Below are 72089 nucleotides of genomic sequence, written 5' to 3' on the forward strand. Positions count from 1 at the left end.
ATCTTATTTTGCACTTTTCTATCTTCATTTTCATATATTATGGGTCGAATTTGGTTAAGAAATGATTGAGTTACGAAACTTTGAAAATTGTCCAAAGAGTTTTTAAAGGAAGGACCAAAATGATGAATGACGGATAATCTCAAGGACCATTTCTATTGATTTTCATTTTCAGGGACCAAAGTTATGTGTTATGCAAATCTTAATGACCATTTTAGCTAAAAAGCCTATTACAAATCCCAATGGAGACGATGTTCAAGGAGCTCGGTCGAGAAGAATTTACATAAAAAAATAGGGAGTTTTAACGAAAAGCCCACGTTACTGTTTACTTTAACGAAAAACCACATTTTTATACCAAAAAGTCAATCCTGGTACTATTCACTTTACCCTTTATTTTGTCCTTATCATTAAAACTCAAAGTTTTCAAGCTCTTCTAATTAGTTTTCCTAAAAAAATAACAATATTTCGAATTAATGACGCAAGAACATGTATGAGAGTTAAAACACATTTTGAACGCATAACATTACTCGGCAGATTTAGAACGCTGTTAACTTGATGTCTCAGTTACATGTAAGAATAGAACGCTGTCAATTTGGTGTCACTTGGCAGGTTAGAACGTTGTTCATGTAAGTTTCTCGATTTGAAGTTTGATCTTATCCTGGAAATTTTGTTAGGTGGGGTTCTAAAAGAAAAGAGGAAAATGCGGTTTACCGACCTGTATTGCATTTGTTTCACAAATGTATTGTTTGTCTGGTGAGGTAGGACATGCTGGATGTTTTGACCGGAGGGTAGAGGCTGGTCAAAAATTTACAATCCGGCACATAAAGGAACGCGTACGACCGCGTTTTCATCATTCTACCTAGGCTGCGCTATTGTTGGCCGTTAGATACAACTCGCGTCAATTGTGGGACCCAGATAGCTTTTTGTTTCCTGTTTTGGCCAGTGGACAAAAATTCAACCACCTCAATCTCCATTCTCCAAAATTTGACTTTTTATTTTTAACCCCCAAAAACTTGAGGCTCCGAATGTGTGACTACATATAAAAGGCAAAAAGGACCACAGCTCCTTCTTTTGTCGTACAAAATCAAGCCTTCTTTATAAGTGACAGACCATGAATATACCTTATTTATATCAAAATAATTAATTTTAACTATTTAAAAATTAAAAAAAAAAACCGATGACAAGCCATAATTATCTACTATTTTTGAGGGCCGGGAAGACTCATAGAGGCATTTCAGCCTTCTTTTGGCCACAAGTCTAACTTCCACACCAGCAGCGGGTTTTGAACCCGAGATCTCTAGTTTTTAGTTTTAAAAAAATCTCGTAATTCGTTATTTACCACTGGATCATCAACTCGTGGTTTAATTGCTTTTAACTATAAATAACTTCAAAAGCGTTTGTGTAGCTCGTGGTTTAATTGCTTTTAACTATAAATAACTTCAAAAGCGTTTGTGTACACAATTTGCATGTATGTATATTTGACAAAAATTAAATAGAGTTCATTCAAAAAGGAAAGAATAGGAGCATCTCTAGAGCAAATGTCAACCTTTTGAGACAATATTTGTTGGTCAACCTTTTGGTTTAATTAAGAGCATTTTCAAAATAAATGTCAAAACTACCACATAGACATACAATAGTAAAAAATGACATCACACTCTCTCCAACAAAGCTTTTATTTTCTTATGGGGTGGCGTTGAGTAAATTGAAAGCAAAGTCTTTTGCTGTCATATTTGACTATCAAATTTATTTAATATTTTTTTATGGATGTGATGCATTATATAATCAATGTTGTTATACTTCAAAGTATTTGATTAGTTGTCTCAATAATTGGACTCCACAAAGAGATGAATAAAATTATAGAATGATACTATTATTTTACATATCGGATGGAGCAAAAAAATTGTTCAAATTACCACATAAGCCATCAAATAATCTCAAGGAAAAATCATTAGGCAAAACACACTTGACCACTTGGTGCACTGGTCTTCAAGTCCAAGTCTATTATGATTAGATAATTTAATTGGTGTTGAGCATTACTACTACGAAATTGAATCCGCTCCGGACCTTAGTGTCTAAAGCCTAAGGATTAACTTATCTGGATAGCACAAATTGAATCCAACAGTCTCCATTAACTCATTTCGTTGGTCCACAACACACAAACCAACTCTAGTTTCTTTTACACATCAATCAACAGCCCAGATGGATTGATCATTAGACTCCGAACACTAAGGTTAAAGCGGATCCAATTCCTTAATACTACATTACATGCGTCAAATCAGTGTATTTTACAAGTCCAATGAATTTTACAAATTTAATTCATCTGATGATATCTATGGTAATTGTCAATACTATTTAACGAGGACGAACCAATTAATTGTTGCCAGGATCATGCCAATCCATTTGCTCATGGAACCACAAAGGCACAAAGCACTTTGACCCGACCATTTGATATAACAGCGCCAATTCTCGAGTTCAAGTACATTACGATCTTGATAGCAAATAATCATCCTCGAACATTACCACCACATTAAGTGAGTGCCGTTGGATGAATGTCATTTAATCTACCATCAATAGGTTCATCCCATTCATTGGCTTATTGGAGTTACCTTAATTAGCTTCTTTTTTTGGCCCAATACCTTAGTTTTTAGTAAAACAACATATTTTACAATAAAGGAATGAGAAAGTTCAGAGTTTGGGTAAGCTAGATAATTGACAACCTATTTTTGGTATCGAAATCGTCATTCACAAAATTCGAATATAAAACCTCTCACTTAAAAATTAAAAGCAATATTATCAGATTGTAGTATTGATTGACCGCAAATCCCTTAATTAGCTTTGGTCAATATATGAAGGCTAGACAGTGCCAGAAAAGGGGACAAATTAAGTGAAAAATTGATAACGTGCAATCCAGCTCACCTAAAGCACCAGTTAGCATCCACTCCATGCTGTCCATGTACATCGGACGAGAGTAATTCCCTCGGGCCTCAGACCCAAAACAAATTACCGACTGAGGAGGGCCCCACACGTCACGGACGGCAAGCAAACGTGATTTAACGGACGGACGTAGCAAACGAGGTCCCATCTCAAAAATGGAAAATACACATATTTAAATAAAAAAATATAAAAAATCTAATCATAAGCAATAATCACACCACCGCCGCCCTTTAAAATCCCATTTCGTCACTTGAAACCCCTCTCCCTCTTCGCTTCCGCGCAGACCTCGCCTCCCTCCTCTCTCTAGCTTCAAACCGCTCTCTCTGCTCTCTCTCCTCAAACCTCAAAGAACATAGAGACCAAGAATTCTAGAGAGAGAGAGAGGTGCAGAGAGAAGAGAAGAGAATCACAAGCTCGGAAGAACTCCATCATGGCCCAGCAATCTAACGGCGGCGCCGATCTGGGCACTCAGCAGCAGCATCTGCAACAACAACAGCAACAACAGCAGCAGCAGCAATGGATGCACCAGCAGCAGCAGCAGCAGCAGCAATGGATGGCCATGCAGTACCCGGCCGCGGCGATGGCGATGATGCAGCAGCAGATGATGGTGTACCCGCAGCATTACATGCCATACGCGGCGACTCCCCATCATCCTCACCACAATCCATACCAGCAGCAACCTCAGGCTGTGGCGTATCAGCAGCAGCAGCCGCCGAAGCAGCAGCATTCGCCGTCCCAGAAACAGGGGCCCACCGACGAGGTCAGGACCATCTGGGTCGGCGACCTTCATCATTGGATGGACGAGACTTACCTTCACGGATGCTTTGCTCACACTGGACAGGTCAGATTTTAGCTTCAGTGGACTTCTTGTATGAACTCATTTGGGGTTTTGTTTAACTAAAGTTTTGAAATTTTGATGAAAAGAATTGTGGGTTTTAGTTTATTTTACATAATTACAGCTCAATGATTGATTGGAGGTTGATGGTTTCTTTTATGATTGAATGTTATGTGATTGTCATAGCGTGTATCCTAGCTTATCTTTGCGGTTTTTCGGTAGTTAGAAATGCCAACTACTCACTACAAAAATCAGTCTTGGTATATCAAGATGACTATACCTAGATAGAAATGATGCAGGTTTCGGTTAGTTGAGTATGTTCAGTGGCGAGGTCTATCTCTTTACTGGTTATGTTGGGTCAACTCTGTTTATTGTAGATGGTGGCTGGTTCAGCTTATAGTATCCCACGACCCGACAGCAGTGTATATGGTCTTTGAATACCGTTGAATATGTGAGATTCCTAGCAACAGTTTCTTGCTGCATGCAATAATGACCATAGCTTGACAAATTAAATGCAAAACCCTTCTTGAGTGACTACCGTGTTTTCGGATAGAGGGACTGAGGGAGCAATAGCGGTTGATCCACTCCCCATTCTGTAGTGGTGTTATGGCAATGCCCATTCTACTGCAAACCATTCATGTGGTGTTAATCTCTTTTGCCACGTTTTGAATACTGTCTGTACTGTAGATAGTTTACAGGTGCTCCGGCGGATTGGTCAATTGTCAATTATTGCAGAGCCAAAAATCCTTGTTTAAATACTATTTAGGACATCCGATCATCTGGTAATTATAATTGATATGGACGAGTAATCTTCCGTTTCCAGCTTGTCATCCTTCCCTGCCTTGGGGTCAAGTGAATGATGGTGAATATTGGGCACTAAGGTGTTCTTTAGTTGTGTAGTTATCTTATGTTGCTTTTGTACAGCCTTTTGTTTACTAGTGCCAAATGTTTGTTAGAGTGCAGTTGCAATGTCTTTCTCTGCTTTTTTTGTTTTTCTAGTTAGGTCACGTCTTTTTGGGTTGTTATCTGATGTCAAGTTCTAATAATTACCATCTGTCTCAAACATGATAAAAGCATCCTTCGATTATGAGAACTGAAGCAATTGAGAAGCAATGTATCATGGGCCTGTTCTTCCCTATTTCTTTAATTGAATATGAGGATATAGAATAACAAATCTTAAGAAGTGAAACTTGACACTAGGAACCAACATCCCCCTTATGTGGAGATTTTCCCATGTTACCACAATTATTTGCCATTGTGATGGTCTTAAGTGCACTCCAATAACAATTAATAAAACACGCTAATATCTATAATTTTATTTGAAAAAAAATAAATTCCGTGTATTCATTTTCTTGGGTAAGAGCTTTACTTTGCCACTAACTATGTGCTTTTGATGTCACAAACGGTGCAGGTTTCCTCGGTAAAGGTTATACGCAATAAGCAAACTGGTCAGTCAGAGGGATATGGATTTGTTGAGTTCTATTCACGTGAAGTAGCTGAAGAAGTTTTGCAGAACTGTAACGGAGTTCCCATGCCGAATACAGAGCAGCCTTTTCGTTTGAACTGGGCAACCTTCAGTGCTGGTGATAGACGAGCAGACCCTAGTTCTGATCTATCTATCTTTGTAGGAGATTTGGCTACAGATGTGACTGACACTATGTTGCAGGAGACTTTTTCTAGTAGATATTCATCTGTTAAGGGAGCAAAAGTTGTTCTAGATGCAAATACTGGACGTTCAAAAGGTTATGGTTTTGTTAGGTTTGGTGATGAAAATGAGAGGTCAAGGGCCATTGCCGAAATGAATGGTGCGTATTGTTCAAGCAGGGCCATGCGCATAGGTGTTGCAACACCCAAAAAATCACCTGCATATCAACAACAGTATTCTTCACAAGGTATGATATAATGCCCCTGTTTTTCTTCTTTGTTGCTTAATATTGATTGTCTTGTGGCTGTCTTTATGAATATATACCTCCATCATAAATCCGCTCATTTTTGTCCAAGCGCATTTAATAATAAGTCTAGCTTATCATTTACATACTTGTATTTACTAATGCTCTCCAATTCCCTTTTTTTGTTGATTGTGTACTTTTCTCTATGATCATTTAATGTCAGTTGTATCTATCTGCTTGTCTTCTGATGTAAGGTGAGTGAGTTAGGAGGGGTTCAGAAGCAGTTGTGATTGAGTTATAGGCAGCATCATTGCATAGTCTCGTTTATTTTTGTTGCTCTATTTTGTTCTTTCTCCAGCATCTTTTATTAGAGAGCTTCTCTATTTCTACTAAAGCAATGGGTAGTACAAATCATCACTATTTCTTCAATTGTTGGAATCGTCGCAGTCCATTTAGCTTTCTGTTTTATTGTCCCTTTTCAATACTCAAGCCATGAGTGAATTTTATTAGTTTTTGTTTTTTGGATTATTTGTTTTCTTCGATTCCTATTTTATGGTCTATCTCTTAGGTTCTAGGTTTTGTTTTGAGAGTTTGATAGGGTCCTTTCCTGCATGGTAAATACTTTTCGTACATGCCAAATCTATGATGTATTTGTGGTTGCTGAGATTAACATCTTCAAAAGAAAGTTTCAATTACAATTATACATTCTGGGGAATTTCTTTTCCTGCCTCATTTGGTTTCAAACTTGGTTCCACAAACACTACTACTTGCTCTTCACCCCCCCCCCCCCCCCCCCCCCCCCCCCCCTCCCCAAAACTGGAAACTGTCATTTCAAACCACAGGAATTTTTATCATATTGTGTTCTTCTATTAATATTTTATTCCTTGTTCAACATCATTCTTAACTGCTTCGATGAAACCAATAAGTCATTTAATTGCTGACAAATAATGTGTGTATGTAGTGGTGGTTTCATCTGTTGAGTACTTTTTCATATCTTTGCACATTGTCTTCACTAAGTTCGGTAATCTTTAGAAATTTAGATGATAACTCTTCTAAAATTTTTAATTCTAAAATTTAGTTGAGGTTAAATTCAACGTGAGAAGTTAAGCTTAAGCAATCTCACATGCATTGTTAGTTTATTTATTTATTTATTATTTATTAGAAAGAGTAGGTTTCCACTAAGCTAGAGTGTTGTCATTTGAATTCTCATTTGGGTTCATACGTATGATGTCATTTGAGTTCTCAGTTCTCACCAGGTACAGATTTGGCCATGCATAATAAGTAAACGCTAAAGGGTTGACCAACAAAAAAGTTTGTTAGATGAATTGTTACCAACAAAAAAGTTTGATAGATAAATTGTTGTTGACAAATGGAGTCACATCATTTAGTGGGCAGAGGATTTTCTAAAACAAGCAACAAGAGAACGCATTTGAAAGACAAGGGATACCACTTTTTTGAAAGAATTTTCAAAACCATGTTTTAGAGTGGCAGTTTTCATTTCATATGGTAAGCATATCATGACAAGAGTATTGAGAAGGTAGAATATATTTATATTCACTGTTCTAAAAATCCCCGCCTAGCACCGCCTAGGCGATAGGCGGCTGGTCACCCCTTGATTAATCTCTAGGCCTTTGAAAATTAAGAAAGGGCCCTTAGACCTAATTAGGTGCCCGCCTACCCCATCTAGGTACCCGCCTAGGTCACCACTCTTACTTAGACAGAACATAGATAGTGTTCGTTTTGCATTTTATATTATTCACTAAACTGTAAGTGGCTTGTTGATACTTGGATAAACGCTCCTTATATGCTTGTTCCCCATGTTTTCATTATGTTCTAATGCTTTATAATCTATATTTCATTCTACTTAGCAATTTTGTATCCCAATACAATTGTGTATTTTTAAGTATAAATAGGCATTTATTTATACGATATATAATAAATGTACTTAAATCCGCCTAGGCTCTCTAGGAGCTAGGCCTTAACCTGCCGCCCGACTAGCGCCTAGGGTACTCTATGCCAAACATAACTACTAGGCCCTAATGCCATTATGTTTTAACCTTCTATGGCACTCTGTGCCAAACAAATCCACTATTACACTTGCCCCCATCTGAAAGGAAAGAAAAGATAACAAGTCTGGGTCCGCTCCTAGAATCAATCATAACTACTAGCACTACTGTAGGAAATGCAAGTTTCTTTTTTATTAAGTTGGGTATATTGAATGGGATTTCATACTAAATGTATTACTTTTATCCTCTTGAATTAGCATTGGTATTGGCTGGTGGTGGACATGCATCAAATGTTGCTGTCGCCCAAGGGTCCCAGTTTGACACTGAGCCCAATAACACAACTGTAAGTCTGTCTCTACTTTCCTGTTAAAATTATCATTAACCCTAAATAGCTCTTTAATCTATCACTTATTGTAGATATTTGTTGGAGGGCTTGATTCTGAGGTCAATGATGAAGACCTCCGGCAGCCTTTTTCTCATTTCGGTGAAGTTGTCTCTGTGAAAATACCAGTTGGAAAAGCTTGTGGTTTTGTTCAGTTTGCTAATAGGTACCCTTCTCATTTAAGATATATGGGTCCTAATATCTTGTTATTTGGAAATAAAGCTAAAGCTGCAATGTCAAATATCAATGTTACAATTATTTATTCAATAATAAACTGAATAAAAGAAATATGATCAAAATTGTTGAAGACTGAAGGGGGTAAATAGTAACGTTGTAATCTTATTATGTGGAGCCATAAACCATGTAACGGACTCCCTAATATTGTTTCAATTTGCAGGAAGGATGCTGAGAACGCAATACAGATGTTGAATGGAACAGTTATTGGCAAGCAAACAGTTCGACTTTCTTGGGGTCGCAGTCAGGGGAACAAGCAGGTAATACTAGGTCAATTATTTCATTTAATTGTCTGCTGGCTATTAAGCTATATAACACTCAGAAATGTATTTCTGAATATCACCTGTATTTATCTTGGCATTTGTCTGGTTTGATCTTTATTTTGCTCTACAACATAGGAGGGCCACACATAATCTCCCATCCTTCGCCCCTTCTCTTCTTGCACTTCAAAATGATCCCAATGTCAGCAACATTAGAATACCACAATAATGTTTATGCCCCATCCTTTGTTGTATATTCCACCATTTTAGAATGTAGAATCCCCGCACTTTCTCGACCCCACCCCTAAACCTAAAACCTTACATTTCTAAGAGTAGAATGAATTGTCCCCTAGGGTAGTTATCTACCAGTTTAGCACATAGAATCCTCAGAGCTTCCTCATTGTGTTATCTCATTATTGACCAAGTGTTTTTTCAGTGGAGGTCGGATTCAAGTAACCAGTGGAACGGAGCACATTATGGAGGACAGGGCTATGGTGGGTATGGACATGTGCCACAGGGTCAGGACCTGAGCATGCACACCGCAGCTGCAGTTAACGGGACTTCTTAACAGGGCTATGGCCGATGCCAACAGCGTGTAAACTGAACTTACAGAAAGTGGCGTTTTAGATATAGTTATCGGTGCCTTTAATTGAAGTAGGGTTGATTTGGCAGCTAAATCTGTAATGTGAGGAATTTTTGATACCGGATTGAATTGAAATCTTGAAGTCTGTGTGAGATGAATACTTGGGTCTGCCTGACAATCTTCGAATCGACCGGAATTCTTTCATCCAGGAAAATATGTAAACTAAGAAAAGAAGATTGAGAACAATAATGAGTTCATATTCGTGCTATCCGTTAATCAGTTTATACCGATCTGGTGTGGTATTAATGTTTAGTTTTTAGACTTGATGCTTGTAAGTTTTCATCAGTTTAAATTGGTAGACCACTCTGGTTGTGCAAAAATTCGGAGTGGAATTCGAACGTAAGTCGGAATTCATATATTTTTAGTTTTTAGATACTCTCAAACTTCTTCAAATACACAATTCATTTTATTCTTTATATATGCAATTTATTATCAGATTTTTTAATCAAAATAGTTTCAGAGATTTGCATAATTCTTCACTTAGGTCTCTGAGATTTGAAATCAATACAAGTGGTCCCTGAGATTGTCCACCATCAATCATTTTGGTAATTCCGTGAATGGTTATGTCAAATAAAGATTAAAATGACAAAACTACTCTCAATTTAATAAATAGTAGGTCAAAATGATTTGACAAAAATTGAGGGTATTTTTGTCATTCTATCCTTATTTATTGAAGATTTTTTACGGAATGACCAAAATGATTGATGATGAAAAAACTCAGGGACCAATTCTTTTGATTGCAAATCTCATTGACCAAAATGAGAAGTTATGCAAATCTCATGGACCATTTTCGATAAAAGGCCTTTATTATTTTGCCTTAATATTGATATAATATTATGTTGTTTTAGATATTCTTGGACTATGATTATGTAAATCCTAGATAGATTTGGTTATTAGTTATTCTTTCCCTATATGATTGTGTTTACCTGGGGAGGACAAGTTAATTCACATAAGAAATCTCTACACTTTCTCCACTCTGTCTCTTGTTGTAGCACCCCTCTCTCCCTTTCAGTTAAATAGGCTACAATATGTTATTAGCACGCTCTTTTACTACACTAAGGAATCTGAAGGGGAATTTTCTGCTACAAACTAGTTCATCAATATCCTAACGCAATCAAGTTCTTTCAAAATAACGGTTTTTATCTCGATATTTTTCAGCCATGATCGCATGAACCTTCATCATAATGCATGACCCAATTTTACGTTTTACGAATTTTAGATTATACTTAAATTGTTCATGCATTATATTCATAATTGTTGAATTATTATGAATTGATATTTATAAAAGATTTGAAAAAAATAAATAAATAAAACAAGGGTTTTGAAAACCCCACGCCGAGCTTCACCGTCGAGCAAGCCGCCAGCACCAGGCCAGCAGCCTGCATCAGTTAAGCAAGCCACAAAGCCAGCAACTCCAGGCCTGGAAACCCTTCTACCTGACGCCATGTTTGGCGTCCCCATCATTGAAACTGTGGATGCAAATTTTCGCCTTCTCCTTCTTGGACAAAATTACACCTACAAAACAAATCATACCTACAAAACAAATCACACCTTTGGTCAAGGCTAAAAAGCCTCACGCGCCCATGATGAATTTTTTTGGTGGGGGGGCTTTGGCTAAAGAACCTCCGATGCCAAAGTTAGAGTTTTGAGGGAAAAGTGTTTGGAGAATTTTGTAGAGTTTTGCAAAGAGACTTGGAAGTAGTTTTTTGAGAGAATGGAGAGCTATTTATAAGGATATGGTTGGCCCTATTAGGAGAATAGGGACCGACCATTTGTGGTATTTTTTTGGGTGTAATTTGTAGTTAAATTAGCCATTAATAGATTAATTAGGTAATAAATCCATTAATTGACTAATTAACATAATTTAAAAGAAATGTTTTGGGGGTTATGGAATAATTACCGTGTGGAGAACATAGGATGAGGGTGGATGAAATAGTTTTGAATTTGTTACCTATTTTTGGCACTTTTGATCTTGGTTGAGAGATGATTGCTTGTTGCTCGCGCGTAGGAATCCCGATATGCCTCAAGGGTATTTTTGTCCTATTCTATCCAAAAATCCACGTGTCGCGTTGTGATTATTTTTGGCTCCACAAATGCCCCCACACCTGTTGGGTTGCTCGTAGAAAAGGGCAATATGTGTAGAGATTTTCTTGCTTTAGGAAACTTTGGACTGCTTCCTATTTTGATGTAGATTCCCTCTTTAATAGGAAATTAGATCCTTCTACGAAAGGGAAATAAATTTCTCTCAAAGCCTATTTAAGTCCACCTTAAATGGGTTATTAAATCAACTTTGAAGAGCGATTTATTCTACCCTACAAGAGAGAGAGAGCTTAGAGGATATTTGTTCCGTCTTTTCTGGCAATCTTCTACATCTTACCTATGAAAATGACCGTCTTTCGTTGCTTTCTTCGTTTTCTCCATGCCGCATTGATATAAGAAAATTTTCATTTTTCTTGTCTTCTTCGTGGATAATGTTGTCGCGAGGCAGCCGTCAGGATGGTGCAATACGTCGGCTGGTAGGGGCCAAAAGTCGGCTTAGCATGAGCCAAGGAGGTGGTTTGGCAAGGGCCATTGCTTGTGCTGCTCGGCTTGATTGAAGCCCAGGATTGGCTCGGCATGGGCCAAGGAAGTGGCATGGCATAAGCAACGGTTTGGGCTGCCACGTCTGGGCTGCTTGCCAAAAATGAGGAAACCACTTGAGTTTGATTTCTTAGCTGCCGTAGATGGAGCAGTCAAGGATGGAGCTGCTAAGATCGGAGTTGCTGAAGATGAAGTGTCAGATGAGCAAATTGTTAAGTGTAAAAGTGGCTGCTGCCCCCTAACCATTTGTTGCCTAGTTGATCTTCAAGCATTCGATCTTTTGAGCTATGTGGCCTTCTCGCACTGGAGAGCTTACCTAGATGGGTGTTAAGGATTTAGTTTACCCTCTCGCACTGGAGAGCAACTAGTTTATCCTTTTGAGCTAGAAAGCAGACCCATATGGGTGTCGGGGAATTGGTTTACCCTCTCGCACTGGAAAGTAATTAGTTTATCCTCTCGCGTTGGAGAACAAACCCTTTTGGGTGTCGGGGAGTTGGTTTACCCTCTCGCATTGGAGAAAAATTAGTTTATCCTCTTACGCTGGAGAGCAGACCCTTTTGGGTGTTGGGGAATTGGTTTACCCTCTCGCTTTCTCGCACTAGAGAGTAATTAGTTTATCCTTTCGTGCTGGAAAGCAGACCCATAAGGATGTCGGGGAATTGGTTTACCCTCTCGCACTGGAGAGCATGGAAATCATTGTTGTGAGTGCAGCTGAGGAAAACTGGACTGCTGGGACAACCGAAATAATCTTTAGCCTGCCCCCGGTTCTTGGTAGTTGGGCTGGTGTGTCATTCTGGTACTTGTCTGGCCCCGGCGTGCCATTAGGCTGAGTTGCTACATTTGTCAGAACAAAAGTAGTCTTTGTATCTAGCAATCTATATGAGGTAGTCTTATCTGCTCGATCTTGTCATTGAAAGATGACTCACTTATGTTGCTCATGTTTCATCGGAGCGCCTTGTCAATAACTTTGTTGTGCGGGAAATTGTGTAATCGCTCGATCATGAGCCTTTTTACTTCTTCCTGAATTTGCCTTTGTTGGGGGTGGCAGAGCTTTCGGCTGCCCCCAGTTGTGACCTGTTGGTCTAGGCTGCTATTCTATGCGTTCGGCTCTTTTATGCCGCTGCTATGGTGGGTTTGGTATGTTCCTAGCAGGCGAGCGGGTAACTCGTAGGCTGCTGGTTGAACTTGAACCAGATTGAGTGATTGCTTCTCTCCGTCCTCTATGCTACTTACTCCGATGTGAGGTAAAGGATGCTCCTTACGGGCCTTGCCACGAGTGAACACTTCGCCTGGAAGGTTGCTCATGTTGATTTTCGGAGTGTGGCCCTAACCGTGAGTGTTTGTTTGTCCATGGGCCTAACTGAGAATGCACGCTCCTCCGCGTGCTAAGACACAAGTATACGCTATCTTGGCTGTCCAATCGGGAGTGTACTATGTTAGAATACTCGGTTCGTGACTGGTCAAGTGGCTGCTTGCCAGAACACTTGTGGAGAGGTTCGTCTGCCCTTGTCCTTCTTTGGGACACCTCGTCTGGGGCACATTGGATCTCGGTGCGTTGCAAGAGTTGATTCACCAAGGTTGTCTGTTGTGCAAGGGCGCTCGTCAACTCTATGACTTGTCGAGACAAGTGTTGTTTGCCATTTGGATTGGAAGACCTTGGAAGAAATATGCCTACTTGATCAATGGAAGTGTGGTAGGCTCTGGGCAAGAGATTTGAATTGGGAAATGTCATATTCGCAGAGAAATGTGGTGAAAATGCCCCCGACTTGATGGTTGGTCCAGATGGTTGAGATAATCTTGGGCCGATTTGGGTTGCTTCGAATGCCGCGGGAGCAGGCTGGGTATCTCCTGTGCCGTGGTGGTGACACTATGGACCTTGCCGCAGGTAGCTACCGTGGTGGAAACTCGTGGTGGTGGTGCCGCTTCACCTATTGTCACATTTAGCCTCATGAATCGCCGTGGTCCCATCTCTTGAATGTTGAAATTTTCATCTGTTGAATTTTCTAAATTTCTAGCCATTGTACTTCTCTTTTACATTTTATCAAAGAATTTTTGCAAATAAAAAATTCTTATAATAAGAACGTACGAAAAATCTACAAATGGACAAGAAAATAGAAAACCTTGGATGCGAGAGTCTTTTACGAGTGTGGGACTTAACTCTCAACGAAAGCACCAATTTGTGGATGCAAATTTCTGCCTTTTCCTTCTTGGACAAAATTGCACCTACAAAACAAATCACACCTTTGGTCAAGGCCAAAAAGCCTCACGCACCTATGATAAATAGGGGGCCGCCGGGGGGGGGGGGGGGGGTGGGCTTTGGCTGAAGAATCTCCAATGCTGAAGTTAGAATTTTGAGGGAAGAGTGTTTGGAGAATTTTGTAGAGTTTTGCAAGAAACTTGGAAGTAGTTTTTTTTGAGAGAATGGAGAGCTATTTATAGGGATATGGTCGACCCTATTAGGAGAATAGGGACCGTCCATTTGTGCTATTTTTTGGGTGTAATTTGTAGTTAATTAGCCATTAATAGATTAATTAGGTAATAAATCCATTAATTGACTAATTAACATAATTTACTAGAAATGTTTTGGGGGTTATGGAATAATTACCTTGTGGAGAATATAGGATGAGGGTGGATGAAATAGTTTTGAATTTGTTACCTATTTTGGACACTTTTGACTTGGTGGAGGGATGATTACCCCTGCTCGGGCGTAGGAATCCCGGTATACCTCAAGGGTATTTTTGTCCTTTTCTATCCAAAAATCTACGTGTCGCGTTGTGATTATTTTTTGCTCCACATAAATCGTCGTGGGTTTGGCCTGCAGCCATGCCCCACCACATAAGTCCACCGTCCTTGATGGCCAGAAGTTCGTCCAGGATGAGTTTTGACCGAGATTCCTTCGAATCTCATCAGAATTTTTCGAAATCCCGATTTGAATTTTTAAGGTTTTGGTTTGAAAGTTGAGTTTCTCACCATTCTCCATTCACATCCGTGATCACATCGCGCTACGAACTCGCCCTGAGATTTCTTTACCAAGACACGGCCGCCAGAAGCGGCAGCGCTGGTCATCCCCTCCGCTGCACACACCCAACGTTGCTGGGGTTCCTACCTAATCCAGCCCATGGCCTTTTGGGCCTCAATCTTTCTCGGCTCACAGTAGCAACAAACAGAAGAAATTATTTTTTTCGTTTCTGGGCCTGCCGCAACAGCCCACTGCTGTACCTTTTGACTCGGCCCATGACACCAACCCGTGTGGCTGTGGTGTCCACTGCGCTGCGGTGCATTGGATTGCGTCCCCAGTGGGCCTCCAGCCAGTTGACCAATGTGGGCCTATTCCCAGTGAAGCCCAGAAAGGCTTGCTGCCTTCTGCCATGCTCGGCCCAACTTGATCCCATCCCAATTTTTTTAGGCCTGGGCTCCACGATTTTCACGGTTTTAGCCCGTTTCGGCTTTGGTTCAATTTATGACCACCGATTTTCATCGCCTGATTTTTCAAAGGCAATCTTGGGTTATATTTTTGCCCATCACTCCTCATTGGCTCGAAGCTCAATAATGGAAAATGGTCAATTCATTAAATTATTATCGTAGGCCCTGGAGACCTACATGCATTTATCTGTTGTATATATTTTTGTATATATTATGTTTGCTTGCAATAACTCATGAACCTATAATCTACAACATGCCATCGAGCCCAAATGATCAATTCAAAACTTTCTATGGAAATTGGAAAGATTCAGGCTTAGTTGCATCTCATCTATGCACGTATCTTCTTTCTTTCTACAATAGAGGACTAGGATTATGTCAAATTGCAACATCTTTTTACTGCCATTCTAAAGCCCTAGGCTTTATGGGAATTGCTCATATTTTCTAATTATTGCATAAATAAATAAATTTTGTCTTTACATTGTTGGAGCAATAATAGAAATGGATGAAAATGATACAGAATTTCTATGATAATAATCATAAAGAAAATAGCAACAATAATTGTAAACAAGATTAATATAAACAACTAGAAAGAAAGTAAAAAATACTGACAAGCGTGGAAATTGGGGCTTGCATAAATGCAATGTCAAAAAGACAAAATTTCGCCCATACTCTTATACTTGTAGTTTGGTAGACTTTCATCTCCCAGGATTCAACAATATATAATCCAAAGTTGAAGCATTTCAATCTTAGGACTCTGACACAACTCCGAATTCGACAATGAATAAAAAGTATTTGAGAAAACTCTACTCTTTTAATTCTTGTTATATCCCACGGCTATACTAACTTGAGCTTATATTAAACCTGAGATAGTGGTTGATTAAGAGATGCAAACATTCATCTATTAGATGACACCGTTTACCAAGGAATGCATCAATTCCTTTAAAGCACTTCCACTGTAAGCAAAAGAGGCCAGCACCCAGTGGAAAAAACAGACTGGGACTCAGCCAATCCACTCCAGCCCGTGGAATAGACTGGCACCCAGCCCAAGCCAGTCTCTAGGCCAGCCTAAAATGGACTGACCAAGGGATCGGGCCGTTTGTTTTTTTGAGCCTAGCGCGTGGCCTTCACTCACAAGTGGGCGCAATTAGCATCAGAGGCGGGCCTCGCTGGCAGGCGCACTCAAATTTCATCCGGGCTGGGCGACGTGGCCCACTCTATGCCTTTGGATTTCCAATGGCTAGTTTTTCTACATCGTTGGATTTCCAACGATAAAAAAAATTGAAATTTCACTTTTAAACTGGACCGTCCGATCACAGATCAACGGTCCACTTTTTTTTCCCCAAAAATAAAATAAAAAAGGCCCAACGGTTAGAATTATGACCGTTGGCCACGTGGCAGCTCGTTGGCTGTTGGATTTGAATATTTTTCAAATCCAACGGTCTAGATTAATTAACAACATTAAAATTTATTAAAAACTAATTAAAAATTATGAATTTTTTTTTTAAAATACATAAATATTTAAAAAAATTAATTAATTTTTTTCTATAAATACCTAACCCTCATCTTCCACCTTACACCACATTTCAATATTTTAAATGGGCTGGGTGCTTGTGCATTTTATAGGGGTGGAGATTGTTTGTGCCATCACATTTTTAGACAGGGTGCCAGCTCATTTTTTTAGGGGTGGAGATGCTTTGGCCTATTACTGTTCATTAGGGTCTATTACTGTTCACTGAGTGGATAAATGGGCTAGGTACTGGCGCAAAGTTTTTAGGGGTGAAATTGCTCATGAGTGGATAAATAGGCTGAGTGCTGGCGTAAAGTTTTTAGAGGTGGAATTGCTCTTAGAGTAATTTTATTCCATTTGAAAAGTTTCACTAGCATTTTTTCATTCAAAAATTGAATTAAATAAATATATAAACTCCAACACGCATGGCGGCGATTGATGTGAATGGTTGCTAGTGTGGTTGGTGAATGGCGTGGAAGGGTAGTGGTGAACATTATTGTAGCGGTAAAATTTGGAATTCAATCGACAAAAAAGGAACTGTTATTAGTACTCTAAAAATTTTATTCTATATTCCTCACAAATGTATTTTTCTTTCTAATTATAGAAAGTTTGGAATGCTAAATGAGATTTTTGGAGTGCTAATAACATTTCCTGACAAAAATTCAGCTTATTCAACGAAATCTAACATAAACGACAACATGGAAATCATTTGTAGTTTTAGAATTGAAATAGGCAGGTGTCAAGGTCTTGTTGGTTTGGAACTCCAGCCGCAAGCGAAGCAACCCAATCAATAAATGATAGGGAAGCTGTGGACTAGTTGGTCTATCTTAATTTGTGTGGCCATCCAATCAAGTGTTGTTTCTTACATGTGAGAAGATTTCTTCTCTTGTATGCTATTGTGCAAATTAAAATTGGGTTTTCCCATTTGCTGTGTGTCTTAGAACAATGATGGAGCATTCACGTACCAACCGTAAGTTGGTTTTGTTCAAATTCCTGCCCGGGTTCATTCATTTATGCATGAGCACATGCCTCGAATCTGCAGCTCTTCACAGCCTTACTCTGCTTGGAAATGAATTTGATCTCTTGGCTTTGCTAGACTTCAAGAAAAGAATAATCGGAGATCCTTTCGATGTCATGAGCTTGTGGAATCATTCCATCCATTTCTGCAATAGGGTGGGGTTTCTTGCCACCGTTCCACCAAAAGAGTCCTGATGTTGAACCTGAAAGCTCAAAAGTTGGTAGGCTCCATTCCGGCTTCCGTTGGAAATCTTACTTATGTTACTGGAATCAATTTGATAGACAACAACTTTCATGGAGAAATTCCACCAGAAATGGATCGTCGACAAAGCCTACAATATCTCAACTTTTCCCATAATTCCTTCCGTGGGAAAATTCCAAATAATTTGTCGCAATGCACACAACTAAGATTGCTTAATCTGGAAAGCAATCGGATTAAGGGGTCCATTCCGAACCAACTCAGTTCATTGTTGGATTTAAAACATCTATGGCTTTATGGTAACAATCTCACTGGAACCATCCCACCTTGGATAGGAAACTTTTCTTTGTTGAGCAGTCCTTTTCTTGGTGAGAACAATTTTCACGGAAGCATACCCAATGAGTTGGGCCATATAACAGGCTTGGAGGAGTTCGTAGTGGAGGAGAATAATCTATCTGGTATGATCCCTGTTAGGAGTGTCGGTACTACAAGATAGAGAATGCACAAAATAAAGTAAGAAATGGATACCAAGAATTTATATGGTTTGTCAATTTATGCCTACATCCATGGAACAACAATCAATCGTCACTCTATGAAAATGATGAGTACAACAATAGTAGTCTTACCAAGCTAAAGACAAGATTTGATGGATACAAGAAAGTATAACACACACTTTCTATCATTCTAAACTTTACTCACACAATGTGTAGTGGAACACTCTCACTCTTATTCTTAGAGTGAAACTCTAGCTTTGGACTTGATCCTTTTCTACTCTCTTATTTGCTAGCAACACCAAATCTCGGCACTATGCTTCCTAATCTCGTACAACTTTACTACGGTGGGAACAAATTCAGAGGAAATATTCCTATATCATTGCCAAAGGCTTCTAGACTTCAGACGCTTGAACTTTCTCAAAATGGCTTCTCTGGGACAATCGCTGGTGAAAGTCTAGGAAGCTTGCGAAGCTTAGTTTGGCTAAAAATTTATGGCAATCAATTACGAAATAGAAAAGTTGGTGACTTGAATTTTCTCAGTTTCTTGGCTAATTGCACTAGTTTGGAGGTTTTTTTAGTCTTGACTCTAATAATTTTGGAGGAGAAATCTCGGGATCCATAGCCAACTTTTCAACCCAACTTAATTATCTTAGACTAGGGGGAAATTTTATACATGGAAACCCTCCCTAAACTTGACCACTCTAGCATTAGATCATAACCATTTGGGCGGTAGTGTCCCTCATGAAATTGGGAAGCTAGAGAAGTTAGAGCAACTGTATTCGGATGTTAACCAATTTTCTGGGTCAATTCCGTCTTCCCTTGGTAATGTGACTTTAGTGTTAAACCTCCACATGGGGTTAAACAGGTTTGAGGGCAGTATACCTCCAAGTCTTTCAAACTACCGAAACATTTTAGATATTAACCTTTCAAGTAACAACCTTACGGGCACCATGCCTAAAATGCTTATGGAGCTTTCAACCCTTTCAAATTCTTTAGACCTGTCTGACAATTATTTGACTGGTTTGCTGCCCCTTGAGGTGGGTGATTTAGTGCATCTCACGGAGCTAAATGTATTAAGAAACAATTTATCAGGTGAAATCCCGAGCAACCTCGGTAGGTGTACTAGTTTGGAGCGCTTGTATTTGCAAGGTAATAAGTTTGAAGGAACAATTCCTCAATCTCTTAAAGATTTAAAAGGCTTGAAAATACTTGATATTTCAAGCAACAACTTGTATAGGCAGATTCCTGAATTCATAGGCAAGCTTGGTGCTCTCAAATATCTCAATTTTTCGTATAATGATTTTGAGGGCGAGTTGCCTAAAGACGGTATTTTTTTGCAAATGCTGGTGGTTTGTTTGTTCTTGGAAATCATGGGCTGTGTGGTGGCATCCCAAAATTATATCTACCTCTTCATGCCCCCCAAAAAAGCACCATTCATCTCGAGGACTACTTTCCCCCAAAGTAGTCATTCCTACAGCTTGTGCACTTGCAATCATAATTGCTCTATCATGCTTCTTTGTTGCTTGTTCAATGCTGAAAAAGTCAAGAGATGGACTTATAACTTCGCGTTCTTATATGGATTGAAAATCAAGTGTCTCCTACTCACAACTCGTTGAATCAACTAACGGGTTCTCTGTCGATAATCTTATTGGTTCGGAAAGTTTTAGTTTTGTTTATAAAGGGGTAATTCCTATTGATGGAAGGATAGTTGCTGTTAAGGTATTTAATCTTCAACAAGAAGGAGCTTCCAAGAGTTTCATTGATGAATGCAAAGCTTTAAGGAGTATAAAGCACCGTAATCTTCTCAAGATCGTAACTGCATGCTCAAGCATTGATAATCAAGTTAAAGACATCAAAAGTCTAGTTTTTAAGTTCATGGCAAATGGAAGTCTCGACTCAAGGTTGTATCCAAGGGAAGAGGAGTAATCTCTAAGTAACATATTGAGCGTTATCCAAAGATTGGATATTGACATTGGTGTTGCTTCTGCGTTAGATTATCTCCATCACCGTTGTGAAACAGCCATAGTTCATTGCGATTTAAAGCCAAGCAACGTATTTCTTGATGAAGATATGGTAGCCCATGTTGGGGATTTTGGTTTAGCAAGGTTCCTCTTCGAAACATCAAATGATCCTTCCTTCAGTCAAACCATGTCATCTTAGCTAAAAGGTTTTATAGGCTACATTCCTCCAGGTATGAGTTTATATCATTCTAACTTACTTTTTATGTTCTTAGTTAATTACTACTAAGCACTAATTGATAAAAAAATATATTAGTGCCTTTTTTTCTTGTAAAAATGTAACATAAAAATCTGAAAAAGATATTTTTCTAATTGTCAATTGCATACGACATCTTATTGTATATATGTGCTGGCAGAGTATAGCACGGGAGGCCAAGTTTCCACACTAGGAGATGTTTACAGCTATGGGATACTGTTGCTGAAAATATTTACAGGACAAAGACCTACTGATGACATGTTCAAAGACGATCTGAGCATTTACCAATTCGTAGTCATGGCTTTGCCTGACCATGTGATGGACGTTGTTGACCCTTCAATTCTGCTCGACCTCGAAGCAGATGGTGATGTTAACGATGACATAGTACGAGAACAAACTCCATCCAGACTTAATAATCGTGGAACTCCATCCAGATGTAACAATCGTGGTCCGGTAAAAGCAATGAAAGTAAAGGAATGCTTGGTTTCAGTGATGTAGATAGGACTCTGTTGCTGTGCAATGTCACCGAGGAGCAGATGTCGATGGACGTGGTTGTCGAAAAAAATGAGCGCAACCTGAGAAAGTTTAAGAAGACTTGAGAAGGACAAGCACGCTGCTCAAAGGAGAGGACATGATCACTCATTAGTAATATTTTCCACTCTGCACTCACCGAAGTTTTCTTTTTGTTTTGGCTTTCTTTATCCTGCCATCGCTTTGCATTTTTTCTTGTTGATGTATGTGGTTTATTTTACTTATATGACTTGAAGCTTTCGCATTCTTAATTTGTGTGGTGCTTTTTAGAGTTTTAATGATAAGTGGATTTTGTTGGAAAAAAAAAAATGTATGTTCTTTGTTGAATGGCTAACAATGCAAAAAGTAGTCACAAACTGCTAGCAGCTTTGATAGAATTTGCGAATGGTGAGATAGGAGTGTGAGAGAAGGTGGATAAGTAACAGCATTACTTGTTACATTTTTCTTTAATCTCAGTATATGTTGTTATCACTGCTCTAAAAAAGTTACTTTGCACTATTCATATGTGAAAACATAAAATCGAATTTCCCTTCAAGATTTGCAGATGGAATTTTTAGACTATCAATATTTTATTGTAGAAGAGAGAAGCAGAATGTTGAGTGACGGTGACAGCTTAACGCTAAGATTAGTGCAAGGGGTTTGGAGGGGAAGTGTTAAGACCCAGATTTTTAATTTATTTTATTTACCTATTTTTATAACTACATATTTTTTTTTCCTGAATATAATTATTTATGTTTTAATGCTCGTCTCCACGTGTTGAGCAAATTAAAGAAAGGTATGCTATAGGAATGTCAAGGGATAAAGGGGTATTTGTAGGACTACTTGGAGAGCACTCCAAATTAGCTGGAAGTGGCAATATGTGGTGATGAAAGAGTTTAAGCAGTTGACACCTACGGCATTCAAGTGAGTAAGCTATCTGTTGTTAACTTGATTACATCCTAATCCAGTTGGAAGCTGCTGCCTTCTCCGACTACAAATACGGAGCTGCACCTGCATTTCATTTCAAACATTAGTATCTTACGGGGAAGAGAGAGAGAGAGAGAGAGAGAGAGAGAGAGAGAGAGAGAGAGAGAGAGAGAGAGAGAACATATATATTTTGTTATAAAAGATGATATTCAAAAGGCTGCACATACGATATCAGTTTATCATTTGTTGGATACTATCTTTTGTAAATTGGTTTGACAAATGGAATTTAGTTGGAGATTTCTATTTTCCCAAAACAACAAACATATTTTTATGCAATTTGAATGAAGTAGTCTATTGTATATATATACAAAGAGTCTAATATACCAATTTTTATGTATCACTCATAGTATTAGATATATCCAACGGATTAGTGAGTTTATCTAATGTATATGTGGCTCTGCTAAAGTATTTTAAAGTACTTATGTATTTTCAACTATACCTTTACTTATTTTATTAAAGTATATCTAGTTCAAATGTTCCTTCAGTGATGACCATGCTGTTATAAATTAACCAAATGACTTTTGGATTAGTAGTGTGGAATTAGCAAGCTTAAGTATGTTTACTAGGATTAAAGTTCATGTCATGCTTTTTAGTAATTGCTTACACTTGTGAATAGGAGTTGCTGAAGGTAGACTCTTGTAGAGAGTCGGAACAATGCTTTGGAACTTAGGTAGGAGAAATACGGTAGACTTTTACGGAGATTGATTTTATTAAATTTCGTGAAGTGTTATTATAACTTGATATTTTTGGTTGATTAATGTGGTTGGATATTGCTTCACCTAAGTGTTTATTTGTTATTGATTATATTGGAATGTTATCCGGTTATAATATGATGTGATATATGTGAAACATGAGTTGAGATTATTTGTGCATTGCTTATGTGTGAGAAGTAGTTGGAACTTTGGTGTTGAGAAAGGAACTGAAAATGAGGGTAGTTGGAAAGGATCTTTTGTGTAGTTGAGCCAAACTCGTAGTAGGTACTAGGTCTTAAGCGAGCCCATAGTGCACACATTCTTTAATGGTTCAGGACTGGCAACTAAGAGTTTAGGTAAAATGACTAACAAAAGGGAAAATTGGGATGATTGAGTTAAAGGGGTAATTTGTAGACCAGAACATTCGAATCACCACTATAGAGGTAAAATGCTCAGTATGGGACGTGAAGGTCCGCGTGTTTTATTATATTAATTAACGGGTAGAGATGAAGAGTATTGCATTGCACTCATGCATTATTCTCGACACTGTTCTAAAAATCCCCACCTTGCGCCACCTAGGCGCTAGGCGGCTGGCCACAACCCCGATTAATGCCTAGGCATTTGAAAATTAAGAAAGGGCGCCTAGACCACCTAGGCACCCACCTAGCCCGTCCAGACCCGCCTAAACACCTGCCTATGTTGCAAGTCACTTAGATAGAAAATAGATAACTTTCCTTTTGATAAATTGTAAGAAACTTATTGAACACTTAAATAAACACACAATATATGTTTCTCCCCATGTTTTCATTATGTTCCAATACTTCATAAGATATATATCATTCTGTTTTCTAGTTTATGATGAAATTATATATATTTTAAGTATAAACAGACACTTATTTACACGAAATACAATAGATTTACTTAAATTCGCCTACTCCGCCTAAGAGCTAGGCCCCAGCCGGCCACCCGACTAGCGCCTAGGGTCTTTTAAAACCTTGGTAATCGATAATAATTTGATATTGGTTATGTGATTTCATGACACTTAATTTAGTATTGTCAATTTACTGTGGTAAAGTCATGTCCCTACTGAGTTTTTGAAGCTCACCCCTCTATTGTTATGCAGGTGTACGAACTAGATTGTCAAAAGGGTAGATAGAATGAGTTCGTATTAGATGTGAGGATAGAGAGTTTATTCATTTATTTATTTTAGCCTTGTAAAAAATTTTATGAAAGGAATTTATATTTTCCACCCCATTTCACTTTCTTTTTATTTAATTTTATTTTTATTCGCACGTTGTGTATGGGTTCGATTTTCCCATGTACCCTGGGCCCATAGCGTGACAAAAAGGGACTTATAACTCAAGTTTGGAGCATTTTTCTGCTGTAGTTAGAAGTCCTAGGATCGGTTTCCCACTCCATGAACTTGCTTGTATAAAACAAAACATTAAATTTAATATGAAAATTGCTAAAATTTCTTATAATATGTTTTATTAGTAAAGAACAGAATAATTTTGTTGAAGTGTCAATAACAACTCTCAAAATATTTAGCATTGTTACTTAACTTCATTGTTGGGAAGTTATGCATATTTCACATGTACGTATTTAGCATTGTTACTTAACTTCAACATACGATACATATATTATACATGTACATTCATACTTTTTATATTTAAAACACGTTATTTTTACATATTTTCAATAATACATATAAAATTCACGCATTTTTATACACGTATATATTTTTTACATACTATATCCCTTCCGTATTTACCTAACTTTGCTTAACTTTTGGTCTTCTTTCTATTTTCTGTTTCCACTTTCATTTTAATTTTTTAGTCCTATCAAAACCTAATGTGGTCTGGAAGAAATTCCAATTTGGTTCTACTATTTGTTTGCCTTTTTGTGCTGCGAAGTGTGGGATGGTTCAATCGCCTACTTGAAGGTGCATTACTACTAATCACATAATACACAGGGTGGCCAGTGCAGCTGATGGGTTACCAATGGTTTTTTGAAAGATTTTAAAAAGTCAGATTGTTTCGGTTAAGCCAAATTCCTGACATCTCAGAATGAAGACCAAATCGAATCATTTCGGTTTGGTTCGGTTATTGATTTTATCAAATTTGAAAAAAATTAATTTAGTTCAATTTGATTCAGAATTTTCTGTCAAAAATACCAACCCTAGTTACTATTAATAGGGGAAACCGGGTCCACTGACGACTCAATATATGGGACACTTTCTCACCTTTGGGTTTTATGCATTTTCTTGTAAAAGTAGTCAAAAAGCCTCATTTAGCTAGGTTGTTGGATATGCACAATTATCTATTCTAAAATTGAGGAGGAATTGACTGTTCATTCAGCTACAGTCAATTGTTTGCCCCTTGATTTCACCTCATTTACAATAAAACCATGAGATTTGGGCTGAGTTTGAAGGGTATTTATTAGAACTTAGAAGGGTAATTTTGTCCGGAAGGTTTAGGACGGATTACCCCTTGATTTCACCTTATTTACAAGAAACCCATCAGATTTGGGTTGGGTTGGAAGGGCAATTTTGTCCTCTCGGTTTTGAACGAATTCGGGGGTTGCCATGTAGGTTTCCATTTGTTGTCCTTCAATGAGGGTTTCGGGGGATGGAGGCTGAGAGAGAGAGAGAGAGAGAGAGAGAGAGAGAGAGAGAGAGAGAGAGAGAGAGAGAGAGAAAGAGAGAGAGAGAGATGGCGATGGAAAGAGAGCGAGGGGGAAGGGTATGGGTGATGGATTTCAGAAGTGGGAGAGTGGGGATGGTCAGAGAAAACCATACGGGTCGTCCGGATCTGCTGCTGCATGGCTAGATTTCCAAAGATAAGTTCCTTTTTTTACTGTCAGGTTAGATTGTCATCGTTTCTGCCTTTTTGTTGTGGATTATTTTCGATTTTTTTAGTGTGTTAGGCCAGGTTTTAGGGGATTCATCAGAGATATTAATTTCCCTTATTTGTTTTATTTTCTCTCATTTTAGTCATTCAGCTCTCTTTCTGTCTGTTTGTTCTCTATTTTAAGGTCGGTTGCTTTTTTTTTTTTTTGGGTTTTTTTTGTGTGGCTTTTTATTTATTTTTCTAGGTTATAGATCTGATGGTTTTTTGTATACCAATCTTGGTTTTGTTTTTCCTCGAAAATTGTTTTTATCTGATTATGGGTTCATGGGTTTTAATTTCTTTCGTCTGTTTCAAGTTGTAAAGCAGGAGGTTCTGACCTGAGGGTTCAGTTCAAGGTACTGTTATCATTATTTTTAGTTCTTATAGTTTAATGTTTCGAACTGATGTGATGATTTGGTTGTGAAATGTGGGATTTCTGTTCGGCTTATGTTGCCTATGTGATGTTCTTTATTTTTATTGCTGGATAGAAATTCCATATATTCTAGGTCTTTAGAAAACACCTATTTAGTTCCACGAGAGGAACTAAATAACACATTTTTCCTGAATCCCATAAGCCTGCAAGAAGCAAAACAAGCTAAGAGTCATTTATACAATATAAACACATGAACTTTGTTCGAATTCTTACTCTTATTCTCTCTCTGTTTTGGCTGTTTAGTTTGGACTCCCATCGCAGCGTCATCATTTTGGTATGCATATGTGGTTCTTGGTTCGAAGAACAAAAGTTACCTTTGTTTTGAAATTGCAATTTAGTTGCTGTTTGTGTCTATGTGAGTGTTTTGTGAATTTGTTTTTAGGACTAAAGTTATATTGGTTTTGAAATGGTCTTTGAAGATGATTGTGTTGTTATATAAACTGCATATAATTTGGATATAATGAGAAAACTAATTAAATTGAATCTTGGTAATGATTTAGTTCTTGAGAAGTTGTTGAAAAACAAAGTTTAAATAGGAAGACCATCATCCTTACCAGATAAGTCATTCATAGCATTTTGAGCATCTTGTAAAAGTACATGGATGCGATTCAATATAGTTACAAATCGACCAACTGTTAAAGGCAGAGGTTGAGCTCTAAACTATTGACTCTTTAAAAGAAAATTAAAAATTTAATGTCATTATATCAAGCCGTTACTTAAGTTCTCTCATCCTAATCCCTTGCATTCAGTTGCCAGTCCATCAGAAGCTACCATTCAGACTCACAATAGAGTCTTAATAAAAATAAATTAACCATGCATTCCAAAAGATAACAGAAGTAAAAAAATTAGTATCTAATTTAGTGTTCTGTAATTTGAGAACTAGGGTTTTGTTGCTTTAGAATCTTTAGGGGTATTTGTATTTACTTAGAGTTCTCATTTTTTTTTTTTTTGCTCGAACAAATTGCTTTATTTTAAGGTTAATTAGTTACTTTCAGTATTTTTATGAGCTTTGAATTATTGGAGCTCTGGACTGCAAATTGTTTATGGTAGCTATTTTGAATGAAGCATAAAGGTGTGGCCTTTTAGGTGATGGTGGTTAATTAGTTACTTTTAGTTTTTTTATGAGCTTTGAATTATTGGACCTTTGGACTACAAATTGTTTATGGTGGCTATTTTGAATGAAGCAAAAAGGTGTGGCCTTTTAGGTGATGGTTGTTTTAGTATAACTATAAGCAACATAACTATATTACTTGCTACTAACTGAGAGAGTGCACCTGCAATAAGCCCTTAACGTGTTCTTTATTTTTTTTAATTGAAAATCATGTTTTCGTACCCTAGGTTTCCACCTTTAATTAAGGAAGTGGTGAGATGTTGGATCTTCTATTGATGTGTTATCTACTTCAGTGTTTGGGTGATGCCTAAATTAGTTGTGGCTCTTGCTGATTGTTCATATGTTCCCGAGCATAAATCAATAAATCTTAGAAAGAAAAAAGAAAACATTTTCTTTGGTACCTGTACATAGTTGAACTTTTTTTTTTCATAACTTTTTCGGGTGGTTCTTTTCTGTGATTTCAGAAATTGAGGATCCATTTGAAAGACAGTAGTACCGACAGACACTTGGACATCTATATATATGTAAGTTATTGTAAATATGTTAGTCATTGTAAATGTGGTTGTGAATAGATTTTCACATGTATGTAAATATGTTAGTCATTGCAGTTTCTGGTCCTTTTTACTGAAATTGTTTTGGTCCCTGCTACTAAACTTTGATTTCTGCTATTAATTGCTGCTAAAATGTGACTTTTGCTATAAATTTTTTTCCCTTCATATTTATGTTGCTTTTGGATTCCATTCGAATTAAATAATGTAGTTAATCTTCTTATGAATTCTCTCTGCAACAATAATTAGGGATTTCAGTTTAAATTATTGCTGATTTGTTCTTGATCTGGCATTGAATCTTTCTTAATTTGGATTGCAAGTGGTTCTGACACGGAGGAGAATCTGTAAGAGGTTATGATCTTGCTGCACTTAAGTACAGCTGTTCTTCAACTCATATAAACTTTCTGGTAGGGTTCAAACTGTTAAGAGTTTTATGATTTTGTAAAAGCTTTTTTAGCAGCAGAAAGCTTGGTATTTTGTAGTTGCGTTATTACACTATACAACTTGAGTTAGTATGGGTTTCTTGCTAACTGATATCACTTAGGAATTCTAAAGTCAGTTGCATTTTACAATATACAACTTTAGTTAGTATTAGTTTCTTAATTAGTGGCATGTGAATTCTTAATTTAATTTCGGAAGGAGATGCGTTTAAAGTTGGTGCTATGCGATGAAGTTAGCATTCTATTTTTTATTATATACTGGTGGTGAACATTTTTAGCATATTGGTTGAGAAAGATTTTTCATTTTCAATAAAATAAATCTTCATTCTCACCATGTTGTTGATGTTTTTTGTAATTTGAGTTTATAGTGCTTCTAAATGTTGTTTTAGTTTTCGGAATTTGAATAATTGTTTTAATTTCGGTTAATGCAGGATTTGAAATTTGTGATGATCATTTTCGTATTTCTATAAATTTTGAGACAAAAAAGCATATGAAAAAGTACATTAGTCTCTTGGTATAAATCACATTAGTCTTATTATGGCTAGGATAAAAAACCATGTGATAAACTGTGGCTTTTCAATTATTTTATCATGCATCTGTAAACCAGAGGTCCGATTAAGGGTGAAAGAGAAATAGAATGGCCAGAAACAAAACTACATCGTCGAGTCTAAATCTTTTAGACACTGTTAGGTTGATTTAGGAAAAGTTTAGGACAAAGATAAGTCTTCGTTCTTCAAAGATCAGAAAGGTGACAATGTAGTAAGGGTGTAAGAGTTTCCCAGGATGAAGTAAAAAGAGGAATACATTCAGCATTTACACGCTAAATTAGGCCAAGAGTGAAAACCAACCAACAAAGATTATGGTAATTCACTAATTTAGACATAAACCAGCTTTGAGAGTGATACTCACCCATTGTCAGTTTTCCTTGCGAACATATTTCCTACCTAAATTTTCCCAAATTGTTCTCGAACCGTTGCATCGGCATATCTTTCCAACTTCTAATAGTCTCTGGTGCTAGAACACCTTCTAACTTCATTCTAAAAAATAGATTTATAAGTAAAGACATCTAAAAATAGAAAAAACAAGAATGCATTACTCATGTCAAACATGCGTTCTCTGACTTGCTACATTTATGAATGCAATTGTATTGTTGTAGCATTTTTAGTTAATTTTTCTATGAATATTATCCATGGTCTGAAAACCCGCAGCAAAGCACGAGCATTCTTGCTAGTTCAAACTAAAATCAAATGGCTGTGCATTATTTAGTTGAGATATTATACATAGTGATATCTCATATCTAGGTAAGTTTAAGTGCTTCTCTTTGGCAGCAGCAGCAACACTCTTATCCCTTTTCTTATTTACAAAACTCCAAATTTAATGGGTTGCAAATGTGACCCGTTGTCATGTGCTTTCTTCCACAATGGATAGTTAGTGGCTTTAATCATGTGCCATTTTTCTACATATTACATATATATTGCACGTTCGGTGTCTAGACTTTGATTCAATTATTTAATTACTATAAAATTTAAGGTACCTAGAAAAAATAAACCTTCTCAATTTCTGAAATGGTAGACTGTCGTGGCCAAACCACCATTTAATCTCCTTTTTAAAAAAGAAAACAAAAGAAATGAATTTTTATTTTAAAGGGATTTTCAATGGAAGGCCAGTAACGAAGAAAAAGTGAGTTGAGTGTCATTTTCCTCACGGCTGCTATCTCAATTAAAAAAAGGTTTCTGATTAATTTCCTCAGTGAAATTTAGAGCAAACATGAAGCATTCACGTACCAATGGAAAGCTAGTTTTATTAAAATTCCTACATGGTTTCATTCTTTTATGGATGATCATATGTCCGGAATATGCAGCACTTCCCAGCCCTACTCTGCTTGGAAATGAATCTAATCGCTTAGTTTGCTCAGACTTCGTACTGGTTTGGTACTGAGGTGCTTTTATAAAAAGTGGGTATAAAAAAAAGATGAGTTCAAAAATATGTTTGGTAAATACTTAAAAACAGCTTATTTTCACAGTTTTTTGTGAAAAAAAGCTGAAAACGTGAAGCAACAAAAATAAGTTTATTCTCACAGTATTACGGAAGCAGTTTTTTTTTAAAGCACAGCAATACCAAACCAGTCCTTCAAAAAGAGAATAACTGGAGATCCTCTCACTCATGAGCTCATGGAATCATTCCATTGATTTCTGCAATTGGGTATGGGTTTTGTGCCACGGTTCCAATAAAAGAGTCATGATTCTGAACCTGAAAACTAAAAATTTGGTAGGCTCCATTCCACCTTCCATTGAAAATCTTACATATCTTACTGGACTCAACTTGAAAAACGACATCTTTTACGGTGAAATTCCCCAAGAAATGGGTTGTCTACGAAGCCTGCAACATCTCAACCTGTCTTACAGTTCTTTCGCCAGGAAAAATTCCAACTGAAATTATAGGATCGATTCCAAACCAACTCTGTTCATTGTTGAGTTTAACTAATCTATGGCTTAATGGTAACCATCTTAGCGGAATCATCCCAGGTTGGATAGGAAACTTTTCCTCTTTGAATAGTCTTTATCTTGGCATCAACAACTTGCATGGAAACATACCCAATGAACTCGGGCATTTAACAAGATTGGAGGAATTCGCAGTTGAGGCGAACAATCTCTCTGGTTTGGTCCCTTCTTCAGTTTATAATATTTCTTCCATAAAAGTTTTAGCTGTGACTCAAAACCAGTTAAACCGAGAGCTACCGCCAAACGTCAGCAAGATTCTTCCTAATCTCGCAGTATTTCACTATGCTGCGAACAATTTCACAGGAAATATTCCTGTCTCGTTGTCAAATGCTTCTAGTCTTCAGTTGTTTGACCTTGGTACAAATGGCCTTACTGGGACACTCCCTAATCTTGGAAGCTTACAAAGCTTACTTTGGCTAAACTTTGAAGGCAATAGTCTTGGAAGTGGAAAGAAAAGTGACCTGAATTCTCTCTGGGACTATTCGTGGGTCAAAAGGAAATAATGGTTCGACTGAGTCCCAAATGAAGTGGGACTGTCTATACTCTCTCTTCTTTACTAAGTACATTAATTTATTTAATATATTTTAGTACATTTATTTTGGTAAATACATTTAGTTATATTAATTTAATATAATACATTTCGGTACATACATTTTGATATTAGCATTTCGGTACTAATATTTAGGTATATTAGTGCAATATAATATATTTTGGTACTAACATTTCAGTACATTATTTGAGTCTTTCAAGTATAAAGAATGTTAAAAAATATTAATAAATTTAAAAAACTTTTTTTGGTCAAAAATAAATTAAAATGTGTATATTAATAAATTCAAATATTTAATGGAAGACATTGAATAAAATACTCATTAATTAATTTGAATTAAAAACACATCAAAAGATTATAATCAATATGTAATGTAACACTAGGTTTTTATAATTTCAATCTTTTTCAAGGATTCAAGTAAAAACTCTTTAAATTTATCACACAATGTGATCATGTTCAGAGTCCTAGTTTATGTGAGCCTTGGTTGTGATAAAGTTTCGGTCGAAAAATGATTGACCAAGATAATTCCAAGTATTGTCAGATCATACCAAGGAATTGCAATTTTAGTAGGATTATACCACTCGGCAAACTTGAACATCAAGTACCTTGTCACTATAAATATATGAGGCTTTGCAACGTAGAAGAGATCATCAACTGAAAAAACACATCAACACTCTATGCGAAACCCTTCACAATTCTTTGTGAAAAAATATTAATTGTTTTACTAACAGTCAGCCAGTGTTTGAAATTTCTTCGATACGGTCGATATTTTTCATGGAGATATCAAAAAAATCATAGAAAAATATAGAAATAGGGGTGGGGGTGAAGTCTAAACTTCACTCTATAAAGGAGAAACTCTTAAAATTTGACAGAAGTCATCGATATTTCCGACATATCAGTTAAATATCATAAAAACTCTTACATTTCGTTTAAACCAGTGTTTGATGTGGATGCAAATTTCTGCGTTCTTCTTCTTGGATAAAATTGCACCTACAAAACAATTAACACCTTAGGTTAAAGCCAAGAGCCTCACGCGTCCACGATGAATTGGGGGGGGGGGGGGAGGGTTTGGCCGAAGAATCTCTGATCCCTAAGTTAGAATTTTGAGGGAAAAGTGTTTGGAGAATTTAGAGAATTTTGCAAGAGGATTCAACTTAGGTTTTTGGAGAAAATATGGTTGTATTTATAAGGGTGTGGCTGGCCCCTTTAGGAGAGATGGGAACCGGCCACTTTAGTGGTTTTTTGGGTGTAATTTACAATTAATTAGCTAATTAATAAATTAATTGAGTGATAAATAAATAAATTAGCTAATTAATATAATGTAGGAGAAATAATTTGGGAGTTACCTTGTGAGGGAGATTTGATGAGGATGGATAAAATAGGTTTTGAATAAATACCTATTTTGATCACTTTTGACCTCGATTGTCCACTGCTTGCGCGTAGAAGCTTTGGTGTGCCTCGAGGGTATTTTTGTCTTTTTCTACCCTAGAATCCACGTGTTGCCTCCATATTTTTCTTGATTATTTTAGGCTCCACAAATGCCCCCACACCTGTTGGGCTGCTCGCAGAAAAAGGTAGCAGGTGTAGAGATCTTCAACTTTGACGCAGATTTCCATTTGGACTTGGAATTTGATTCTTCTTGGAAAGGGAAATAAATCGCCTCTAATGCCTATTTAGGCCTACCTTAAGTAGGGGATTAAATCAACTTCGGAGGGCAATTATTTATCCCCACAAGAAAGAGAGAAAGCTAGAGGATATTTGTCCCCCTCCCCTAGCACTCTTTTTTGCTTGCTTGTGCAAAGAATCGTCTTCTGTTGATTTCTTTGTCTTCTCTGCGCCACACCGATGTAAGAAAAACTTAATTTTCCTTGTCTTCTTCTTGGGTGCTGGTGCCACAAGGCAGCCGTCGGGGTGGTGCGGCACGTCGACTGGTAGAGGCCAGGAGTCAGCTTGGCAAGGGCTAAGGAGGGTGTGGCAGGGGCCATTTGCTTGTGTTGCTTGACTTGACTGAAGCTAAGGACTGGCTCGACATGGGTCTGATGCGATTTTTATACGCACACAAACTAAACCCTATTTGTGACAATTGTAGTAATGATGTAAGTAGGGATCGTTCTAACCGGGGATTAACTAGGGATGCTAAACACTTGACTCAAATAAATAAAACTAACTTTTAAAACACTAAGACAAACTAAAAGACTCAAAACAAGTTCAAAAGACTCCAAATACTTAAAAACATAAAATAAGACAAATCAAATGATTAAGACTTAACAAAATAGAGGGGGGAATTGTGGTTGGACGAGATTAAATTAAACGGACAGATTATAATTTAAAACAGATAGTAAAGATGAATGTGATGAAAATATGGATGATGGAATAGCTAAGGGGTTCTTCTCCACAACATGTTACACTTGCATACAAAATTGATTCTCAGTTGGTCTTTCGATAAATTATGAAACTCAATGCTCCAAGTTAATTAGGTCCGCTTAAATTAACTTTCAGATTTCCCTAGATTCGTTGGATTGAATGGAATACGCATTACAACCAAATTATTCTTAATCAAAGTCCCTAACTATGGAATACGCATGATAGAGACATTCAACAAAGATCATTAAGTTCAACGGAAATCATAAACATCGACGAGGCATTCGTTACTATGGAACACGCATGAAACTTATGCCAAGAATTCGTTTAACGCGATTGTTTATAAGCAACCTCCACTACTTGTGAATATAAGTTCATAACGATTAGGTGAAATTCACTTATATTCTAGCGTCATATTTATGCATGAAAATTAAGCTTGCAATCTCAATGAACATACATAAATAAGTTATCAATCAAACAGTTAAACGAATTGAATCCACAACTTATGAAATTCCAACCAAACGTAATCAATTCAAATTGCAAATATAAACATAGTTTCGAATCACCCCCTAGCTAAAGGGGGTTTAGTTCCTCATAACTTTGAAATCAAAGAAACACCTAAACATTCCAACAACTCAAACTTGAATTGTATGAACGTTTAGGCACTCTTATCTTCCATTCTCATACGTACAAAACAAAGAGAATTAAATTTAAACTTTGAAATCAAAGAAACACCTAAACATTCCAACAACTCAAACTTGAATTGTATGAACGTTTAAGCACTCTTTTCTTCCTCGTTGTTGTAGCACAAGGTCTAAGGTGAGCTTTGGGGATTATGTGAAGTGTTTTGGAGGGATGGGAAGTGGTTGGATAGTGGCTGCAATGGAGGAGAAAAACTGCACAGAAATGGAAATGATTTGCGGCACAAGGGTTGTGTTTGTGTTGTATGAAGTGTTGTGAATGGAAATATGAGTGGGGAGTGAATGAATGCCAAATGAATGAGAATGCAAGGGTTTTTATAGGAGGAATGGAGATGTATATGGCTGTTTGTTTAAGATGCAAGTGGCTAATTAATGATGGAAAATAGTTAGGAAAGCATGTGAAAGCTGAAAATGCATATGGGGTACACGGCAATGATGCTTGTTGGTGCTGAAATTGCATGTGTGTGAGGTGTGTAGGTGCTGAAAATGCGTGTGAATGCATGGCATTTGAAATGATTGTTGTTTGGAAATGAATGTGAAGACATGTGAAAGCTGGAAATGCATGTGAAGATGTTGGAAATGGGAATGAAGGCCACGGCAAAGGATTTCAGGATGCATGTGTTTGTAGGTCACGGCATGGTTGAATGATTATATGTGTTAAATGAATTAAGGGGTGCATGTGTTGATTTGAATGTGCATGTGGGTGAATGTGAAGGGAATGCATGTGAAGATGCTAATAAATAATGCATGTAGGGTTAGGAAATAAAAACATAACTTAAAGGGGAATGATTAAAAGGTGTTGAAAGGTTTTGCATGGCTTTGAAGTGATTGTGGATTGGGCTAGGGTTTAAGTACATGAAATGGACCCAAATTGCTCCCCCTTGCATGGCAATGAATGGTGTTTGTGTTAAGCCCAAGGCAAGGTGAATGTAATTGGGTTAGGGCCATTGTTTTGTGTCCTCAAGTGCTTACAAGGCCTTCAATTTCATCCAACACTTGGGCTCCAAGCATAAGCTATCCATCCTTAGCCCAATAGTGCTCCAAAACACTCCATAATGCATCCTTTCGTCAAACACGTCTTATTATCCTGAAAACACACAAAAGAAGCATAAAGGACTAAACTAACTAAAGAAACATAACGTAAATGTACGAGAACAAGCCATTTAAGTCGCATGAATATGCTCCTATCAAATACCCCCACACTTAGCTTTTGCTAGTCCTCGAGCAAAACAGAAAAACAAAATAAAACGAAACGAAACAAACCAAACACAATCTTAAACCTTCCAACGTTGCCTCAGGGATTTCCAATGCACATGACATGTTAAAAATCATTATTCCCACAGATTTTGGTTATCTTTACACTTAAGTACATACTTAATCATAGTCACCACATACTAATTCACAATTAAGCATTTAAAACTATATTTTGAATGTAGTAACATGCTTTTAGAGAATTTGCTCAATTCCTTACAAGATATGTACTCAAATTTCACTCAGATTTTCGGACTACACACCCTAATCTAGTTACATGTGAGAAGATTGATGTAAATATGAAAACGAACACTCACATATATGTATCATAAAGAGAGCAATTTCTGGAGTTAATAAGCATGTTTAGATATGATCTCATGAATGGAATGCTCCTACTTAGATGCGAGAACCAGTGACACCATATGCTCATACCAAGTTCAAACTCCACAAATTGAAACACATAACACTCAAGATTGAAGTCACGGGTTGTAATGGGGCTTGGGGTAAGTGGCTAAAAATGAAAGGTAAGGATAACAAACGTTCTTTAAGCAATAGTGAGCAAAGTATTGAATTAGGCATTTAGAATTCCCTTTAGAACGCAGAAGTCAACTTTGAACACCCAAGGGGAAGTCACAAAACTTAGGGCCATATTCAAACTTTTTGGGCCCTTTCTTTAACAATCACACTTGTGAGTCCATTCTCACTTATTTTCACTCTTTTTTTTTTTCTTTCTTTTCTTCTTCTTTTTCTCACATTTTTTTTTTTTTTTTTTTTTTTTTCGTGCCTCCTTTAAGACTTAGGCACATACATACACACAAAAAAAATCCTTTCCCCCACACTTAGCTTTTGCTACATATTAATCAAAAGGAATTCATTATCCGTCATGCTTACTATGCTTCAAGAACAAGGGTACGGATGGTCCTAATCTAGGCTAGGTAAGGGGTGATGTGGTTAGCAAAGGAAATAGGCTAAACGAGGCTCAACGGGGTTAAAACTAATAACAAATACGAAATATGGGAAGTAAGGCTATTTGGTTATGGTGGCAACTACACAACTTCATCTTGATATATGTTATGCAATTCAATGTCATGCTTTGAATGAAACGGATATAAGTTCTAGCATTTAGTTCTATCATGATACAATTGCATTCTAAGTAGCAACCAAGCAAGGAATAATGAGATCATGCAACAACTTTAGAAAACAAAGAATCACAGAATAAAACTCTCCAAAGAAGGTAATGGCTCGAGTCTCACAGGGATGTAGCGTCATTATGAGTTCCTTCCTTCAAGCATGTTACAAAAACGAATTTTTCTTTTATGATTGCATGTGAAGTCATACATTATAACCATAACTAAACATATACCAAGAGTAAATCAAACTTTCATCCATGTTTATAACTTTTTTTAACAGTCATGCAATTACAAACCAAATCCTCATCATAACGTTGGAAGGTTCCCTAAGACACAAAAACAACTCAAAACACTCTTTTTAGGCTTTTCAAAAAAATGTTTTTCAAATTTTTATGTGATTTTCGGAGTTATAAAACAAAACACGCTAAAACAGTTTAAAAACACCTGAAAAACATTTAAAACAGCAAGGAACAACACTTGAAGTTATGGGTGATAAAATTCAACGAATTTGCATCAACATACTTAGTTACCCCCCCACACTTAAATCAAACATTGTCCTCAATGTTTTAAGCATAGATTCACACAAAGCATAAGTAAATACACAAAAAGCACTTAAACATACTAAACATGGCAGAATGTAATTAACAAAGAGAAGAGTTTAGAGACGCAAATCTGGTTATAGAGTGTAAATTCCATCTTCTCCTTGGTAATTGCATTGAGGCTTTTGATCTTTGTGATTCCACAGGCTTACTCTTGAACTGGTTTCTGCCCATCGTTGATTTTCCTTTGTGCTACTTCTTGAACTGGGCATCAGGATGGTTCTTTTGGTCTCCCCCGAAGGTCTGAGCTTATCCCTTTTATCTGTTTCTTTGTTCAATCTTTCCAATTCGTATTGAAAAGGGTTGGAGGATAACTCAGCCTATGTTTGTCTCCACATGCTTCAATGTATCATTTTCACTTGCCTTACTCGCTCCCCTTTGCAGAAGTGGTCCCTTCTCCGGAAGTGTATCAACCGTTGAAGATGACTACTCGAGAGCAACGCTAGGTAAGCAATCAGGAAAGTGTCGGCTGATTGCTTGTTTTACTTTGCCATGCGAGTAAGAACAAGGACAAAGAAAAAACAGGGAAAGAGCATGATATGAGATACTTTTGCTTTTGACCTTGATGATATGAGATACCTTTGCTTTTGAAGAAGCGGTGAATGAATCAGCACATGTATTTGTTGTGCTGTTTCCTCCTGGGTCATCTGTACTCCAGACATCTGGTATCATCTTTGGGGAAGAAGAAAGAATTTAGTATTTCGAAAGGCTTTGCTGGGAGTGCACCCTCAGAGGTGAGGGAGAGTTGGGCATTTTCTTCAGGTTTGCCCTGCCATAAAAGACGAAGGTCGACATATATAGAGATAATAGCAAGTGGTGGTACTTTTTACCTTTGTCGACAAACGTTTTGATCCCGCAACTCTGGCTTTTTGAAATAGTGGCGCCTCTTCGATTTTTGAATACGCCTCTTCGATTTCTGAGCAGGCGCCCCTTCGATTTCTGAGCGACACGTGGTAGTGTAGATGCGGCTCCTTTTGACAAAGCTGCACGCGTCTTCTGAAAAGCAGAGAAAGCGTCGCCGAACTTTGCGCTTGTCGGCTAAAGATGCGTAGTTGTGATGATGGCCTCCACGTGTTGTCTGAAAAGAAGAAATCTTTTGACAAAGTTGAGCGCGCCTTCTGAAAAGCCGAGAAAGCGTCGCCTAAATTACGCCAGAAATTCCGGCTTTTTGAATTGGTGGACGCGTCGCCTTGGCTTTTTTATTGAGCTATCGATCACCACAACAAACACACTCTGAAGATTTCCCATTCTTGAAAATCGACTCCGGCCCTTTGAAATTTAACTCCATCCCTTCTCTTTGAACACTTTTGAAAAATGGCAAACTCATCGAACCTTAGCTTGGAATTGAGCCTTAGCAGTGATACGGGCGCGCCGCGTCAAGGTAACGTATGGCGCCTTTCTTTCTTTTCTTCTAACGGTCCTCTCACAAGTGAAGACTCCGTGATGCAGGACTCCACAACAGCTACAATAGTAGCTAGGAACCTCCTCACTCCAAAAGATAGTAGGCTGCTGTCAGGACGGTCCGATGAGTTGGCCGTTCAAGAGTCCCTCGCACTTAGTGTTCAGTGTGCGAGTTCTGTGTCCAACATGGGCCAACGCCTGCTTGCCCGCTCCCGTCAGGTGGAATCATTGATGGCAGAGGTGGAAAGTCTCAAGCAGGAGATCCAGCAGCTTAAGTACGAGAATAGAAGTTTGCATGTGCTTGCAAATAACTATTCGTCGGGCATGAAGAGGAAGCTTGATGAGCTGCAAGAATCTGAGGGTCGGATTCAAAGCGACCGTCAAAGGTTTTCTGCTTATCTCCAGAGGCATCTTTTTCCTGGCTCATCCAGCGCTTGGCCAAGTATTGAGGCCTGGAATGCTCTAGCTCCGATGCCTCCCGCTCCGATGCCTTCTGCTCCTATGCCTTCCGCTCCGATGCCTTCTGCTCCTATGCCTTCCGCTCCGATGCCTTCTGCTCCTATGCCTTCCGCTTCAAGAGTAAAGCCACGTAGTGGGGCCTCAAGCAAACAACCTTTGTGAAGCACCATCTTTCTTTGTTTAGCAGTGCCTATCAATAAATCAAACATTTTCTCAATGTTACAATCATAGACTCACATAATTAATAAACAAACAAACAATAACAACTAAACAACCTAACAAGGCAGAAACGAAATAGCAACAAAGAGAAGAGTTTTTTTTTTTTTTTTTTTTAGGAATCTGGATTTGGAGTGCTTTCTAAGTCTTCCTTTGTTGAATGCATGGGTTGCCTCCCAAGTAGCGCTTGCTTTTACGTCTTGCAGCCGGACGGTACCTCCGTTTAAGCTTGACCAGGTTCCACGGCATGGAGGGGTACCTCCTCCACGACATGCTCCTCAAACATCTCGTAATAGGGCTTCAATCGATGCCCATTCACTTTGAATTCTTGCTGCGTCCTTGAACTTTTGATTTGCACTGCACCATGAGGGAAAACATTAGTAACAACAAACGGGCCAATCCATTTAGAACGCAACTTACCAGGAAACAAACGTAGGCGAGAGTTGAAAAGTAACACTTTCTGCCCAACTGTGAAGGTCTTGGTTCGAATCATTTTATCATGGAATGCTTTGGTCTTGGCTTTGTACATCCGGGCATTCTCATAGGCTTCATTCCGAATCTCCTCAAGTTCATTCAATTGGAGCTTCCTATGAACTCCCGCTGCATCTATGTCCATGTTGAAAGTCTTCACGGCCCAATGTGCCTTGTGCTCTAACTCTACGGGCAAATGACATGGCTTACCATAGACGAGCCGAAAAGGTGACATCCCAATGGGTGTTTTGTATGCCGTACGATATGCCCACAGTGCATCATCTAAACGTAAGCTCCAATCCCTCCTTGTTGGTCCAACGGTCTTCTCCAAAATTTGTTTGATTTCTCGGTTAGACACCTCGGCTTGGCCATTTGTTTGAGGATGGTAAGGTGTGGAGACCTTATGGTTGACATGGTACTTTCTTAGCAACGCCTCAATGGTCCGATTGCAAAAGTGAGACCCTCCATCACTTATGATTACTCTCGGCATTCCAAACCTAGCAAAAATGTTAGATTTCACGAAATCTGCAACCACCTTAGAATCGTTAGTACGGGTGGCTTTTGCTTCCACCCATTTAGAAACATAATCAACGGCTAGCAAGATATAAGTGAAACCATAAGATGGAGGGAAAGGGCCCATGAAATCAATGCCCCAAACATCAAAAATTTCAACATTAAAGACAGGGGTTTGCGGCATTTGGTCCTTGGTACCTATGTTACCCATTCGTTGGCAACGATCACAAGACATACAAAAGGTTCTAGCATCCCTAAATATAGTCGGCCAATAAAAACCACACTCTAGAACCTTGAGGGCAGTGTGTTGTGTGCCAAAATGACCACCACATGCATATGTGTGACAAAAGCTTAGAATTGAGTGAAATTCAGAATCATGCACACATCTACGTACAATTTGATCTGAGCAATACTTCCACAAATAAGGGTCATCCCAAACATAGAAACGTGCATCATTTTTAAGCTTATCACGTTGGTGCTTGTTTAGTTCATTTGGAATTTGTTTAGCCACCAAGTAATTCACTAAATCTGCATACCATGGTTCACTTACCTCAATGGATAGCAGCTGCTCATCGGGAAAAGTTTCAGGGATAGGTACGGCATGTTCATGCTCCTCGTGGATCATTCGGCTTAAATGGTCAGCCACTACATTCTCGCTTCCTTTCTTATCCCGGATTTCAATATCAAATTCTTGAAGAAGAAGAATCCAACGGATAAGCCTCGGCTTTGCTTCCTTTTTCGTGATCAAGTACCTCAAAGCTGCATGATCAGAATAAACGATTACTTTAGTACCAATTAAATATGAACGGAATTTATCTAAAGCAAAAACCACAGCTAGAAGTTCTTTTTCCGTCGTGGAGTAGTTCAATTGGGCATCATTGAGAGTCCGAGAGGCATAGTATATGACATGCGGCCGCTTGTCTCTTCTTTGTCCTAGAACAGCTCCTAATGCATACTCGGATGCATCGCACATGAGCTCGAACGGAAGGCTCCAATCTGGAGGTACAATAATGGGGGCCGAGACTAGCTTCTCCTTGAGTTGGTTAAATGCCGAATTACACTCTTCATCAAACTTGAATGGCACATCTTTTTGAAGCAATCGGCAAAGAGGGTTGGACATCTTGGAGAAGTCCTTGATAAAACGCCTATAGAACCCTGCATGGCCAAGAAACGAACGTACCTTTCTAACCGAAGTAGGAGAGGGTAAGTGACGTACAAGGTCTATTTTCGATTTATCTACTTCAATTCCTTTTTCTGAAACAATATGTCCTAAAACTATACCTTGTTTCACCATAAAGTGACATTTCTCCCAATTCAAGACAAGGTTAGTTTCAACACATCGTTTCAAAATTAAGGTTAGATTATCCAAGAAATTATCAAATGAACTCCCAAACACACTGAAATCATCCATGAAAACCTCAATGATCTTTTCAACAAAATCGGAAAATATACTTACCATACACCTTTGGAAAGTGGCCGGTGCGTTGCATAAGCCAAATGGCATGCGACGATAAGCAAATGTTCCAAAGGGACATGTGAATGTGGTCTTCTCTTGATCATCTGGGGCTATCACAATTTGGTTATATCCAGAGTATCCATCAAGAAAACAGTAAAAGGCATGACCGGCTAACCTTTCGAGCATCTGGTCGATGAATGGCAAAGGAAAGTGATCTTTCCTAGTCATGGCATTTAGCTTCCGGTAATCGATACATACTCGCCATCCAGTCTGAATGCGTGTAGGTACGAGCTCATTCTCATCATTCTTGATAACAGTTACTCCGGACTTCTTGGGAACGACTTGAACTGGAGAGACCCAACGGCTATCGGAGATAGGGTAGATCACTCCGCAATCCAAAAGCTTGATTATTTCCTTCTTCACCACTTCCATCATCGGAGGGTTGAGACGGCGTTGAGCCTCTCGGGATGGCTTAGTCCCCTCCTCAAGAAGTATACGGTGCATGCATGTGGTAGGGCTTATTCCTTTAATGTCGGCCAAAGTCCACCCTATGGCCGTTTTGTGTGCTCGCAGCACCCTCACAAGCTTCTCCTCCTCCATTACCGTGAGACTTGATGAAATGATGACGGGCAATGTTTCGCCTTCTCCCAAAAACACATACTTCAAATGGTCCGGCAACGGCTTAAGTTCAAGCGATGGTGCCTGAACAACAGAAGGTAGCATCTTAGTGGAAACTGAATTTGAAAGTGAGAGTGGAACCTTACCATATTGTTGTGGCAATGACTCAAGGGCTGCCACAACCTCAATTATTTCTTCACTAGAACCCATGGCAAAGAATTCCTCCTCCTTGCCGTGGCCTTGCATTGGCCCAAATCCTTCATTTTTGCACTCTATGGCCTTAGTGATGGTTGTTTCCAGGGCGTCCTCTTTCAATTCTTCAAGGTATACCTGCGCCAAAGAATCGATAACATCAATGGAAAAACAAGAATGGTCATCAACGGGATATCTCATAGTTTCAGAAATATTAAAATCAATCACTTCCCCATCGAATTCCATTGTCAAGGTGCCTTTGTATACATCAATCTTCGTTCGGGCCGTCTTCATGAATGGCCTACCAAGGAGAATCGGCAAAGATGTAGAATGGGCTGAATCCTCCATGTCTAGGACGTAGAAATCAGCCGGAAAAATTAAATGGTTCACCTGCACAAGCACATCTTCCAAAACTCCTTTTGGATACGCGTTAGAATGATCGGCCAATTGTATAATTACACCATCTTGTTTTAATTCACCCAAATTCATAGATGCATAAATAGAATAAGGCATGACATTTATGGATGCACCTAAATCAAGCATGGCATGTTCAAAACGATTATGTCCAATCACACAAGGAATCGTGAAACTACCGGGGTCTTTGCACTTGGTAGGCAGTTTACGTTGCAAAACAGCGGACACATTCTCGCTTACCTTCACTACCTCTTTGTTTGCCCTTCTTCTCTTTGTATTGCATAGGTCCTTGAGGAATTTAGCATACTTTGGAACCTGTTTGATTGCATCGAGAAGCGGTATGTTCACTTGCACCTTCCGGAATGTTTCAAGAATGTCCTTCTCGCTTTCTTCCTTTTTTTCTTGCATGAACCTGCGAGGAAAAGGTACATTGGGCAGATTAGGACGTAAAGTACATGAATTTGAACTTAAATTACCTGATTTGGCCGAGTTAGGGTGATTGGGGGCCTGTGGCATTGGGTTTTTCACCCTTACCGTGGGTGAGCTAGACACTTCCTCAGGTTGTGTCGTCTCTTCATCTACTTTCTGGGCAGATTTGGGATTGTTTGGCTCGGTCCCAACTTCTTTTCCACCCCTTAGGGTGATGGCCTTGGCGGATTCAAATCCTCCCTTTGGATTGACTGTGGTTGAGCTAGGAAGCTTTCCTTGCTCTCTAATCTGTCCAAGGAACTCAGAAATCTGCCCTATTTGTTTCTTCATATCCATCATCTCCTTCTCGTTATTTGCTATCCGGTTGTTTTGATTTTGCAACCCCTGCGAAATAGAGGTTAGTAATTGCATAGCTTGATCACTTTCCAAGGACGTACCTGAATGAGATGATGCCGAAGGTTGTTGGGGTTGTTGGGGTGCATACGGCTTGGAATAAAAACCAGGGGGGTTTGGCCTAAATCCTCCTTGTTGGGCAGCTTGTTGTGGCTCCCTCCATTTGAAGTTTGGATGGTCCCTCCATCCGACATTGTAAGTGTTCGAGTATGGGTTGTTTTGATTTTGTCCTTGGAAACCAATTGCATTGGCAGATTCCCACCCACCATTCTCGATTAGTTGAGGGCACTTGTCGGATGGATGCCCTTGAATTGAGCACACGCCACAAACTTGGTGTTCTTGTGCTTTTGGACCAATCACAACCTGAGAAACAAGAGAATTAAGATTAGCAAGTTGTGATTGAATTTCAGAAATAGCACTCACCTCATTTACACTTTGTTGCCGTGGGGCTTCCCTTTGGCCCACTCCTTCATATTGTTGAGCGTTGAGCGCTCGGTTGGCTATGAGAATCTTGGCATCCCTTGGTGTTTTGTCCACCAATGCTCCTCCCGCTGATGCATCAAGCATTTGACGTTCGATAGGAAGGAGGCCTTCATAGAAATATTGAAGGAGAAGTTCCTCCTTCATTTGATGTTGAGGACATGAAGCTACAAGGCCCTTGAAGCGCTCATAATAAGCCGGGAATGTCTCACCATGATTCTGTTGAATACCACTAATTTTCTTCCGTAGGAGAATCACTCTCGAAGTAGGGAAGAATTTCTCCAAGAAAGCACGCTTCATACTCTCCCACGAAGTCACAGTTCCCGGGGCTAGTTCGTAGAGCCAATCTTTGGCCTTGTCCATAAGTGAAAATGGAAAGGCCTTCATCTTCAATATACTCCCATCCACATTGACGGGGGTCATGCTCGAACAAACCACCTCGAACTCCTTCAAGTGTTTGTTGGGGTCTTCCATAGACAAGCCATGGAACTTCGGAATATGGTGTAACAAACTGGATTTGAGTTCAAATTCCTCAGTCTTCCCCTCTGCAGCCGTGGGGTATTGGATACAAAGAGGCAATGCATTATCCAAACCCGAGGCTGAAAGCTCCTTGATGGTTCTATTATCTGCTGCCATGGCTTGTTCTTCTTCAAAAATCTGATCCGTGGGCTTTTCATCTACACCTACTTCGTCTTCTTCAAGCCCAGGTTGTGGTGGAGGTTGTGGTGGCTCTTGTTGACTCCTCGTTCTCCTTAAAGTGCGTTCAAAATCACCGTCAAAGTCGGAGATGTTCTCTATAATAGGCCGAGAGCTACGAGTCATACACAGTACCTAAAAAACAAGGAAACAAACAAACTAAGAATCTGAAATAAGAATGCACGAAAAACAAAAAAAAATACAAAAATAAAGACAAGGGACTAGCAAAATTGCTAATCCCCGACAACGGCGCCAAAATTTGATGCGATTTTTATACGCACACAAACTAAACCCTATTTGTGACAATTGTAGTAATGATGTAAGTAGGGATCGTTCTAACCGGGGATTAACTAGGGATGCTAAACACTTGACTCAAATAAATAAAACTAACTTTTAAAACACTAAGACAAACTAAAAGACTCAAAACAAGTTCAAAAGACTCCAAATACTTAAAAACATAAAATAAGACAAATCAAATGATTAAGACTTAACAAAATAGAGGGGGGAATTGTGGTTGGACGAGATTAAATTAAACGGACAGATTATAATTTAAAACAGATAGTAAAGATGAATGTGATGAAAATATGGATGATGGAATAGCTAAAGGGTTCTTCTCCACAACATGTTACACTTGCATACAAAATTGATTCTCAGTTGGTCTTTCGATAAATTATGAAACTCAATGCTCCAAGTTAATTAGGTCCGCTTAAATTAACTTTCAGATTTCCCTAGATTCGTTGGATTGAATGGAATACGCATTACAACCAAATTATTCTTAATCAAAGTCCCTAACTATGGAATACGCATGATAGAGACATTCAACAAAGATCATTAAGTTCAACGGAAATCATAAACATCGACGAGGCATTCGTTACTATGGAATACGCATGAAACTTATGCCAAGAATTCGTTTAACGCGATTGTTTATAAGCAACCTCCACTACTTGTGAATATAAGTTCATAACGATTAGGTGAAATTCACTTATATTCTAGCGTCATATTTATGCATGAAAATTAAGCTTGCAATCTCAATGAACATACATAAATAAGTTATCAATCAAACAGTTAAACGAATTGAATCCACAACTTATGAAATTCCAACCAAACGTAATCAATTCAAATTGCAAATATAAACATAGTTTCGAATCACCCCCTAGCTAAAGGGGGTTTAGTTCCTCATAACTTTGAAATCAAAGAAACACCTAAACATTCCAACAACTCAAACTTGAATTGTATGAACGTTTAGGCACTCTTATCTTCCATTCTCATACGTACAAAACAAAGAGAATTAAATTTAAACTTTGAAATCAAAGAAACACCTAAACATTCCAACAACTCAAACTTGAATTGTATGAACGTTTAAGCACTCTTTTCTTCCTCGTTGTTGTAGCACAAGGTCTAAGGTGAGCTTTGGGGATTATGTGAAGTGTTTTGGAGGGATGGGAAGTGGTTGGATAGTGGCTGCAATGGAGGAGAAAAACTGCACAGAAATGGAAATGATTTGCGGCACAAGGGTTGTGTTTGTGTTGTATGAAGTGTTGTGAATGGAAATATGAGTGGGGAGTGAATGAATGCCAAATGAATGAGAATGCAAGGGTTTTTATAGGAGGAATGGAGATGTATATGGCTGTTTGTTTAAGATGCAAGTGGCTAATTAATGATGGAAAATAGTTAGGAAAGCATGTGAAAGCTGAAAATACATATGGGGTACACGGCAATGATGCTTGTTGGTGCTGAAATTGCATGTGTGTGAGGTGTGTAGGTGCTGAAAATGCATGTGAATGCATGGCATTTGAAATGATTGTTGTTTGGAAATGAATGTGAAGACATGTGAAAGCTGGAAATGCATGTGAAGATGTTGGAAATGGGAATGAAGGCCACGGCAAAGGATTTCAGGATGCATGTGTTTGTAGGTCACGGCATGGTTGAATGATTATATGTGTTAAATGAATTAAGGGGTGCATGTGTTGATTTGAATGTGCATGTGGGTGAATGTGAAGGGAATGCATGTGAAGATGCTAATAAATAATGCATGTAGGGTTAGGAAATAAAAACATAACTTAAAGGGGAATGATTAAAAGGTGTTGAAAGGTTTTGCATGGCTTTGAAGTGATTGTGGATTGGGCTAGGGTTTAAGTACATGAAATGGACCCAAATTGCTCCCCCTTGCATGGCAATGAATGGTGTTTGTGTTAAGCCCAAGGCAAGGTGAATGTAATTGGGTTAGGGCCATTGTTTTGTGTCCTCAAGTGCTTACAAGGCCTTCAATTTCATCCAACACTTGGGCTCCAAGCATAAGCTATCCATCCTTAGCCCAATAGTGCTCCAAAACACTCCATAATGCATCCTTTCGTCAAACACGTCTTATTATCCTGAAAACACACAAAAGAAGCATAAAGGACTAAACTAACTAAAGAAACATAACGTAAATGTACGAGAACAAGCCATTTAAGTCGCATGAATATGCTCCTATCAGGGTCGAGGAAGTGGCGTGGCATGGGCCACGGTTTGGGCTGCCACGTTTGGGCTACTTGCCAAAAATGAGGAAACTTCTTAAGTTTGATTTCTCAGCAGCCGTAGATGCAGCAGTCAAGGACAGAGTTGCCAAGATTGGAGCTGCAGAAGATGAACTGTCGGATGAGCGAATTGTTGGGTGCAAAGTGGCTGCTGCTCCCTGACCATTTATCGCTTAGTTGGTCTTCAAACATTCAATCTTTTGAGCTATGTGGCCTTCTCGTAATGGAGAGCTTACCCAAATGGGTGTCAGAGAATTAGTTTACCCTATCGCACTGGAGAGCAATTAATTTACCCTCTCGCATTGGAGAGTAATTAGTTTATCCTCTCGCACTAGAGAGTAGACCCATATGGGTGTCGGGGAATTGGTTTACCCTCTCACACTGGAGAGCAATTAGTTTATCCTCTCGCACTGGAGAGCATACCCATATAAATGTCGGGGGAATTGGTTTACCCTCTCGCACTGGAGAGTAATTAGTTTATCCTTTCGCACTAGAAAACAGGCCTGTATGGGTGTCAGGGAATTAGTTTACCCTCTCGCACTAAAGAGCAATTAGTTTATCCTCTCACACTGAAGAGTAGACCTGTATGGGTGTTGAGGGAATTAGTTTCCCCTTTCACATTGGAGAACAATTAGTTTATCCTCTCGCACTGGAGAGCTTACCTAGATGGGTGTTGGGGGATTAGTTTACCCTCTCGCAATGGAGAGTATGGAAGTCGTTGTCGTGAGTGTAGCTGAGGAAAGCTGGACTACTAGATAACTGAAATAATCCTTAGCCTATGAGGTCTTGTTTGGCAATCTACTTGAGACTTTAAACTGCATGTGAAACCCGCGTAAGGTAAGTGGGAAGCGCATCGAGCTGCTTCCGAACTTTCTTCAAGTATTGTGCCGTCGTTAGATGTTTCATCATGTGCCATTTTGAGGCTTGGTTGGTGATTAGCTGAGAATCTAAATGGATTGCAAGCTTCTTCACGGTTCAGTTTAGAGTACCATGGGCTTGGCTGGCGTGATCAGGAGCCACAGGGCGAGATCGGCAAAGCTGGGAACCGTGGTGCAAGATCGGCACGGTTAGGAGCCATGGTGATAGATCAAGGTTACCGGGAGCCATGGAGCAGGTAGGCATAATTAGGAGCCATGGTAACAAATTTAGGGCTACCGGGAGCTGTGACGCAAGTAGGCATAATTAGGAGCCATGGTGACAGATCTAGGGCTGCCGAGAGCCATAGAGCAAATAGGCATAGCTGTGAGCGCATAGCTGAGGTTGACTTGGGCCAGGTTGTGCACAACAATTGGACCACTAGGTTCGTGATGCTCGGTTACTGGTGATGTGCTGCTTCAGTATTGAATCGTCTAGAGTGTTGAGAGCAAGGTCTGCCCCTGGTTCTTAATAGTTGGGTTGGTGTGTCCTTCTGGTACTCGTTTGCCCCCGGTGTGCCATTAGGCTGAGCTACTACCTTTGTTGGAATAGAAGTAATCTTTGTATTCAGCAATCTATGTGAGATAGTCCCGTCTGCTCGATCTTGTCATTGAAAGATGACTCGCTTATGTTGGTCATGTCTCATTAGAGCGCCTTATCAGTAACTTTGTTGCTCTGGAAATCGTGCATTCGCTCGGTCAATAGACTCTCTACTTCTTCCTGAATTTTCTTTTGTTAGGGGTAGCGGAGCTTTCGGCTGCCCCTGGTCATGACTTGCTGGTCTAGGCTGCTCTTCCATGTGTTCGGCTCGTCTATGTCGCGGCTACGGTGCATGTGGTATATTCCTAGCAATCGAGTGGGTAACTCACATGTTGTTGGTTAAACTTGAGCTGGATTGAGTGATTGCTTCTTTCCATCCGATGTGCTGCCTACTCTGATGTGAGGTGGAAGATGCTCTTTGCAGGCCTTTTCGTGAATGAACACTTCACCTGAAAGGTTTGTCATGTTGATTATCGAAGTGTGGCCTCAACCATAAGTGTATGTTCATCTGTGGGCCTAACTGAGAGTGCACGCTCTTCCACGCGCTAAGAAGAGAGTATACGCTATCTCGAGGGCCCAGTCGAGAGTTTATGTTGAAATTTTTTATCGAAAAGTGAAATGACAAAAATGTCCCTTGTTGACTTAATGTAATTATACGAGGACGTACTTTATCCTCATATATTTTATCGTATTTATTGGCATATTTGAATAAAGGACGACCCTACGAACGTGTAGGCGAAAACAATTCTTAATTCCGAGTTAGAACGGAGAAGTTACGAGCCTTGGAAGTAGTGAGACCTTTTAGACATGTGGACTCACTATTAGTAGTAAGTTTTCAAAGTCTATCTGCCAAAAATTAGCAGGGCCCCATATATAGAAACCGGGTTCAGAGGCCCAGGAAGTCCAGAAAAACCCCCATTTAACCTCTTGCGACCTCCCATTTTCTGAGGTCAATTCCTGTCAACTCTGGTGGATTTTTTCGATGCCACCACCACCATCTTGAAGCTCTCATTCCCCTCTACAAAATCCAACCAAGAACCACCTTCATTAACCACCGTATGTGGCGGTGTGAGGCCATAAAAACCAATGAAATCCAATGGTGCTCCGGCCACCCTTTTCATTTTTCCGGTGAATCGGCAAAACGATGGCCGATGCCACCACTTAGGTTTTTTAGCCCATCATCCCAGGAGTAAATCTCGACCAGCTTTGATCCCATTGGAGCACCGTGGGTGACGAATCAACACCAGGAAGCTTTAGGCACCCGCCGGCTTTATTAGCGGAATTGATCCTCTTTCATCCACTTTTGGACTTGGTGGCAGGTATAAAACTTGTTTCTCTTGTTAAGTTCTATCTTCTTGTAAATTTTGGTAGAATTTGGAGTTAGACGAAAAAGTGGGTTTCCGGTCATCGGAAACCACCACGTGTGGCAGCGCTTGGGGGAGAATCTGTTGTCTTGGATTTTGGACTCCACATGTGGCAGCGCGTGGGGGAGAATCTGTTTTCATGGTTTTTGGACTCCGCGTGTGGCGGCATGTGGGTTTCTATTCGTTGAAATTTGATACGATGATTCGAATATTCAAAATTTTCGGATAATTGTACCATCGTACGATTTTTCATAATTGACAATCATTCAACCATTGGATCATCACCAAACTTTAAGACATTATAGTACATAATATTTGAGGACTTTAGGAACTTACGGATCGGGAATCAAACGTATGGATCTTCTCGAATTGGATTTACAAGTTAGTAAATTTAAACGTCGACCACCACTCGAATGTTATGATTGGTGGAGATTCGATTGTTGGATCTTAATGAAATTTTAGTATGTTGTTCTAGAAGCGTAAGGTGAACTACGAATGGCTTGATCCCTTTGTTTAGGGTACGTTGGCAGTCTAACTAGGATGTTAAATGCAGCCATAATATGATCGAATTGAATTTTTGGTGGTTAATAGTACATTGATTAACCATGATAAATTTCGAGCCTACCTTAGTAATTAGCTTCCGAATTAGAAATTTTGGAGCGTTACAAGAGTGTACTCCTCCAGAACGCTCGGTTCATGACTGGTCAAGTGGCTGCTTGTGGGGACGCTGCTGGAGCAGTTCATCGTCTACCCTTGTCTTACTTTAGAACACCTCATCTGGGGCACGTTGCATCTTAATATGCTGCAAGAGTTGATTCACCAAGGTTGTCTGCTATGCGAGGGCGCTTGTCAACTCTATGACTTGTTGAGACAAGTGTTGTTCGTCATTCGGATTGGAAGAGCTTGGATGAAATGCGTCTCATTGAGTAGTGGAAGTGTGGTAGACTCTGGGCGCGAGATTTGAGTTGCGAAAATGCCCCCGGCTTAAATGTCGGCCTAGAAATTTGAAGCCGGGATGGTTGAACCGGCTTGGGACACCACAGGAGTGGGCTGGAACACGGAAGTGGGTTGGATTTCGAATTGGGCTGCAGAAGCTGTTCAGACAGCTGGCGTGAGCTGCCCCACGTGCAGTGCGCGTGGGCGCTGGGCCTGCTTCCTTCTAGGCACGGTTTGGGCTGGCTGCTGTGCGGCACGGGCCTAGGCGTGCTAGGCTTCGGCTGCCCTGCAGCGTGGGTTGCAAATTAGGCCGCCTGCTGGGCTACTTGCTCAGCTGCTGCCAGCGCCTGGGCCTGGGTTTGGTCTTGGGTTTAGGTTGCTATAGTGGCAGCGCATAAGGCCATGGTCTGCTGCCATAGAGCTAGCCCACTCCCCACTGCCACAGTGGTCCCCATGGCTTCCATGGTGGTGGTGCTCCGTGGTGGCAAAGTTGCTGAACTTGCCACCACGTTGAGCCTTGTGGATCGTCGTGGTGGGGCTACATCGCAATCTCCATCACTTGATCCGAATCTTTGAACGTATGTAGTTTCCTTCGTTGTGGTTTCCAAATTTCTTGTCATTGTATTTTTCTTTTACGTGTATTCAAAGAATTTTATAAAAAAATTCTAGGAAGTAGAGTGTACAAAAAATCTACAAATGAACGAGAAATTAGAAACGTTAAATGTGAGAGTCTTCTTCGAGCGTGTGAATCAAACTTTCAATGAAAGCACCAATTTGTGGATGCAAATTTTCGCCTTCTTCTTCTTAGACAAAATTGCACCTATAAAATAATTAACACATTAGGTCAAGGCCAAGAACCTTCGATGCCAAAGTTAGAATTTTGAGGGAAAAGTGTTTGGAGAATTTAGAGAATTTTGCAAGAGGATTCAACTTAGGTTTTTGGAGAAAATGGGGTGGTATTTATAAGGGTGTGGCCGCCCCCTTTGGGAGAGATGGGAACTGGCCACTTTAGTGGGTTTTTGGGTGTAATTTACAATTAATTAGCTAATTAATTAATTAATTAATTAATTAGCTAATTAATATAATTTAGGAGAAATAATTTGGGAGTTACCTTGTGAGGGAGATTTGATGAGGATGGATGAAATAGGTTTTGAATAAATATCTATTTTGATCACTTTTGACCTTGATTGAGCTATGATTGTCAGCTACTTGCGCGTAGAACTTCGATGTGCCTTGAGGGTAATTTTGTCTTTTTCTATCCTAGAATCCACGTGTCGCCTCCATATTTTTCTTGATTATTTTTGGCTCTACATTTGACATTCCCTAAAGTTTCATTTTAAATTTCTACATTTTAGAGAAATTTTCATCATTTCCATCGAAGGAAATCGATATCGATATCGATATATCTATTGATATTTCCATAGATACTGATATTTTAAACACTTAGTCAGCACAAATACCGTTTGGTTAAACAAATTTAGGTTGACTGCTGGCACCAATTCAGTATGATTAAATAGGTTTGGGTTGGCAACCAGCGAAGGTGTTAATCTGGTTAGGCAACACTGGAGTTGTAAAATCAATTTGGCTCAAGCGTCTTGATAGTTTGGTTAAACAACAAGTTTCTTAACCTTTGCTTGTTATTTATCTCTGCCAGCGAGGAGTCTTTCATTACTCTACTTACTATTGCTTAAAGAACTTTTGTTATCCTTATCTTTCCTTGTTAGCCAATACCCCAAGCCCCGTTACAACCCTTGACTTTTATCTTGAGTGTTTTGCATTTCAATTTGTGGAGTTTGAATTTGGTATGAGCATATGGTGTCACTGGTTCTCGCATCTAAGTAGTAGCATTCCATTCATGAGATCATATCTTAGCATGTTTAATTACTCCAGAAATTGCGTTCTTTGTATAACATATGTGAGTACTAGTTTGTCATGTTTACATCAATCTTCTCACATATAACTAGTGTAGGGTGTGTAGTCAGAAAATCTGAGTGAAAATTGAGTGCATAACTAGTGAGGAATTGAGGGAGTTCTCTAAGGCATGTTACTACATTCAAAATGTGTTTTAATTGATTAAATGCGAACTAGTGAATGGTGACTATGATTAAGTATATGCTTGAGGGGAGGGAAGACTAAAAGCTATGTGAGTAATAATCTTTGACATGTCATGTTTTATTGGAAATCCCTGAGGCAAACGTTGGAAGGTTTAGGTTATGTTTTGTTTGTTTTGTTTCGTTTTGTTTAGTTTAGTTGTTTTGTTTTGCTCGAGGACTAGCAAAAGTTAAGTGTGGGGGAATTTGATAGGAGCATATTCATGCGACTTAATTAGCTTGTTTTCGTGCATTTATGTTGTGTTTATTTAGCTATTTTAGTGTTTAAGGCCATTTTTGTGTATTTTCAGATTATAAGGCCAAAGTGTGAAAGAAGATGCAAATTGGAGTCTTTTGGAGCGAAAGAGGAATGAACGAGTTGAAGACTTGAAGAATGATGCGTGATTTATACGCACACAAATTAAACCCTCTTTTCGTCAAATTATAGTATATGTATAAGTAGGGATCGTTCTGGACCGGGGATTAGGAGGGATTGTTAATCACTTGGATTTGACTCAAAAACGTAAAAACACAATATAAAACACTAAACTAGACTCAAAGAATGTAAAACTAAACTTTAAAACACTAAGACAAACCAAAGACTCAAAATGCTTTTAAAAACACAAACTAAAATGATTTCTAACTAAATTGACATTAAAGTAAAGGGGGATTTAAGTTTATACGAAAATTGAAATAACGAAACAAGTTAAATAAACTAGACAGAATGTAAATATGAAATTGATGAAACGGAATGAATGGATGATAGAATAGCTAAGGGGGTCATCTCCACATATGTTACACTTGCATAATAAAAAGATTTCCAATTACATTTCAATAAATTATGAATTCTCATCACCCCAAGTTAATTAGGTCCGCTTAAATTAACCGTCAAGTTTTCCTTAAGTTAATGAATTGGATGGGTTAGCGCAACGCAATTCACTACATTCTCCAAAAGTCCTTTACGTGAAATGCACAATAAAGATACAATCAAAGATCATTAAGCATCATGAAAACTTTAAGTGTTGACGAGGCATTCGTTACTATGGACTACGCATGAAACTTATGCCAAGAATTTATTTAACGCGATTGTTTATAAGCAACCTCCACTACTTGTGAATATAAGTTCGTAACTATTAGGTGAAACTCACTTATATTCTAGCGTCATATTGATGCATGAAAATTAAGCGCGCATTCTTAATAAACATTCATAAATAAGTTATCAATCAAACGGTTAAACAAATTGAACCACAACTTATGAAACGCAATTAGAATTAATCAAATCAAAATGCAAGCATAAACATATATTTCGAATCACCCCCTAGCTAAAGGGGGTTTAGTTTATTATAACTTTGAAATCAAAGAAATACCTAAACATTCCAACAACTCAAACTTGAATTGTATGAACGTTTAGGCACTCTTCTCTTCCATTCCTCATACGTACAAACAAAGAGAATTGAATTTAAACATTGAAATCAAAGAAACACCTAAACATTCCAACAACTCAAACTTGAATTGTATGAACGTTTAGGCACTCTTCTCTTCCTCGTTGTTGTAGCACAAGGTCTAAGGATAGTTGGTTTGGGGGAATGGAAGTGTGGAATGGAGTGAGGAGTGATGGAAATGGAAAGATGGTTTTTGGATTACAAGGGAACTCACGGCAAAGAGAAAGAATGGAAGTGTTTGTGGTGTGTTGTGTATGAAAATGAGATGTCCATGAATGAATGAATGCAAGGGTATTTATAGGAGTAGTGGAGGGAACATATGGCTATGTCATTTGTAGGTGAAGTAGGTGGATGTTGTAGGTGAAGTAGGTGGATGTTGTAGGTGAAGTGGATGTTGTAGGTGAAGTAGGTGGATGTTGTAGGTGAAGTAGGTGGATGTTGTAGGTGAAGTGGATGTTGTAGGTGAAGTAGGTGGATGTTGTAGGTGAAGTAGGTGGATGATATGTTAAGTGATAAGTGATAAGTGATATGATATGTGGTTATGATATGATAAGTGGTTAAGTGGTGATGATAAGTGATAAGTGATTAAGTGATATGATATGTGGTGATGATAAGTGATAAGTGCATGTGGGTTAACTAATGAAGGAAATGCATGTGCAATGACAATGTGTTAGAATGGATGTGTGTTATGCATGGCATGATTGGGATTAGGAAAGGTTTAAATGTCCTAAAACTAAAGAGAACAAGGTTCCAACACTTTGGCTCCAATTAGGTCTTCAATTTCGTCCAACACTTTGGCTTCAAGCATAAGCTATCCGTCCTTAGCCCAAAAGTGCTCCAAAAGTCTCCAAAATGCATCTTTTTGCTCCTTTAGCCCTTTGGACCTACAAACACACGAAAATAGCTTAAAGTACTAAAATAACTAAAGAAACATAACGTAAATGCACGAGAACAAGCCATTTAAGTCGCATGAATATGCTCCTATCAAAGAAGCGATGAATTCCTACTCCAACGATGAATTCCTACCAAAACGAGAATTTCTACTGAAACAAGGTTTCCTACTTGAAGTAGGAAAGTTAACCCTAGGTTTCCCGTTTTGGTAACCTTTCCTAAACTTAAACGTCGGTATTTTCTAGCCACTTTGAAGGCCTTGTAGGCACTTTAGGACACAAAACAATGGCCCTAGCCCACTTTAAACCCCTTTGCCGTGCCTTAACCCTAGTCCCTTCCCTTGCCGTGCAAGGGGGGGGCACTTTTGTCCAAAGTTGTGCACTTAAAACCTTTTTCCTTCTCCTAACCTAGCAGCCGCAATTTTTCACCCAAATTTCCCACCTTTGCCGTGGGTCCTATCACCAAAAACTTACAAGCCGTGGCTCCCCCCATGGAATTATCCCATTTATTTTCTAACCTAAGCCGTGCCCCCCCCCCCCCCCCCCCCCCCATTTTACCATTGACCCTAATAAAATAAAATAAAAAAACAAAATCAGCCGTGTCTTGCCCTTATTTTTCCAGCCCCCTTCACACATATTTTCACGCAGCCACCACCATTCCAATATATTATTTTACCCTAATTTCATTCAGCCACCATTCTAAAAACCCGTGCATGATACACCCCATTCATCCACAATCTGTGCACTCCCATTCCCCTCTGATTTATCCATACACTTTCCACCACCATAACCTAATTCACAAACAGCCGCAGCCACCATCTACATTTTTCTTCCATTTTCCTTCCATAATCCGTGCATATCCTTTCCATCCTAGCCAATTTCCAGCCTTCCCCCATCACTGCCGCAGTTATTCCACCACTCACAAATTAAACCCTATTTGTGACAATTGTAGTAATGAAGTAAGTAGGGATCGTTCTAACCGGGGATTAACTAGGGGTGCTAATCTAATTTGAATTGACTTAAAAACACAAAAACTAAGCTTAAAGACTCTTAACAAGACTACTATGACTCAAAACAGATTTGAGACACTCAAATCTGCCTAAAACAATCAAATTGACTCAAACAGAAACTAGAACTTAATTTGGACGAATTTGAAAGTGTTTATGACTCCAAATGCTTAAAAACACAAAATAAAACAAAAACGAATGACTACGACTCAACAAAATATGGGGGGATTGTGGTTGGACGAATTTAAACTAACTGGGCAGATTGTAAAGAAAACAGATTTTAAGACAAAATTGTGATGAATCAATGGATGATGGGATAGCTAAGGGGTTCTTCTCCACACATGAAATATATGCAACGTAAATCATGGTTTCGAATCACCCCCTAGCTAACTAGGGGGATTTAGCCTCTCATGTCCACAAAAAGAGAATTACAAATGAATTTAACATAAAGCACAAGGGATTGATTACACCTAGAACGCCCAACGAATCCACGTGAATTGGTGCGCGTCGAAGCTCCTCTTTCCTCTTCTCCTTGCTGCGGCAGATTGGTTGTGGGTGGTTTTTGGATGTGTTTCTGGTTTAGGGATGGTTTAATGGTGGTTTAATGGTGCAGCAAGGTTGTGTGGTGGTGTAGGAAGGTGTGTAAGGTGGTGGAGAGTGGTGGAATAACTGCGGCAGTGATGGGGGAAGGCTGGAAATTGGCTAGGATGGAAGGGATATGCACGGATTATGGAAGGAAAATGGAAGAAAAATGTAGATGGTGGCTGCGGCTGTTTGTGAATTAGGTTATGGTGGTGGAAAATGTATGGATAAATCAGAGGGGAATGGGAGTGCACAGATTGTGGATGAATGGGGTGTATCATGCACGGGTTTTTAGAATGGTGGCTGAATGAAATTAGGGTAAAATAATATATTGGAATGGTGGTGGCTGCGTGAAAATATGTGTGAAGGGGGCTGGAAAAATAAGGGCAAGACACGGCTGATTTTGTTTTTTTTTTTTTATTTTATTAGGGTCAATGGTAAAATGGGGGGGGGGGGGGGGGGGGCACGGCTTAGGTTAGAAAATAAATGGGATAATTCCATGGGGGGAGCCACGGCTTGTAAGTTTTTGGTGATAGGACCCACGGCAAAGGTGGGAAATTTGGGTGAAAAATTGCGGCTGCTAGGTTAGGAGAAGGAAAAAGGTTTTAAGTGCACAACTTTGGACAAAAGTGCCCCCCCTTGCACGGCAAGGGAAGGGACTAGGGTTAAGGCACGGCAAAGGGGTTTAAAGTGGGCTAGGGCCATTGTTTTGTGTCCTAAAGTGCCTACAAGGCCTTCAAAGTGGCTAGAAAATACCGACGTTTAAGTTTAGGAAAGGTTACCAAAACGGGAAACCTAGGGTTAACTTTCCTACTTCAAGTAGGAAACCTTGTTTCAGTAGAAATTCTCGTTTTGGTAGGAATTCATCGTTGGAGTAGGAATTCATCGCTTCTTCAAGTCTTCAACTCGTTCATTCCTCTTTCACTCCAAAAGACTCCAATTTGCATCTTCTTTCACACTTTGGCCTTATAATCTGAAAATACACAAAAATGGCCTTAAACACTAAAATAGCTAAATAAACACAACATAAATGCACGAAAACAAGCTAATTAAGTCGCATGAATATGCTCCTATTAGTCTTTGATTCCATTGCCGAAGGAAGTCACTTAATTAGCTTTCTCGACAAAGTGAAGTGTTCTATGGATGATTAGATATTCCCAAGTTACATTCAAAGTTCGGCATTTAGATGGCCAAACCACTTTTATCATAAATACACCCATCTCTTTTGAGTAACTTTGCCCTATACATATTCGACAGACCTATATTTTCACCAATGTAATTGAGTCTGCTGAACCTGGTGTATAGGATTTAGAACTTCACAGTGATCTACATAGCATTGTTGACATGTTTAAGAACCTTCTCTTTTGAGTAACTTTGCCCCATACATATTCGATAGACCTATATTTTCACCAATGTAATTGAGTCTGTTGAACCTGGTGTATAGGATTTAGAACTTCACAGTGATCTACATAGCATTGTTGACATGTTTAAGAATCTAGGCCAAGAGTGTTTTTTCCTCGGCTGAGGTTGCCTGAGTCAAAAGTCAGAAGAACATTCCATCACATCACCACTAAGAGGTATTCGCTTGGCCGAGCTCGGTAGCGAATTGCCATGCCCACATTAATATTCAAGGAACAGAAGAATGTAAATAACTCTTTGTACTCGACCTCCACATCATGTAAGCTGTGTTGCTTTCTGAGGTCAACTGGTATGTAATGCCGAATTTTATTTTGATAATTGTTCCTAGCCAAACGCAAAACGTTTCTTGTAAGTAATATATATATATATGCGACGGACCTATACATATGCATGTTTCATACAATTGGATCTTGGTTTTTTTTTATTGTTCGATTATAGTGTTGCCTCTATGACTAGAACGGACTACTAATTTTTTTTTTTTTTTTTTTAAATTTTTTTTTAATTTTTTTTTTAACAGAGACAACACCATAATCGAACAATAAAAAAACCCAAGATCAAGTTGATCAAACCTTATGGGTAAAATTCAAACATCTATATTCCACAACGATGAAATTATAAAAAACAAAAAGTATCTACGGCCACAGATTGAGTTATTATCTGCATCCTCCACCACGTGTCAAAGACACAAATGCTCCTCTGGAAACCTCGTGCAACCCAGTGTTGAACCGCAAGCAACCCAAGAGCCCATGCTTGTAAGGTAAGAAGGTCTTCCTCCTCATCTCCTCCGTAACCGCCCGGTTCGCCGTATAATGCGACTCGTGCGGCGAAACCGGTCCTTTCCTCCTCGAGCTCACCGACCCCATGCTGTCGGTGGACCGGAAACTTGAGTTCTTCACGTCCTGCGCAACACTACTACTCTTCATCTTGGGCGACAACATGGCATACTTCCTCAAATGGTCTTTGCCCGTTGTGGCTCGGCCTTCTGATGCACTCCGAAACAACCATAAATCTTTCAATTTCCATTTTCTGTTCCCTTTCGATGAGAACGAGATCGCTGATAAAAATGAAGCGTATGCTGAAGTAGAGGCCTTATTAGAGTTGATTGTTGTTGAAGAAATTTCGTTGTCTTCTTGGGTGTCGAACATGATGTCTGACACCCTCAAGGGAGACAAAGATCTACTTCCCCTATTACGAATGGAAGCAGATCTTTCCCTCTCGCGTCTTTCCCTCTCGCGTCTTTCCTCTTGATTTTCGTGTTCATCCTTTCGCGTCTCATCCATCGCGACCGCGAAACGATCATCAGTACGATGTTCCTTTTTGTGATGCCGCGGGGATAGAACTTCTTTGACTAGTTTCCGTCCTCGGGAAAATCTTGACGCTCTTGGCGACGGTGACCTCGGTGAAGAACTAGAGGGACCTTGATCACGTACTCCTCCATTGCTCCCAACTTGTAAGCGAGGCGGCAGCTTTAGAGGCCTGATCTTGCCGCCATCGAAGAGCTCGTCCGCCGGCAAAGAAGTCTTTTCCAATTGACCACTAAAGTCGAACTCAAAATCCTCCTCATGATGATGCTTCTGATCATTACTAAAGCTACCTCTTGATTTCGGAATTCCGGGTTTTTCTTCCCACTCAAAGGGGATTGTGGAGGCTGAAAGTATAGGGTTAGTGTCCATGTAGAGGTCATTAAAGTGGTTGTAGAAGGTCGAGGCCCGGGTGGGACTGGTGGGTGCGCTAAAGTAGTATTTGCCGAATCGGGTGGGGCTAGAAGGAGCAGTCATGTAAGGGGAGGAGCAGGCGCTGCTGTCGAAGTTGAAGTCCGCCGGAGGAACTGGAAGAGCCACGTGCATCTCCATGGCTGGAGTTTAATTTAACTTGAGCTTGTTTGGAGCATAGTGAGAGAGGAATGGATATATAGGAGTTTAGAGGTAGAAAGAGCAAAGAGGGAGAGAGGAAGGAGAGGGGAAGGAGAGGATAGTGGGGGAAGATTGACTAAATGACTAGAGTTTTGATCAGTCTCTATAGATACGATTGGTCATAGACGCCAACCTCAATATAAATATACTTCCCCATCTGTATCATTTATTATTCTAATTTTCTTTGGTCCTGCGTGGGGTTGGTTTTCCTTTACTATGTTTTTTCTTTTGTTTTTTTGTTTTGGTTGATTAAACTAATTTTTTGGGTTGATTTAACTAACTTCAGTTTTCTAAATTTTAAGATATTTCACTTCACGTTGATGATAGATTAATTTCTTTTATCATATAATTCTAGCATCACATAAGGTAATAGCGTATTATTGGCCTCCCAAGTCAAACATGTTTGATACATTCTAGTTGCTTTATCATTAGCATTAACAAAATATAAATAACATATATATTGAATATTTTAGACTAATATCTCGTACCTGACAATATCTCCTACCAGACATATGAGAGTTTGTTTAGTTAAACTCATGCATGCTGCTAATTTGAAGATATAAATTGGAGAAGAATGGGCATTCCATAGAAAACAATCCTTGCTCCCCCTGTATATAGGGTTGTAACAGAATTTTGAGTTCTTTGCAAGAAAAGAATCCTCATATATTAACGTTCTCCATAAATAAATTGCGGACGGATCCGTATGTGTCACTCATTTTTTACATAATTTTTACACATGTTTTTGTGGATCTCACTCCATATTGTATTTTAATGATCTGAGCCATCTATGTTTTGGGTTTTCCCTTAATGATCATGTCTACCAAAAATACCCAGATTTGAAACAATATGATCATTGGAATAAGGATTTAAGACTTCTTTGTAACACTGTTTTCGTCCATTACCTCATGTGGAACCTCTTGGGCTTAGTGGAGCAGTGCGTTCTAGCTATGCACCAAGTTCGATTTCTCTCTAAGTAGTTTAAATGAATTTATTATATATTATCTTATCACTTATAAAAGAAATAAATGTTTTTTTTTCGTTTACTTGTGTATTACTTGTGTCTTTAGTGGTTAGGGTTATTTTGTTCTAAGTGTGAGAATATGTTTGTGAGGAGAATCTTGGATTGAGGTGTGCTCAAGAAAATATTTAATACTAAAATTTCATGTGAGATGGAATTTCCCAAAAAAAAAAAAAAAAAAAAAAAAAGAGGTGTTAATAAAATCACTCTTTTTTAATTTTTTTCTTTTATTAATGAAAGATGAAATATTAGAATTTGAAATCTCTCACAACATTAAGAAGAGAAGAATGAGGACTAGATTAAGAACTAGTTAATTTCTGCTTAATTTTTTTTTTCTCATGGTATTATCTGCGTGATATCTCACAATGACATTAAGATCGGGCTTCATCCTACGTTTTGATATGCGATTGGTGGAATTATTTATTGATGCAAACCGTCCAAATAAATATAGAAAACTCTATATCTAATGAAAAACTTTGTTTTGGCTTTATCTGAATTAGTTGATAAACTTTCTTTAAGGTTTGTTCGAAGGTACGTACGTTGATGTATATGCACATGACATGCATATGTATGTACTAGTATATAGTTAATTATATATATGACTTAATTATGAGTTTTCTTTAAAAAAATAATAACACAATTTTCACTACGCGTGCAGGTTTTAACAACTTGTTCTAGAACATAAGAAGGTATCAAAAAGGACGGCTAAGACTGCATCACTGCTTGAAGTTTGTAGGCATAAAATCCCGAATATATGGTTTGCTTGCTTGCAGTAGTTGTTGAATATTATGCAGTGTCAATTACTATGTCATAGTCAATAGAACTCAGAGGACACGCAATTAAAAAAAAACATGATAACGTTCACAATGGCACTGCCTCTTCATTAAACTTTATATATATATATATAATGTTTGAAAATCGCTCTCAAATGACCAATATAGAAATTTTTTACCGGATGAGTTAGTTTAAAGATTTAAATCTTTATATACAAAGAAAATTTTTCACAGTATCAGCTAACTTAAGAAAATTTTCACAAGGTGAGCCAAGAATTTTCGTTATTCAAACAAATTCAAACTTGTACATGTACAAGAAGTGATGAGAAAAAAGATGTGAGAAAAAGAGATGGTTTGTAAACTGTATTATATAATTAAACCGAGAGAATTCGAATTAGTAACTAAATATATGGTGGACTAAATTTGAAAATCAATAAAAACTACATGTAAAATTTTATTTTCTACCAAAAGCTACCTGGGCTACAGCCTAGGGTAGTCCTTAATGTGGCTCCGCCGGTGCAAATGACATGTGAGTTGTGGCCAAAGTCCTTATGTTCAGGCCCTTTTGCAATACGAGGATGATGGACCCCCTTTAAGGTAAGTTTATTGTACCGGACTATTTTGGATTGGACTAGTTTCAGAAACTAAGCTGAACTAGCTTGGATTGGACTAAGCTAGATAAAATCTATGAAGCGTTTGGTACAGTGCCAGACTAACCTATGGACTAACAAATTTTTTTTGCAATTTTTAAAATTCAGTTTTTCCTTTTAACAAAATAAAAACTAAAAAAAAACATTATACTGTGCCATCATCGTTTTCCTTGCCCGCCTCTTCTTTCTCACACAAAGTTTCAAACTCATTTTTATGTACTGATGCCCTCTGCAAAGGGAATGAAGCATTCAAATACCCAATCAAGCCTTTGAATTCTTCTGACAAGTTTGCATCAAATGGGTTGCTTCATTGCGAACTCTCTTGATAAAAGCTTCAGTAAAAAAATACCCATGTTTGATTTCTAAATCTGCTTCGTGAAACTCTCCGACTCCAATCCAATCGCAACCATTGGAGATTTGCTTCTGATTTCTTCAATAGAATCCACCATGATCTCTCTCCTCCCTCTTAGTTCACCGCCACCATTGAGAAAAAGGGAAGAGGAGGGTGCGACGGCAAAATAGTGGGAGTGCACAAGAGTTCCAGTCGATGTCTGGGGAGAACGAATTGGGACGGGAATATGTAAAATGTTTACGAAATCATACGTAAATATTTATTTATTTTTTATAGATATGTTAATTCATTAGAGTGTGTGGTAAGACAGGTCCGTGAATTTTACCCTAAGTTTAGTTTTCGCCCATGAATTATCATATTAGTTTCTCAAGTCCCTTAATTTAATTCTACGTTGCATAGGTGGACCTTCCGTCAAACCTGTCTTCTTTTCCACCAAATTTAAGGTATAGTGGTCTTTTCATTCAAAAAAAAAAATTAAAAAAAAAAATCTAATTTATTTAAAAAAATAAAAGCTTGGCTCCTTAAAGTTAAGGAGGAGTGCCTCCTCAAAATACTTCATGACATATTCACAAAATTTTGTGCCTAGGATTATAAACGTTCATATTATAAATCACTATGTAAAGATCATCTTTGCAAAAAGTCAATTAAAACTAAGATTGTTTAGCCAATCCTTAGGGAGTTCCGGTTGTAAACGCAAAATATTATGAATAGATCACAACGTATTTCAAGGAGGAGTTCCTCCTCAATCCTTGAGGAGCCAACCCCTTCTCTTTAAAAAATATATTTCTTATTTTTTGGATGAAATTTCTATTTTATCCCTCAATTAACTAAAAAGTTAACGAAATTAATGAAAAGGATTACTAGTGCAACAAATGACATAATTCGAGGATGTGATAAACTATATATTAGTAGAGTTCAAAGATGAAAACTAAACTCATGGTATAGAGCACGACCTTTTGCTACAATTTTGCCAATTCATTATAACAAAGGCACATAAAAATGTCCAAATACGAAGTTAAACACAAACAAAAGATATGGATCAACCAAACAACAAAATAAATGGCCCATTCCAAGGATGTAGGCTCAAAATAAAAGAACAAATCCTAAGAACCCTAACTACCCATTCGTTGCTAGAACCGCTGCCATCAGCAACCAAGGCAATGGCAAAGAATAAGCCTCGACAAGAGATCTACAAAGGATGGGTGTTGGAACCAAATTTGCGCACATCCGCGGTCAGAGGCGAGAACTAGTCGTAGTTATCCATGATCTACGATGAGGGGAAATTGGGGTTGATTAGGAGTGTGGTTGAATCTGAATAGGACTGCAAAGGAGAATTAAACCACTGGTGTAGTTCTAAGAAATAATGGTGTGAACCATCCTTGACGAATAGCCTTTTGGCGAGGCATTAAGAAGATGAGTTCTCCATGGATGTGTCTACACGTAGATGGCGGCGTATGAGCCTGTGTTAGGCATAGAGAAAGATAGATTTCCTAGTGAGAGAGATAGATGATTCCCCCCTCCTCAATAAATACTGAGACTAGAGTATTTATAAGGATCTTGAGAGTCCTTGTATGGAAAGTAATCTTCATCAAATCGAGAGGCTATCTAGGAGGAAATCTAGGATAAGATACCCAATCATCCTAGAATCTTGATTATGTTGCCTAATCCCTAGGATATCTTAATTTTACTTGAATTAGGGTTTCCTTACTTGGGATACAAGTAATATCTTCAATAGGCCTAAGCTTAGCTTGCCGGACTGTGCTTTATAGACTATGAGCATCTTTGTCCTTGCCACATGTCATGGGGCCAAAAAAACATGGTTCCACAATTGCCCTTGCTTCGAGGACAGATAGTTACCAACGGACCATGAATGAATCATCCCATAATAACTTCTCCGGAATATGTAACGAAATATCCTTCGAACTTCCAATTGATTTGAATCTAGTCAAATCCGGCTAGTCCTACTTGCTTTTCTCTTCAAGGATTTGATCTTTCGACATTCTGAACCATATTATAAACCCCTCGACGGAGTTCCAAATGCATAGCTAAAGAGCTAGATGCAGGTGGTATGCACCTTTATATTCCTAGAAGGCCTTAGATGCCTTAGGAATATACTACTAAGTTTATTTTATTCAAGTCATTAAGCATGTTATAGTAAAACACTTTGAACTTTTTATCCTTTGCTTCCTAATCGCATAATATAGTTTAATCTGTCAACCTTTTCAAAGTAATCGAACTTCAAAGTAAGGAGTACTGAGGTGAAACACGAGTAAGCATATAGGTTGGGGCAGAGATTGAAGCCCCCATAAGTAATGTTGATTCGAAAAAACATCACATCCTAAACTTAGTATTTATAGACATTTTCACTACGATAATCGGAGTACCACTTTACTCTGACACCAAGCCTAAAGCCTATGAGAAATCTTTTACCCCAGACTTGGTGTAATTCTTACATCATATCATCTTTTTCATAGAATTTATTGTCCAGTGATTTGATTCTCCATCCCGGAGATATATAAGCAATCATTTTCAGATTCAATCACACATTTTTATCTATCTAATTCTATTTTGAATCATGAATAAAGAAAAGTTATTTGTCTTAAATATCTGTTTTTTCTTTTTCTTGTGATGCAAGAGAGTACCCTACTCATTTCAAATAGGGCATTAACTTTGAATATACTTTGCATGAATGCAAGTCTAAAAAAGTTCAAAGTAAAACTGTCAAAGGTATTTCCCTTAGCCCAACCCATCTTGAATGGTTAGCAACTTGGGAGACTCAAACTATAATAAGCACGGTAACGATTGGCGGGCTACATGCATAGACACATGGCATCTTGACCTGAAAGTCCAATTCACCATCCAACCTTTGAAAATTTTATGCAACCAACAAGGTTGTGGGTTATGATTTCAAACCGGGCTCTAGGCCATTCAAGGGAATAGTCGAAATATCAATCCAGAAATCATCTGAGGATGGCTCTGAACTCTGACCACGAATACAACTACTTCTATCTTGGACCAACCTACTAAGTCAAGTATGTTCTATAACACCATGTGTTAGCAAGTTCGAATAGGGTATCCAGATTAGGCAATCCCCAAGAGGAATTTTATTCCAATGGAGCTCCAATATGCAAAAATGCTTTGGTAAGTTAATCCAAGTAGTCAGTGTGACGTCCCGTCTCAAATTTAATATTATTTTATTCTCTAACCTTAGAAAATTACGGAAATCCTTCATTGACATTCAAATCCTTATCACTCTTTGTTTCTTTGCACATATGTCTAGGTGGTACGTGTTCTTACGAACACGTGAGCATGAACATGCATAAATCAGACGATTTATGCACGTATCCTAATGAAGGGTAAAATGGTAATTTTTCACTCTCGGGAATTTATTACTTGTTTATCGAGACAACATTGAGTTTTCGGTATTGTAGGTTGTAGGCTGTAATACCGATGGCTTATTTGTTGGGTTCGTTAAGCAAGTGGGCAAATAAGCCCGTCTACGTTAGTATTTAATTATTTAGGCATCGTGCCTAATTAACTATTGTTCGGGCTTGATCCAAAGACACACATACACATATTCTTAGAGTACTCAATGATGCAAACGCATGGACGCAAGCGGAACTGAATTCGGAGTTACAACGAAAATTTTACAAACTGCTAAATGTGAAGGTCATTTTGGTAAATTCACATTTATGGGCCCACACCACTCCTTCCCCTCACTCCTGTGTCTTCTCTCACTTTCTCTTAAACTCTCTCGGATCCCCCTCTCTCTAACACTCTCATCTTTCTCATCTCTATCACTTTTCCCCCTCTTTTCTGTCATCACTTTTAAGCTTTCTTGCTGCACTTAATGCACAAAGGTAGTGAGCTAACTACCATGACCACCATCACCATTTCATGGTGGAAAAATCGCATGACCATTATCATTCTCGTGGTGAACAACCATCACCACCCTTACTTACCATTTTGTTCACAGCTAGTTTTACCAACCATTAAGGATCAAAGATGAAATAAGAGTTCTCAGGCGTGATCTTGAACCCAAACACTAAGCTTGCATTGCAAAGTAACTCTTTCCACTCAAATCCTTCTTATTTTGAGGCTCTTATGTTGTTTTTTACCTTAAAAATGAGGTTAGGGGATGATTTAATGCAAAAAAACACATTGGGAAGAATTTCTCCAGTTTTTCGATGACTGATAAGCCACTTTCAGATCATTTTTCTGGCCGTCTCCAGCATTCGTTGGCCCTTGAATTGGTATAAATTGATTCTCTACATTCCTAACTCCACTTTGGCTTTTAAATCACTGATCTTGGTTGAGAAATGTTGCTCAGAATGAGCTCGGAAAAACGGCGCTGCAACCTAGAATCCGCAGGCCTTCACGAGAACTGCAAGTACATTGATATTAGTAGTGTGGGTGCACGTGGGTGGCGCCTTGTCCTCAGCCCATACGACGCATGACTACTAGTGCAGCCACCTTATGGCGGCGCGCGGAGGAGCCTGAGGTCCCTCCTTAGGTTTCTCGACCCGCTGAACTCGAATTCAACATCCGTTTTTTGAAATTCGATTGTCCTTTATTAGCCATACTTTGTATGAATATGCGAATTTATGTTAGTACGTTATACATTTACATAAATGGTTTCGTTTCTGGGTGAAACGCGTCTCAAGGATCCTTGATGCCAACAAGGCGAGTTCGACCCGACGACATAACTGTGAGTGGGTCTTTTCTTGTAAATATTATATATTTATTTAGTTTCCATTTTATATATTTAATAAAGAATTTTCTACATTACGTCTAGATTAGATTAGCGTTTATAAGAATTAGCGCATTGACAGAATTTATGCAATTATTCTACTTTCTATGGGATGCACATGTATGCGTATCATTATGGGATGCCTTAATTATATTTAAGGCCATGAATATTGTTATGTTGACTAGAATTATCGATTTATCGTTGCATGATCCTATTTATGTTAATTGCTCATCGTGCATGCTACACTAGGGTTAGTACTCGCCCAAGCCAAGGCCAATCTTCACGTTTATGTTCACATCATATCGATATGCTCACTTTGGATCCATTGTAGGTGCCAGTTCTGTCCTAGATTGCTATAGGCAATTAGGACTCGTATGTGACGCACATAGCATCAGTCTTCACATGATTGTAGTACTATAGTGTACATCATTACTACACCCAATCATGTTCATGTCAGAATATCTCTACATGAGCTCGTGTGTCAACATATGTTGTTAAACACTCGATATTATATGTTCGTTTATGCAAGATATTGTGATTACTGGATGTTATATGCAAAATATTGTGATTTATCGTATTATTGAAATATTGTTGATTACAGTAAGTGTTTTTATACTAAATGTAGTATATATATTTGGAAACTATACTTCTTTTATGGCGAGGGGTCATACATTTTCGAAAAGGTTTTACAAAACTTTATTTTCAGGCCTACTCACCCTTGTTTTTTGCCCTTCTAGGTTTTATTGGCAGAGCTCTTGTGTTGACGAGGATTTCTAGCAAAGGGTGATATAGGAGACTACTTCCAATGGTATAATTGTTTAACTTTGCAGTACTTTACTTATACTCTGACATCACATGCGAAATGGGTTCAATCTCGCTCACATGCGCATCCTTGTATTTAGTCACTTTTAGGTTAAAATTTATTCATATTTTTTTAAGTTCACCACATTTAATGGCTTTGTCACCTTCCTGGTGTCGGCCAGCATAACTCGATTCGGAGTCCAAGTGGACATTCTAGGTTCGGGTGTGTCAGTCCGATAGGAAATGCTTAGGTCTGATGCATAAGGTCTAACAAAAGATTCAAAAAGTGTTTCCGACCTACATGCCGACGACCATGTTTCCAAAGAACTTTCGTTTAAGATTCACTAGAAAGGACGCGTAATCCAATCCAGGAGGGAAAATCCCTTACTACGTTGCAATTATTGAAATTCATAACCCCAAAAAACATGGGAAAGGTATAAAAGATTTTGCTAACTTATCTCTTGCAGGATATTTCAGATGTAAGCATAGTCGTCACATGTCCAATAAATGTAAAAACAAAGCTTGGAGTGCAGGATTGCTCATGGGTTTAGTGTTCAATTCCTAGTACCGAAGTAGGGTGGTACTCCGGATATTGCGATGAAAATCCTTCATGTATGCAAAGTTTGGGAGGTAGTGTTTTCCGAGCCAACATTACCGAGGGGCGTTTCTTAAAACCCCATCCCAGGCCCACAAACTTATTGGCATTTTGCTCCGTTGCTTATTATATTTCTCAAAGTTTGTTTACTTTGGAAACATTTATCGGATTGGATATTATTTATGCCAAAAGATATACGAGATAGGAAGATTCTCACATAAATTAATGATTATTATCACGGTTACAAAAAAGATTAAACTAGTACAACAATTTAGGGGAGACAAGCCCTCACCTTTAATAAAAGAGAAAATTTAGAGACAGAACGACGTGTTGGATTGGAATCAGTATTCCTAGAGAGAATACCATCGTCAAGCCAGTAGCATGCTACGCCCACCTTGCTGCATTCTGGACACGACACTACATTGAAGGCAAGTATTCTTACAGAGATGCGTCAGCGTTGTCATCCACAAGTAGAAGAATGGAAAGAAACAGAGGCAAAAAGTCACAAAAACATTCCATCACCTCGAAAAAATCAGACACTGGTGCAAATTCTACATAAGGTGTCTTGCAAAGGAGAAGGTTGGTGATAGGGTATTATGATCTGATTTCAAACACTCAAGCCACATGAGTGAGTATTTGAACGAAGGGCCATCACTGTAACCATCAATAAGCATCAAATGAGGAAGAAAATAATGACGAAAAACCCTTTAGTGGATCTTCACACTTCTTACAGATCCTAGCTACCCTTCCCGGCTTGAAGCCCGCATGAAGAGTGCTAAGAAGGGATGAATGTTATAGAACGAGTTGCAAAAAGTGTGGAATATTATAAAGCAAGTTGCAGGAAGCAAGGAAACATTTATGAGAACACGTAGGGATTTACAGTGGGTAACATGATTTTTTGGGATTGAAGTTTTCTTCAACAAAGAACCAAGAAAAAGACAAAGGTTAAGAAAAGGAAAAACAAGACAAAGGTTAAGAAAAGGAAAAACAAACATCATAGAACAAATGAGGAAGGAATGAAGAAAAATATGACTTGAGAAAGCTATTTAAAGGCAAACCAGGAAATGATCTCACCGTTGAAGATAAAGAGTAGTCAAACTAGATTAGCGTGAAATGAGAATCAAGGGCAATCAATAAGATACGTGTTTTTTATTTATTTTTTTTTATTTTATTTTATTTTATTTTATAGATAAGTGCACTCAAAATAGAGGTGTGCATCATTATGACGGTTGGATTTAGATGAATGCATGACAAAAATCGAGAACAACTCTACTACCTCCCTTTAACAAGCCAAACAAGCTTTCCAGAAATTGAAGACCAAAAGGTATGTATTCCAGCTTACTCTGAAGTGCATGGTCCTTGGATAACAATCCATCCTCAAAGGGAACAGGTTGCCTCTGAGACGGATAGTTAAGGCCAATTGTGGGACCATAATTTTCAAAGTCGGAGTAAGGCTGGCCCAAATGCAGTTACCTCAGAAGTCAGGTCATGAATTCACCAGCTCTGGGCAAAGCTGCATCAGACGGAGTAGCGGTGCCACCCTCACTCTACTCCAAGGCAATAGGTGGAGTCCTAGTAACTCCGCTAGATGACCATGCTTATTCTGCAAGACACGTGATTTGATCCGGATGTGGACATAATCAGATCTTATAAGTTTTAGAGTTTCTACAAGCTAGGAACTGGCGTGCGCCACAAGTAATCATAACTCCTAAGAGGATGCAATATTTACTTCTAGATATCATCTAGGATTCTCCCGGCTTAGAATGAGGATTCTATCCTAAAAAGGTCTCTATCCCATGGTATAAATACACTCATCTAGGGTTCACTTAGGGTAATACAATCTAAATACTTCAATTCTCAAGCCTGTTGCTTAAGTCTAAAATCATTCACTAGCTTGACCGTTGGAGAGCCTTTGGCCAGCACATCCCACCCCAAACCTTGGCTTGCTCATAGTTGTTTCACTGTTTTGCAGGTTGCTCGGATTTGTTCTCAGCCACCACTCACAGAGGTGCAAAAATTTGGTTCCAACAATTAGTAATATGAAAAATACACATGCAAGATCTCTTTTTATCTCAATATGAAATTCATATTATCAACACAGTTTCTAACATTTGGTTTTTAAGACTAACACATAGACAAATTTCGGATGATGTGAAGCATGTATGGCTTTTGGCTTCATCATACTCGAGCCAACTTGCTTTGATACCTGAACAAAGTTGAGGGTTCACAATAAAATCAATTGACTATATGAAGAGCAGTTTAACTACTTATAAGCACATGCAATGTCTTGTTTCCCCATTATAAAATTCATACTGTCAACATCGAGGCTAAAATAAGCTAGCATATGCCACTTAGTACTACGGTCTAGTAGTATTCCTTTTCACTTATAAGTGAGAGGTCTTAAGTTCGATTCTCGCCAAAGACGAATTCGAACGACATTATTACTAGCCCATCGTGAGGCTAAGCCCACTCCCTCCTTCTTAGT

At 38.7% G+C, this 72089-nt stretch overlaps 2 protein-coding genes and 1 pseudogene across 2 annotated transcripts; 2 read left to right on the forward strand and 1 right to left on the reverse strand.

Moving 5' to 3' along the window:
• Nucleotides 1-3105: 3105 nt before the first annotated feature.
• On the forward strand, nt 3106-9388 carry LOC137725139 (polyadenylate-binding protein RBP47). Its single transcript, XM_068463728.2, has 6 exons — nt 3106-3772; nt 5178-5658; nt 7919-8004; nt 8079-8209; nt 8441-8537; nt 8974-9388. The coding sequence occupies exons 1-6, from the start codon at nt 3362-3364 to the stop codon at nt 9103-9105; spliced, it is 1338 nt and encodes a 445-aa protein (XP_068319829.2). The 5' UTR covers nt 3106-3361; the 3' UTR covers nt 9106-9388.
• An 8026-nt stretch (nt 9389-17414) lies between these two features.
• On the forward strand, nt 17415-31227 carry LOC137724957 (receptor kinase-like protein Xa21; annotated as a pseudogene).
• A 27675-nt stretch (nt 31228-58902) lies between these two features.
• On the reverse strand, nt 58903-60773 carry LOC137726809 (uncharacterized). Its single transcript, XM_068465771.2, has one exon. The coding sequence runs from the start codon at nt 60603-60605 to the stop codon at nt 59406-59408; it is 1200 nt and encodes a 399-aa protein (XP_068321872.2). The 5' UTR covers nt 60606-60773; the 3' UTR covers nt 58903-59405.
• Nucleotides 60774-72089: the final 11316 nt, after the last annotated feature.

Source organism: Pyrus communis, chromosome 5 (genome assembly GCF_041283825.1).
Source record: "Pyrus communis isolate YQ-2024b chromosome 5, ASM4128382v1, whole genome shotgun sequence".
NCBI lineage: Eukaryota > Viridiplantae > Streptophyta > Magnoliopsida > Rosales > Rosaceae > Pyrus > Pyrus communis.

What these genes read in the sequence shown, in the direction of transcription:
- LOC137725139 (XM_068463728.2), top strand. Translation starts at nt 3,362, where the DNA reads ATGGCCCAGCAATCTAACGGCGGCGCCGATCTGGGCACTCAGCAGCAG. An exon ending in GCTTTGCTCACACTGGACAG is followed by an intron (nt 3,773 to 5,177) that starts GTCAGATTTTAG and finishes CAAACGGTGCAG; the next exon opens with GTTTCCTCGGTAAAGGTTAT. An exon ending in ACAACAGTATTCTTCACAAG is followed by an intron (nt 5,659 to 7,918) that starts GTATGATATAAT and finishes CTCTTGAATTAG; the next exon opens with CATTGGTATTGGCTGGTGGT.
- LOC137726809 (XM_068465771.2), bottom strand. Translation starts at nt 60,605, where the DNA reads ATGGAGATGCACGTGGCTCTTCCAGTTCCTCCGGCGGACTTCAACTTC.